Source organism: Eleutherodactylus coqui, chromosome 7 (genome assembly GCF_035609145.1).
Source record: "Eleutherodactylus coqui strain aEleCoq1 chromosome 7, aEleCoq1.hap1, whole genome shotgun sequence".
Classification (NCBI taxonomy): domain Eukaryota; kingdom Metazoa; phylum Chordata; class Amphibia; order Anura; family Eleutherodactylidae; genus Eleutherodactylus; species Eleutherodactylus coqui.
Genome location: NC_089843.1, coordinates 146,834,570 through 146,906,658, shown reverse-complemented (window position 1 = coordinate 146,906,658; position 72,089 = coordinate 146,834,570). Strand labels below are relative to the sequence as shown.

At 45.5% G+C, this 72,089-nt stretch overlaps 1 protein-coding gene across 2 annotated transcripts; it reads right to left on the bottom strand.

The window, feature by feature from the left end:
• Positions 1–40,874: 40,874 nt before the first annotated feature.
• On the bottom strand, positions 40,875–71,533 carry ANXA5 (annexin A5). Of its 2 annotated transcripts, none has more exons than XM_066573804.1 (13): positions 71,430–71,533; positions 68,258–68,290; positions 55,849–55,933; positions 54,757–54,851; positions 53,948–54,061; positions 52,951–53,041; positions 52,400–52,479; positions 50,990–51,046; positions 50,558–50,651; positions 47,556–47,651; positions 46,250–46,308; positions 43,142–43,264; positions 40,875–41,563 (listed from the first exon to the last, which is right to left on the bottom strand). In XM_066573804.1, the coding sequence occupies exons 2-13, from the start codon at positions 68,264–68,266 to the stop codon at positions 41,501–41,503; spliced, it is 966 nt and encodes a 321-aa protein (XP_066429901.1). In that variant the 5' UTR covers positions 68,267–68,290; positions 71,430–71,533; the 3' UTR covers positions 40,875–41,500. The 2 variants fall into 2 exon arrangements, with proteins under 2 accessions (XP_066429901.1, XP_066429902.1); XM_066573805.1 differs by lacking the exon at positions 71,430–71,533 and adding an exon at positions 68,486–68,589.
• Positions 71,534–72,089: the final 556 nt, after the last annotated feature.

The window sequence follows — 72,089 nt, the reverse complement described above, 5'->3', positions numbered from 1 at the left end:
ATGCTTTGCAGGGAACTTTTCAACAGGCATAGCAGGGGAATGGCGACGCTAATGATTGCAGCATCGCCGCTCACCATCAGGGTAGACTCCACAAAGTTTCCAAGGACCTGGCAGATATCTGCGATCCAGGCCCACTCCTCTGTAAAGAATTGAGGAGGCTGACTCCCACTATGTCGCCCATGTTGCAGTTAGTATTCCACTATAGCTCTATGCGGCTCATACAGCCGGGACAACATGTGGAGCGTAGAATTCCACCATGTGGGCATGTCACAAAGCAGTTGGTGCACTGGCAGATTAAACCAATGTTGCAGGGTCCGCAGGGTGGCAGCGTCCGTGTTGGACTTGCGGAAATGTGCGCTGACCAGGTGCACCTTGCCGAGGAGGTCTGACAAGTGTGGGTAGCCTTTCAGAAACCGCTAAACCATCAAGTTAAAGACGTGGGCCAGGCATGGCACGTGCGTGAGGCTGCCGAGCTGCAGAGCCGCCACCAGGTTACGGCCGTTGTCACACACGACCATGCCCGGTTGGAGGCTCAGCGGCGCAAGCCAGCGGTCGGTCTGCTCTGTCAGACCGTGCAACAGTTCGTGGGCCATGTGCCTCTTCTCTCCTAAGCTGAGTAGTTTCAACACAGCTTGCTGACGCTTGCCCGCCGCTGTGCTGCCGCGCGACACCGACTGCTGGCGACGTGCTGCTACTGACACGTCTCGATTGCGAGGTAGAGGTTGCGTTGGAGGAGGAGGAGGAGGAAGGTTTAGTGGAGGTGGCATACACCGCCGCAGAAACCAGCACCGATCTGGGGCCCGCAATTCTGGGGGTGGGTAGGACATGAGCGGTCCCAGGCTCTGACTCGGTCCCAGCCTCCACTAAATTCACCCAATGTGCCGTCAGGGAGATATAGTGGCCCTGCCCGCCTGTGCTTGTCCACGTGTCCGTTGTTAAGTGGACCTTGCCAGTAACCAAGTTGGTGAGGGCGCATACAATGTTGCGCGAGATGTGGTCGTGCAGGGCTGGGACGGCACACCGTGAAAAATAGTGGCGACTGGGGACAGAGTAGTGCGGGGCTGCCGCCGCCATCATATTTTTGAAAGCCTCTGTTTCCACAAGCCTGTAGGGGAGCATCTCCAGGCTGATTAATTTGGCTATGTGGACATTTAAAGCTTGAGTGTGCGGGTGCGTGGCAGCGTATTTGCGCTTTCGCTCCAACGATTCTCTTAGCGACAGCTGGACGCTGTGCTGAGAGACATTGCTGGATGGGGCCGAGGAGAGCGGAGGTGAGGGTGTGGTCCAGGCCAGGAGACGCTTGTGCCTGTGTCGTGAGAGGTGGGTTGGATCTCAGTGGCAGCTTGGGGCCCAGGGGGAGAGGCAGTGGCGCAAGCCGGAGGTGGTGTACGGCCTTCGTCCCACCTTGAGGGGTGCTTGGCCATCATATGCCTGCGCATGCTGGTGGTGGTGAGGCTGGTGGTGGTGGTTCCCTGGCTGATCTTGGCACGACAAAGGTTGCACACCACTGTTTACCGGTCGTCCGCGGTCTCAGTGAAAAACTGCCAGACCTTAGAGCACCTTGGCCTCTGCACGGTGGCTTGGCACGAGGGGGTGCTTTGAGAAACAGCTGGTGGATTATTCGCTCTGGCCCTGCCTCTACCCCTGGCCACCCCACTCCCTCTTCCAACCTGTCCTGCGGCTGCAATTGCCTCCCCCTCTGAAGACCTGTCCTCAGTTGGCTTATCACACCAGGTGGGGTCAGTCACCTCATCGTCCAGCGGCCCTTACTCTGAATCCTCTGTGTGCTCCTCCCTCAGACTTACTGCCCTTACTACTACCTCACTGATAGACAACTGTGTCTCATTGTCATCGTCCTCCTCACCCACTGAAAGCTCTTGAGACAGTTGCCAGAAGTCCCCAGCCTCATCCCCAGGACCCCAGGAACTTTCCAAAGGTTGGGCATCGGTCACGACAAACTCCTCCGGTGGAAGAGGAACCATTGCTGCCCAATCTGGGCAGGGGCCCGAGAACAGTTCCTGGGAGTCTGCCTGCTCCTCAAAATGTGTCATTTTCATGGAGTGAGGAGGCTGGGAGGAGCAGCAGCCAGAGGATTCAGAGTTGGAGCAGTGGACGGCGAAAAAGACTGGGTGGTCGATACATTGCTGGATGCCCTTTCTGCCATCCACGACAGGACCTGCTCACACTGCTCGGTTTTTAATAAAGGTCTACCACGTGGACCCATAAATTGTGAGATGAATCTGGGGACCCCAGAAACTGTCCTCTCTCCTACTCCCGCAGCAGCCGGCTGTGATTCGCCTGGACCAGGAACTCGGCCTATACCCACACCCTCACTTGGAACTCCGTGTCCATGTCCTCTACCCCTACCCCTACCCTTCAGCATGGTGGATTAAGAATCGAGCAGACACTGAGCGGTGTGAAAAATGTTTTGAATTATTGCCGCGCAGTTGGTGCCTGCCAACGGTTATACAACGCAAAAAGAAGCCTGAGCTAAAGGAAGGATGCAAGCAGGACTAGCTGTGCACTATGCAGTTGAGATTCACCTCAAGTCCCACAGGCCACGCAGTAATATGCACTGGGTTACAAGCAGCCGTAAAAAAGGATTCCTTTTTTAAAATTAGTTTTTCTGCAATGCAATGCAGGCAATTGAGCGTGTATTGGACTCTCCCTCTATGGCTGTCTGGCACCGTACACTGCGCCGGCAGCTGACTGGTAACACAGAGCGGAGAAAAATATTAGTGCTTTTTAAACGTGCACTTGGAAGCAGAGAGCGCTTACGTTACACTAACTGCCCCCAGCAAAAAATGATTGCTGAGGTACTACAACTCCCAGCAACCACGGAATTAAATGCATAGGTAGACAGGATTTCACACTACCACTGTCCCTGCCTCACCAATACTTCCCCTACACTACTTAGTACAGACTGCAGCCTGAGAACGCTATAGTTGTAATGGGGCTGCACGCCCGATATAGCAAAAAAAAAGGCTAAACTGCTCCCAGCACCCACAACAGTAGTGCACTAGGTGAGCTATGGCCCTAAGAAGGACCGTTGGGGTTCTTGTAGACGCTAACACTCTCCCTATAGCAGCAGTACTGTCCCTAATCTCTGCCAGCGTGTGTCTGAGGCGAGCAGCGGATGGGGCTGCCTTATATACTCGGCGGTCACTTGATCTTGCCAGCCACTCACTGCAGGGGGGTGGGATAGGGCTGGAACGTTACAGGAGGAAGTTGAATGCCTTCCCTGCATTTCTATTGGCCAGAAAATGGTGCTAACGTTTCAGGGAAGTAAATGTTATTGACTCGAGTGCCGCGTGGTACTCGTCTTGAGTAACGAGCATCTCGAACACCCTAATACTCAAACAAGCATCAAGCTCGGACAAGTATGCTCGCTCATCTCTAGTAGGGAGATAACAGTCAAACATGAACAAAGGGTATATTAAATAGTAACCGAGATGAAGGCAGTAATGTACCACAAGAAGTAATATAGTCTATTTAACCATAGACTTTAACAAATGCAATCCCTGTTGTAAGTTAAAACAGAAGTGTTTAAATAAGTAAGTTAGCGTTCCATTCCGACCATATGGCCTAGGGTTGCCTAAACTCTATACAAGTCACTTTGGTAAATATTTACTCTCCAAACCCTTCCAAGGTTACAGGGCTTATCAATGATTTTATTAAAAAATCTAAACTCCCAAAAGGGAAGCTTATTGTTTGTGGAGATTTCAACATTATTCCAGACAAATGTCTAGATTCCACAAGCCACACCAATGGAATGTATCCCACTCTTGTGCCCTGGCTACATAAAGAAGCGTTGTACGACATATTCCGCTGTTTAAACTCTTCCGGTAGGGAGCTCAGATTTTACTACTCTGCCACAGAACATTATTTCGCATTGATCTATTCTTAGTGGACAGGTGGATTCTAGCCTCGGTTAAGCAGGTACCACTTCATGGTCAGATCATGCTCCCATTACATTGACCCTTTCTCTACAATCCTGTATAAATCAGGCTAGACCTTGAAGAAACAATGTTTTTCTAATGAAAATTCCCTAATTTAGAGATACTATCTCAAAGTCCCTACAGGAATATTTCTCATTCAACATGACTCCAGAAACAGATCCATTCGTAATCTGGAACGCACATAAGGCATTTATCAGAAGGATTCTGATAAGATTAAGTTCGTAACATAAAAGAAAAACTAGCAAGGGTCAGCGAATTAAAGGGGTTGTCTCACGAAAACAAGTGGGGTTATACACTTCTGTATGGCCATATTAATGCACTTTGTAATATACATCGTGCATTAAATATGAGCCATATAGAAGTTATTCACTTACCCACTCCGTTGCTGGCGTCCTCGTCTCCATGGCTCCGTCTAATTTCAGCGTCTAATCGCCCGATTAGACACGCTTGCGCAGAAGGGTCTTCTCCCTTCTGGACGGTCCGGGCACGAGCGGCGTTCTGGCTCTGCCCCCTTCTACGCGTCATCGCGTAGCTCCGCCCACTCACGTGTGCCGATTCCAGCCAATCATGAGGCTGGAATCGGCAATGCAACGCACAGAGCCCATGGTGCACCATGGGAGAAGACCCGCGGTGCACCATGGGAGAAAACCGCAGTGCATCCCTGGGAAAGGACCAGCGGCCATCTTGGGAGAAGAATTTTATAAGTTCATCTTTCATCACATCGGTGAGTAGCAAGCGGTTTAAAAACCGCTTTAAAATGCTATTTTATGCCGGGGGGGTGACAGGGGGAATGGGCTAATTTAAAATTTTGATGTTTTGCCTCGGGACAACCCCTTTAATTACTCAAATCACAAAACTAGAACAGTCTCTTCAGCTCTCCCCTACAGACTCTCTTCATGAACTAAGTTAAGCCACAACTTACTTTTAGAAGACTGATACTTTCAAAAGCTTAAAACAAATTCTCATATGTCATTTTATTCTTCACTTAACATATTGTCATGGTTAATTGCTAGCCTAATTACAAAACGCCAAGTGAAGGCAAAAATTCAGTTTATAGTGAGCTCTGATGATTCAGGTATTAAAATTTCCCACCCTAAGAAGATTGCTGACAACTTCAGCTCCTAGACTAATCTTTACAACTTGTAGGTTGGGAAGTCATTATATACTCCTGCAAGTGAATCACCCTTCTCTTTCTCAAGAGCAACTTAAAACCATACCTAAAACACGGAAGGACTCATTTAGCCCAGCTAAATTTAGACCAATTTCCCTACTTTACGACACCAAAATCTATTCTAAATTTTTAGCTCAAAGACTCCTTAAAGTTGTCTTTATTATCATCTACAACGATCAGGTTGACTTTAAAAAGGGAAGACAGGCCCCATGGAACTAGGAGAATACTGGACCTTATCGCTAAAGCTGGAGCCTCTCGAATGCCTTGCTATTGGCTTAAGACACTACATTAGCACTTTGCATTCGCAATTCCACACAAGTTTGGATTTCAGGGCAGTATCTTAAGCGTGATTCAAGCTATTTTCATGCCTTACCTATGAGTATTCCCTACTCTATCATAGCCAAATTCCAAAGACAACTGTCAGAGTTTATTTGGAAACATGGGAAACCCAGAGTCGCATCTTCTATCCTATTTATCGTAAGCAAGGTGGTTTGGACGTACCTAACTTATGGATGTATTATAACTCCATTATTCTTAATCAAATCTAAATGTAGCTTACTTTCTCTTCAAACTCCAGCCGGTCTACCATAGAATGCTGCCTTAATGGCCCTAAACCCTTAAAATAAAAGCAGTTAGCAGTGATCTTAACTACTGTATATCCTCACGCTTAAACATGCCATTTATGTTCCCTCTGTAGCCCTTCTTTCCCAAAAAGAGGAAAGATCTCAGCAAAAAATATTAGCTAATATCCTAGTGGAAATATTCTAGTATCTTGAATACTTTATACTGCATCTCCAGCTCAAGCAGTGGTCTAGTAAAGGTATTATCTTTCGAACATCAACTGGAGGAAAATGGTAATCCAAACTCCTCTACTAGAGCTCGGAAAGATTTAATGCCCTCTTTAAAGACGAAATTTGTTCTTTTATTTTGTCCCACATACATAAAATGCGGTTTTCTTTTAAGTTGCAGGAAAGGTTGTGCACTATTCAGCCTCCTCATAAATCTGAAGTTTGATTGTTTTATATTAGGCTCACCTTCTGAATTAGGAGAGAGACTTAGGTAAAAAAAATCCCTCTAGACCAATGGTTCCATTCATTCAAATGGGCTAATCAATCTATTCTTTGTGCTTCCTTTCTGCGAGTCCATCTTAAAAGTGCTGACAAGATGGCACTTTACCCCTCTGAGAAAAGCCAAAAGCTTCCCGGGTTCTCAAGTGGAGTGTTGGAGGAATTATGGACATCTTGATTCCATCTATCCTATATTTTGGAAGTGCACCACCTTGTCCAACTGTTGGAGGGATGTGTTTTTTCTCGTGAGAAACATTACTGGAAAACCTATACTCATGAATCGCGAATTGCTCTACTCTTAGTTGACGCTGGTTCAATGTCTCCTCCCCACAAGAAATAGGCATATTATTATCCACTAAACTCATAACTAGAAACCGGAAGTCTCTCACGTCTCCTGCTATTAATGCACCCATTGTTATAATCTTTTAACACAGTGCATTTGAAAGGCTTTTTTGCACTTCGCAATAATACGTTCTATAAATTCTATTCAATGCACAATCCTTGGCTTCAGCTTTTTTTTATGCAACCGCCTTCGTACCCATCTGAATTGTTCTTTTTCTTCCATGTTAACATTTTCTTTTATTCTTGTTATAGTTGTGTTATGTAATAATTTTATTATTTAGTTATTTGTTATGTAATTTTATCAAAATGTACTTATTCTGCGATTGTTCTCTTGCTGTACTAGAACGCTTATCCTTTTGTATCCGCATGCATACATTTTGCCTATGTACCTTTGCTAATAAACAGTTACTGAGAAAAAATAATTTTGGATACGTAGAGTGTGAGAAGTGCATCTTTTGGAGCAGAATGACATCCCCATGGAGCTCCTTGGATTTGTTAAATGCCATTCACCACTTCACCAGGTTATTGAATCCTTAACATTATGAATTATAACTAAGAGCCACACAAAGAAAAACCACAAGTTAGCAAATTTAGAACCCTGGTTACCGTTGATGGTTTAGACTGTACTCCACTGGTAGCTTGAATAACTAAAAATGAGGAGTACACAAATATAACAGCAACAACAACGGCAGGGGCTTTTATTCCCAACTTCTAATCCTTTTTCATCACACCCAAACCAAACTCAAGGTTGGCCTTAGCTAGGCAATCTGTCCCCAGGAATTGTCTATTCTCCTTAGACCTGGACTCCATCTTTAACTCGCAATGTCTCTCTTAGGCCTCTGGCACAATAGCATATTTTGGGGGCCTATGGGGCTATACACATACACAGGTGGAAAAAAAATCATGGCACATCCTATTGCTGTCCATTTCACAAATAATAAATAGGGCGTGCCAATGCATGGAAATGTGCTATGTCCATGTATATTGGACAGCACACGGACTGGTGTCTGCTGCCCAATGTGACTTGCAACCCAGTCTCTCTGGCGCAGCCTTCACACTCACAGCTAGTGTGTACCTAGCTTTATAGCGCACTTCATACCCTGGTGACTATCCGTTCCTTTTGAGCCTGCGGCTTCCTCATAAACCTAAAGGCTCTTCTGCTTCCAAGAACAACCAACCTCTTCTTCCCACTGGGGTTCTCCTGATCTTTCTTCTTAATTGTTTCAAGGTTTCACCCCTTGCATTTTCAAGATCTTCTTACAAATGCCTTCATGCACCAACTCTCCTTTTTTTCTCAGACCAAACCCCTTCTGCTCCTAATCCATTTGCTTAGACTAAGCTCCACCATTTTTACTCTTCAACCAGATGTCCCACCACCCTATAAAAATCTTCACACAAATGTGTCTCTTGTCAACATCTTCACACACAATCTCTACTCTAAAGTCGACATCTCTCAAATCAGTTCCAACACCTAGCCTCTCTCTTTTTTGGGGGGGTCCTGGGAATCTGAATTAGGCAAACAGTTTTTCAGAAATCCAATAGCCAAAAGTTTTTGCATTTTGCACAAAGAATATAGCCCAAGAGACTAGCTATAAAATTCCAACAGCATGGTACCAGTGCCAGCACTTCATAGATGGTTTCCTACCTTCTTTAAAATCTGTGGTGCAGCATATGTATGAGCTACATATGGTAGAGCTCCCTATCTTTCGTAAAGGTTGGCCTGCAGTCCTCAAAATTATCCATGGAATGACATATACTCCTAGCACTAATTCACCAGACGCCACTACCTCTTCATGTTCCCATTGGCTAAATTCACATACATTCTCCCACATTTGTGAACATCTGTAAAAGTGAAATCTATATCTTCTATTACCAAGATTAGATTTCATAGGAGACTGCAGTACAGTAACAGGACCTTACCAGCAGGAGACTGTTAGACTCTACTGACATGGCAGTCTTCTGGTCTGTATTTTACATCAGTATTTATAGGCCAAAAACAAGAGTGGGTCCAAAATACAAAAGAGTTACGAAAGTGTCCATTATACTTTCTCTCTGTAGGTTCCATTCCTGTTTTTGGTTTACAAATATTGATGCGAAATACTGAACAGAATACTGCCATGTCAACTCTGCTTTATCACTGTCTGTGTTGTACCATTCATGGTCAGATATAAAAGAAGCCTGGTAAAAATACTGACAAACAATTTGGCTTGATTGGATAGGTGGAAGTTATGGAGGCAAATCGAGAAAATGCATAGTTCCTGTTGTAAACCTGGAAGCCATGGCATTCAAAAGCAAAACCATGAGATGGGCGAGGATTATGATGTTTTAAGCAATAGCCTGTAAGAAACAAACCTGTTATTTTAAAATCAGAATATGTATGGAGCTCAGATGGCTAAAGTAAAACAATTCTTATTAGTCAGAGCGAAATGAACAAGCTGCACGAAAACAGAATTCACTAGTGGCTGAGCAGAATGATATTTGTCCCACAGGGAGGCGGCGTACCCAGAGTTGTTGTTGCATTGCATAGTTTTAGTGTAATGTATTCATACATTTCTATGTGCCAAACCCTTGTCAAAAATATCTTTTTGGCATCCATGTAGCAAGTTAACATCAGGATAGAGTTTCTAGAATCAGTACTAGAAAAATATATATATATATATGTTTACTCTGCATTCAAATAGTGATTGGGAAAGCTCCTGCCATATACGCTAATCCATGTCCATAGGAGTCCATTAGGCCTCTTTCATACGGGCGATAGCGCTGTGTTTTCCCGAGGCGATATCGCAATTTTGTAGTGATCTTTTGGAGGAATATTTGGGTGGGGGTTTGAGATATAAGCCCTACCCTGAAAATAAGCCCTAGCTGCAGTAAAAAAGCACATCACCTAAGAGGCGCTGTCTGGCTCTGCATTGAATGGCTGCGATTGGCTCTTGAGCACCGTGGCTCAGTCAATCAGAACCAGCACTCGATGAACCAAGAGCCAGTGCTTCCTGGAGGCGGAGATTTTGAACCCCTGACCAGGAAGCACAGGGAGAAAACTACAAGCAAGTTTGTCAGGGACTTGAGAAGACGTGCGGCGGAGCCAGACAGCACCACTTAGGTGGGGTTTTTTTACTGTAGCTAGGGCTTATTTTAGAGGGCACAGTAGGATTTCCTACTGTAAAAGTTGCATCGCACCACACGAAAAAAAACACTTTTCATTCAATGCAACACATTGGAAGGCTCCTTAGGGAAACATGGGCTACAAAACAGCACAAATTGCGGCAATATTTAGCAACCCGCGATTTTTTTTTTCTTGCAATGTAACAGCCTACAAAACTTTGCTAATGTGAAGGAACCCATTGGTAAGCATGGGCTTTACATACATGCGATTTGTTATGCTGTCGCATCACAAGAAAATAGCATGATTTTGTGGCCCGTGTGAAACAGGCCTTATTCAGATAGACGCCAAGTCTGGCTGTTATAAGTCAACATACCTCATTTAAAAAAATTATGCTGCAGAAAATCCACAGCATATCTGCCGCGTGTGAACACTATTAAGTTTTAAGGGCTGGCCAAAAAAAATGCAAGTGATAACTGCTCTTCAAAATTTATTATATTCAGTAAAATCAACTACATTATGGGTACAATGGTAGTTAAAAGGACCCTTTAATGCACTAGGGGCCAAATAGGTTTGCCATCGAAAAATTTCGGCCAAGGTAAAAAAAAAGTGACATGACTTATGGGTGTGGTTTGGCCTATCACAAGATAAGGAACTGCCTGAGCCGAAAAACCCAGGGTGTAGGCGGGAGGCAGGCATGACGGGGTTAACGGGGAGTGAAAGGGTTAATTGTAGAAAGCTGGGAGTAAGAGAAGGAGGGGTGAGTGGGGAGAGAAAAGAGCGGCAAGAAAGAGGAAGGGGAGGGGTTAAAATTCAAAGAGGAGCAGTTGGAGCCGAGACGTGGAAGAGTGAAGAAGCAAGAAGAACAGCGACGACCAGACCAAGAGGGAAGAAAAAGGTAAAAAGGTGAAGAGGGAAGACCGGGAAGGGAAGACCAGGAAGAAAAGGAGAAGAGGGAAGACTAGGAAGGGAGAAGAGGGAAGACCAAGAAAGGTGAAGAGGGAAGACCAAGAAAGGTGAAGAGAGAAGACCAGGAGCCGGGAAGAGGCAGCGGGAAGTGAGAAGAGAAGCCATAGAAGAGGAGCGGAATATCGGCGGGGAGAGAAGAAAGGCAGCGGGGCGAAGATTGTAGAAGAGAGTCCCGACGTCCACTTACCGGGTGAAGAAATGGAAGAGATGCTGAGGAGGATCCGGGCTGAAGCGGAGGAGAGGGACCTCACCTGGCTGGTGAGGCTGATTGACGGACCCGCGGGAGAGGCTGCGCCGGCCCCGGCTGCAGCTCCGATGTTTCCAATGCCGGAGGAAAGCGGGAGAAGACCGAGGAGGGCTCGGGTGCCGGTCAGGTTGAGCCCGGAGCAGGCGCCTGCTCGGCGGCGCCGCGTGCGGAGCCCCTCCCCCGCCCCACCACGAGATGTTCCTCCTGCAACCCCTACGGGCAGGGGAAGGAGGCCGGGGGGGGGCGGCTGCACGCCGGAACATCAGAGCAGCTCCGGATGTAAGGGAGCAGGAGAGGGCGACTGAGCAGCAAACAGCGGCAGCATCGGAGAGGAGGCAGGGAGCGGGGGGAGGTGCACCCGGACATGTGCCGGTCGGGGCACCCACCAGACGCAGCAACAGGCCAGACAATGGGGGCAGCAGACAGCGCCCCATCAGGCAACAGCAGGCCGAAGATGGGGGCAGCAGGCAGCGCCCCCGCATCACAGAGGCGGCCAAGTGCGCATCGGCGCCACGAAAAGCGGCTGGGACCAGAACAGAGCGGTTTCAGCCAGGAGGAGAGCTACCAGCAGCAAGGATCGACGACCCGGAGGACGATGAGAGTCAGCAGCAGGACGTGGGAGCAGCGGCTGGTGGGTACACAGCCCCCTCGCAGCCAGGTGAGAGATCTATGTCGGTATTGTCCAATGCGTTCAGCCATGTGGCGCGTACGGGAGTTAGGTCAGGGGCGCAAGCAGGCGGTGGCGCAGCGACGGTTAACGTGCCGGGCGGGGGCGATATGGGAGCGTTGCTGGGTGTGTTGTGTGGGTTACTTATGCGTCAGGGGGGGGAGGGAGTAGGGCAAGCCACGCCGCCTGTGGCGGCGGACATAGCGCCGTGTAGAGCGTCATCCAGCGTCACGAGCGGCCCAAGCGGGAGCTCGTCTGGGGGGACTGGGGGTGAACAGGCGGTGTGGGGAGCCATAGAACAGCTCTCCCCTTCAGTGGTGTCAGCATGGAGCTCGGACATAGGCTCGCAGGGGGACAGGAGACAGGCAGCAAGCGGGGGTGCGGGCGTTAACCAGTCAGTAACGGTAGCGGTGCAGACGGAAAAAGATGGGGACGGGGTTAGATTGGATGATAGAGCAAGGGGGGAGGTGTACGTCTGCTTCGAGGGCCCCCTGGGGGCCCATCTGAAGAAAGAAGTTAGAGAGAAAATATGGAGGGACGAATATGTCGAAATATTCTCCCTCCTCCCCTTGGAGAAATTTAACCTTGACAAGGGGAAGAGAACCGAATTCAAAAAGGAGGAAGAGGAGAAGCGGAGGTGGCATCTGATCCCACAGACGTTCACTAACTGGCTCCAAGCGTTCGCCATTCTGGCAAGCGTGATTGGGGAAAAAGCGCCGGAAAATTGTTCCGGCCTTTTTTGCTACCTAGACTCGATTGGCGAAGCCTATCGGGTTTACGGTGGACAGACCTGGCTGCGATACGACGAGCAGTTCAGGCAACGTAAGGCGGTGCGTCCCTCCATTCGGTGGGACCAAAAAGATATCGGGCTGTGGCTGAGGGTGATGGCCCCGGCACGGCTAGGACATCCCTTTCAAGGAGGCGCCGGGTCTTCGGGCTCGGCCTCTACTTCCGGATCAGGACAAGGAGGGCAGGCTGGAGGGAATCGGGCCGGATTTTGTTGGCAATTCAATGAAGGCCAATGTAAATTCGGGGCGACATGCAAGTTCAAACATGCATGTTCCCATTGTAGCGCCCAGTCCCACGGGGCGGTCAGATGTTTCAAAAAAGGTCGGGGTAGAGGTGCAGGGGGTGTTCCAAAAAGGGATGACCCCAGTGAGGGTGGCAGAGATGGCACCCTTTCTAAATAAATATCCAGATAGGGAAAAGGCGGAATTACTGTTGAACGGTTTTTTAGACGGTTTTGTTATCCCACCCCCGGCTCACGCGGTCCCCTTTTCGGTTAAAAAATTTGCGTTCGGCGCGGGAGCACCCGGGGGTGGTGGGGAAGAAGCTCGCGAAGGAAGTGAGGCTAGGCCGCATGGCCGGCCCCTTTTCCGAACCCCCTGTTCCAGATTTGGTGGTGTCGCCACTTGGCGTGGTGCCGAAAAAAGAGCCGAATGAGTTTCGGCTAATTCACCACCTATCCTATCCAAAAGGGTCCTCGGTGAATGACGGAATTGACCCTGACATTTGTTCAGTAGTTTATACGTCATTCGATGCGGCCGTTCGGTGGGTTAGAAAATACGGTAGGGGGGCTTTGTTGGCAAAGGTCGATATTGAATCGGCCTTTCGCCTACTGCCGGTGGCACCTGAGAGCATTAGACTACTGGGGTGTTTTTGGGAGGGAGAATTCTTCGCGGATCGCTGTTTGCCTATGGGATGTTCCATCTCATGCGCATACTTCGAGGCCTTTAGCACATTCCTCGAATGGGTGGTAAGGGATACCGCGGCAGTACAATCGGTCATCCATTATCTGGATGACTTCTTGTGCGTTGGTCCCGGGGGGTCGCCACTTTGTGCGACCCTACTGGGTACGGTCCAGTGGGTGGCAGAGCGGTTTGGTGTACCGCTGGCCCCGGAAAAAACGGAGGGCCCCACAACCTGCCTTAGTTTTTTGGGCATTTCCATCGATACAGATGCAATGGAGTGCCGACTGCCGGAGAATAAATTGCGCGATTTGCAGGGGGAGGTGCAGTTTGCGCGTTCCGCCAAAAAAGTCACGTTGCGACGTTTGCAATCCTTGCTGGGCAAGCTTAACTTTGCCTGCAGAATCATGCCTATGGGCCGGGTCTTCTGCAGGCGGATGGCGGCAGCGACGGCAGGGGTGAGCGCTCCCCATCATTTTATTAGGTTAGGATCAGGACACAAAAACGATCTGGCGGTTTGGGACGCTTTTTTTGAAGCGTTACAACGGCAGGTCGGTTATGATGGCCGAAGTCAGCGAAAACGCAGACTGGGAGCTGTTCACAGACGCAGCTGGGGGGGCAGGTTTTGGGGCCTATTTTCAGGGCAAGTGGTGTGTTGGCGAATGGCCAGAACAGTGGAAGCGAGGGGGCCTGGTTCGGAACCTGGTGCTATTGGAGCTATTTCCAATAGTTGTAGCGGTGGCGCTTTGGGGGGCTCACTTTCGGGATCGAAAGGTGAGGTTTCACTGCGACAACTTGGGGGTTGTGCAGGTCATCAATAATATGACGGCCTCATCTCCCCCAGTTGTTAATTTATTGCGGCACTTAGTACTTGAAGCGCTGGCACTGAACATCTGGATAGTAGCGGTTCACGTTCCAGGAGTCCATAATTCAATTGCGGATGCTCTCTCTCGCTTTCAGTGGGAGCGGTTCCGGACGCTGGCGCCAGGAGCGGAGCAGACGGGGAGGCGGTGCCCTCAACAGCTCTGGAACGTGGTAAGCGAGCAGTGGGGGACTTGATTTCACAATCACTGGCTCGGGGGACGAGAGCGGCGTATAGCGCTGCGTGGACGGAGTGGGAGGATTGGATGGATCAATGTGGGGGGGCTTATTCGACGGATGATAGGGTAGGAATGTTATTGAGTTGGTTGGGAAGGGGTTCCAGGGAAGGGTGGACACTGGGGCGGGTTAACAGGTTTATGGCCGGGGTAGCATTTGGGTGTAAACTAAAAGGGGTAGTAGACGTGACAAAAAACTTTATTGTAAGACAGGCGTTAAAGGGTTTTAGGAGAGGGAAGGGGCGGCCAGATACGAGAAGGCCAGTGTCTTTTGGCATCTTAGAAAGGTTGGGGGGGGCCATAGACTCGGTTTGCGGGGAAAATTTTGAGCGTTTGTTGTTTAAAGCGGTTTTTTCCCTGGCGTTTTTTGGGGCTTTTCGGGTGGGAGAATTAGTTTCACCAAGCAAGGCGGTAGGGGGAGGAGTGCAGAGGGAGGACGTTAGGTTGGTGAAGGATCGACTGGAAATTTTTGTGCGACGGTCTAAGACAGATCAGGAGGGGAGGGGACAACTGGTACGGTTGGGAAAGGTCGCAGGGGCTGTTATGTGCCCAATTAGAGCTTTCAATAACTATAGTCAAGTTGCAGGGGGGGGTAGCGGTCCATTGTTTCGACACCGGGACGGGCAATTTTTGTCGCGTTTCCAATTCACGGCGGTTTTTAAGAGAGCGTTAGAGGAGGCGGGTTTTGATAGCTCGCAGTTTGGGTCCCATTCCTTCAGAATCGGGGCAGCGACGGAGGCCACGGTTCAGGGTATGGATGAGCAGGCGGTGAGAAGGATAGGGCGTTGGGACTCGGCACGATTTAGGTCATATGTACGACCACACCTGTTATAATTAAGAGTTGTAAGGTATTTAAAGAAATTAATATTTAAAAAAATAAAAAATAAAAAATAAAAAAAAATATATAAATAAATAAATAAATTTAAAAAAAAAATAAATAAAAAAAATTAAAAAAAATAAAAAAAAAATAAAAAAAAAAAAATTAAAAATTTTTGTTTAATAATAAAAAAGTGGATTTATTTGTCTGTGATTGGTTCTGTTTTGTTTTCTTTCAGGTTGTCCTCAAGCTTTAGTGTGGATATTGGGACATTCTTTTGTTTTTTGGGGGGCTGAGCGGGCTAGGGTTAGGTCTAACGGGAGACAGCTTCGGTTTGCTAGGAGTGAGGCGTTACTCAGGTGGATTGGGATTAGGGGGATGCTGTGGGGTAGGGTGATAGAAGAAGTGGAAAGAGGAATAGAGTTGGATAGAGTGCCGGACGTACTGGTCCTGCACGCCGGGGGGAATGATTTGGGGCAGAGACCGTTTAGAGACTTATCTAGGGACATTAGGTATGACATACTTAGATTGATGTCGTCATACCCGGGATTAAAAATAGTCTGGTCGGAGATAGTCCCCAGAAAAACGTGGAGGGGGGTGAGATCAATTAAGGGGTTAGACAAAGCCAGAATCAAATTGAACAGGGAAGTTTCACGCTTCGTTGGGCAGCGAGGGGGTTTGGCCATTAGGCATATTGATTTGGAACGGGGTATAGGCAACTACTGGAGGTCGGATGGGGTCCATCTGAACGAGATAGGGACAGATTTATGGATGGAGGGGATTCAGGAAGGAATCGAGCGAGCGTTGTTGTTGTGGCGGGCGGCGCAGGCTTGAGGGGGTCAAGCCGTGCTGGCAGTGGAGGGGTCCCGTGGAGTCAGAAAGTGGGGGTAGTAGGGGGTAACAGGGAGCTGGATAGCTTCCGTTCCCCTCGGTAAACTGTTTGTTAGAACTGTCGCCTATGGGAGTAGCAAGGCGGTGCCTTGCAGTGGTTTTGGGATGGGTTAGCCAGGTTATGGCTAGCCGTCCTCAGGGTCCGGATGAGGCGACCTGAGACGAAGTGGAGAGTGCCGGGCCCCCGTGTCTGTCGACTTGCGGCCGGGGCACTTGTAGGGAAGTAGTGTTGCCCGAGTCCGCCATGCGACGGGTGACAGGCACAACTACTTCCAGTTTTTCTGGTAAGGCGACAGTCCGGGGGTAGGGCTCCATGGGATCCCTTCCCAGGTTATCTGCGGTTAAAAAATTGGTTATTTTACTGTTGATGTTTGTTGTTTAAATAAATGTGGCTGCTGTGGCCATTAATTAATCCAATATTGGTGTTGCGTGGTTTGTAAGGTATGGAGGTAAAGGGAGGTGGGGATAGGTCACAGTGCCCGGCGACTCCGTAATACCCTAGTCAAGGAACTGCCGGAGCCGAAAAACCCAGGGTGTAGGCGGGAGGCAGGCATGACGGGGTTAACGGGGAGTGAAAGGGTTAATTGTAGAAAGCTGGGAGTAAGAGAAGGAGGGGTGAGTGGGGAGAGAAAAGAGCGGCAAAAAAGAGGAAGGGGAGGGGTTAAAATTCATAGAGGAGCAGTTGGAGCCGAGACGTGGAAGAGTCCCACCCGCCCGCCCTGGAAGATAGGGGTTGGGGAAGGGGGGGGGGCAAACTGTCATGGCAGCAGGGGGATGGAAGGGTCCCGTGGAGTCAGAAAGTGGGGGTAGTAGGGGGTAACAGGGAGCTGGATAGCTTCCGTTCCCCTCGGTAAACTGTTTGTTAGAACTGTCGCCTATGGGAGTAGCAAGGCGGTGCCTTGCAGTGGTTTTGGGATGGGTTAGCCAGGTTATGGCTAGCCGTCCTCAGGGTCCGGATGAGGCGACCTGAGACGAAGTGGAGAGTGCCGGGCCCCCGTGTCTGTCGACTTGCGGCCGGGGCACTTGTAGGGAAGTAGTGTTGCCCGAGTCTGCCATGCGACGGGTGACAGGCACAACTACTTCCAGTTTTTCTGGTAAGGCGACAGTCCGGGGGTAGGGCTCCATGGGATCCCTTCCCAGGTTATCTGCGGTTAAAAAATTGGTTATTTTACTGTTGATGTTTGTTGTTTAAATAAATGTGGCTGCTGTGGCCATTAATTAATCCAATATTGGTGTTGCGTGGTTTGTAAGGTATGGAGGTAAAGGGAGGTGGGGATAGGTCACAGTGCCCGGCGACTCCGTAATACCCTAGTCATGATTTTACTTCTATTTCCACCTGGAAAGGTATGAATAAACTGACAACTGGCTGTTACCATCGGGCTCTGAAGCTCCTTGTACTAAGGTGCCACTGCTTCCTGTATTATACACCAGATGGCGACAGCCCTGTACTCAGGCTCCAGTGACAGACACCCACCTCCCCCATAGTGGGGCATTGGCCACTGACCCTTTCATAAATACACAGATGGTTCAGGGCCTACTCACTACCACAATAGTTAGGGGTGTGCATGAAACTTAGGAGCTCCATTGCAAAACCCAGAACTTCTACCATTGAGGATGTTTACATAAAATTGTCAAACTTTATAACATGATGGGCTTAGATAGAGCAGCTCAGCTCTAGTATACCTAAAATTATGTAATCACCATATAATAGTCAGATAGCAGCTCTTCACAGTGATTGGGATTACAGTGCAGTCGTAGGTGACGATTTGGGTAATTAAACCCTTAAAAAAAGTCAGCAAACCACCAAGAAAACTTCTTGCAGCCATGACCCTCCCAAAAGAAACCTCTCAGGAATGCCTCATCATTATAGTGCCCCCCTCGGTGAACCCAACTAGAACTAGCAATACCCCACTTAGTGGCCCCACACACCTCCTGTAGAGCGATCTGGTTCTCATTCACAGTCAGAACAGGCTCTCTCTGCAAAGCATCAGCTCACTCAAGCCAAGGAAGGAGGAGTGAGCCAACGCTTGCAGAGAGGAAGCACTTTGTCTGGAGCTAGTTCTGATAACCAAATCGTTCTACAGGAGGATGAGAGAGTTGTCACCCAGCTGTAGCATTTTTTTTAAATCAAGAATAGAGAGGAAGGAGCGAGCACCAAAATGCTCGGGTGCTCGTTACTCGGGACGAAATTATCGCGATGCTCGAGGGTTCGTTTCAAGTAACGAACCCCATTGAAGTCAATGGGCGACCCAAGCATTTTTGTATGGGACCTATGCTCCGCTAAGGTTTTCATTTGTGAAAATCTGGGCAATTCAAGAAAGTGATGGGAACGACACAGCAACGGATAGGGAAGGCGAGGGGCTACATGTTGGGCTGCATCTCAAGTTCCCAGGTCCCACTATTAAGTCACAATAGCGGCAAGAGTGCCCCTCCCCCTCCCAACAACTTTCACTTCTGAAAAGCCCTCATTAGCAATGCATACCTTAGCTAAGCACCACACTGCCTCCAACAAAGCACAATCACTGCCTGCATGACACTCCGCTGCCACTTCTCCTGGGTTACATGCTGCCCAACCCCCCCCCCCCCCCCCCGCGCGCGCGCGCGCGCGCGTACGACTCAGTGTCCACAGCGCACACCAAAGTGTCCCTGCGCAGCCTTCAGCTGCACTCATGCCACACCATCCTCATGTCTATTTATAAGTGCGTCTGCCATGAGGAGGAACCGCAGGCACACACTGCAGAGGGTGGGCACGGCTAGGCAGCGACCCTCTTTAAAAGGGGTGGGGCGATAGCCCACAATGCTGTACAGAAGCAATGAGAAATATAATCCTGTGCCACCGCCATCAGGAGCTGCACACGTGGGCATAGCAATGGGGAACCTATGTGCCACACACTATTCATTCTGTCAAGGTGTCTGCATGCCCCAGTCAGACCGCGTTTTTTTATAAATAGTCACAGGCAGGTACAACTCTGCAATGGGAATTCCGTGTGCACCCACAGCATGGGTGGCTCCCTGGAACCCACCGGCTGTACATAAATGTGTCCCATTGCAGTGCCCATCACAGCTGAGGTAACATCCGATTAAATGCAGGTGGGCTTCGGCCCACACTGCATGCCCCAGTCAGACTGGGGTTCTTTAGAAGTGGACACATGCAGTTACAACTCCCTGTGGACCCACAGCATGGGTGGGTGCCAGGAAGCCACCGGCGGTACATAAATATATCCCATTGCATTGCCCAGCACAGCTGAGGTAATGTCATGTTTAATGCAGGTGGGCTTCGGCCCAAACTGCATGCCCCAGTCAGACTGGGGTTCTTTAGAAGTGGACACATGCAGTTACAACTCCCTGTGGACCCACAGCATGGGTGGGTGCCAGGAAGCCACTGGCGGTACATAAATATATCCCATTGCATTGCCCATCACAGCTGAGGTAATGTCATGTTAAATGCAGGTGGGCTTCGGCCCACACTGCATGCCCCAGTCAGACTGGGGTTCTTTAGAAGTAGACACATGCAGTTACAACTCCCTGTGGACCCACAGCATAGTAGGATTACACTGTAGGCTAGGGCCCCAAAAAATTGGTGTACCAACAGTACTAATGTACGTCAGAAAAATTGCCCATGCCCAACCAAGAGGGCAGGTGAAACCCATTAATCGCTTTGGTTAATGTGGCTTAATTTGTAACTAGGCCTGGAGGCAGCCCAGTTAAAATAAAAATTGGTTCAGGTGAAAGTTTCAACGCTTTAATGAGCATTGAAACATATAAAAATTGTTTACAAAAATAATATGACTGAGCCTTGTGGGCCTAAGAAAAATTGCCCGTTCGGCGTGATTACGTCAGGTTTCAGGAGGAGGAGGATGAATATTATACACAGATTGATGAAGCTAAAAGGTCCACGTTTTTGATGGTGATAGAGAACAATGCTTCCATCCGCGGGTGCAGCCTACGTATTGTTTAGGTATCGCTGCTGTCCGCTGGTGGAGAAGAGAAGTCTGGGGAAATCCAGGCTTTGTTCATCTTGATGAGTGTAAGCCTGTCGGCACTGTCGGTTGACAGGCGGGTACGCTTATCTGTGATGATTCCCCCAGCCGCACTAAACACCCTCTCTGACAAGACGCTAGCCGCAGGACAAGCAAGCACCTCCAGGGCATACAGCGCGAGTTCAGGCCACGTGTCCAGCTTCGACACCCAGTAGTTGTAGGGGGCAGAGGCGTCACGGAGGACGGTCGTGCGATCGGCTACGTACTCCCTCACCATCCTTTTACAGTGCTCCCGCCAACTCAGCCTTGACTGGGGAGCGGTGACACAGTCTTGCTGGGGAGCCAGAAAGCTGTCAAAGGCCTTAGAGGGTGTTCCCCTGCCTGTGCTGTACATGCTGCCTGATCTCTGCGCCTTCCCTGCTACCTGGCCCTCGGAACTGCGTCTTCGGCCACTAGCGCTGTCGGATGGGAATTTTACCATCAGTTTGTCTGCCAGGGTCCTGTGGTATAGCATCACTCTCGAACCCCTTTCCTCTTCGGGTATAAGAGTGGAAAGGTTCTCCTTATACCGTGGGTCGAGCAGTGTGTACACCCAGTAATCCGTAGTGGCCAGAATGCGTGTAACACCAGGGTCACGAGAAAGGCATCCTAACATGAAGTCAGCCATGTGTGCCAGGGTACGGCCGTTGTCACACACGACCATGCCCGGTTGGAGGCTCAGTGGCGCAAGCCAGCGGTCGGTCAGCTCTGTCAGACCCTGCAGCAGTTCGTGGGCCGTGTGCCTCTTCTCTCCTAAGCTGAGTAGTTTCAGCACGGCCTGCTGACGCTTGCCCACCGCTGTGCTGCCGTGCCACGCGACACCGACTGCTGGTGACGTGCTGCTGCTGACACATCTTGATTGCGAGACAGAGGTTGCGTAGGAGGAGGAGGAGGAGGGTGGTTTAGTGGAGGAAGCATACACTGCCGCAAATACCACCACCGAGCTGGGGCCCGCAATTCTGGGGGTGGGTAGGACGTGAGCGGTCCCAGGCTCTGACTCTGTCCCAGCCTCCACTAAATTCACCCAATGTGCCGTCAGGGAGATATAGTGCCCCTTTCCGCCTGTGCTTGTCCACGTGTCCGTTGTTAAGTGGACCTTGGCAGTAACCGCGTTGGTGAGGGCGCGTACAATGTTGCGGGAGACGTGGTCATGCAGGGCTGGGACGGCACATCGGGAAAAGTAGTGGCGACTGGAAACTGAGTAGCGCGGGGCCGCCGCCGCCGCCATCATACCTTTGAAAGCCTCCGTTTCCACAACCCTATACGGCAGCATCTCCAGGCTGATAAATTTGGCTATGTGCACGTTTAACGCTTGAGCGTGCGGGTGCATGGAGGCGTACTTGCGCTTGCGCTCCAACACTTGCGCTAGCGACGGCTGGACAGTGCGCTGAGAGACATTGGTGGATAGGGCCGAGCACAGTGGAGGTGAGGGTGTGGGTGCAGGCCAGGAGACGGTAGTACCTGTGTCCTGAGAGGGGGGTTGGATCTCAGTGGCAGGTTGGGGCACAGGGGGAGAGGCAGTGGTGCAAACCGGAGGCTGGTGGTGGTGGCTCCCCGGCTGATCTTGGCGCGACAAAGGTTGCACACCACTGTTCGTCGGTCGTCTGCACTCTCAGTGAAAAACTGCCAGACCTTTGAGCACCTCAGCCTCTGCAGGGTGGCATGGCGCGAGGGGGCGCTTTGGGAAACAGTTGGTGGATTATTCGGTCTGGCCCTGCCTCTACCCCTGGCCACCGCACTGCCTCTTCCAACCTGCCCTGCTGCTGCACTTGCCTCCCCCTCTGAAGACCTGTCCTCAGTAGGCGTAGCAAACCAGGTGGGGTCAGTCACTTCATCGTCCTGCTGCTCTTCCTCCGAATCCTCTGTGCGCTCCTCCCTCGGACTTACTCCAATTACTACTACCCGAGTGATAGACAACTGTGTCTCATTGTCCTCCTCACCCACTGAAAACTCTTGAGACAGTTGCCGGAAGTCCCCAGCCTCATCCCCCGGACCCTGGGAACTTTCCAAAGGTTGGGCATCGGTCACGACAAACTCCTCCGGTGGGAGAGGAACCATTGCTGGCCATTCTGGGCAGGGGCCCGGGAACAGTTCCTGGGAGTCTGCCTGCTCCTCAGAATGTGTCATTGTAATGGAGTGAGGAGGCTGGGAGGAAGGAGGAGCAGCAGCCAGAGGATTCAGAGTTGCAGCAGTGGACGGCGCAGAACTCTGGGTGGTCGATAGATTGCTGGATGCACTTTCTGCCATCCACGACAGGACCTGCTCACACTGCTCATTTTCTAATAAAGGTCTACCGCGTGGACCCATTAATTGTGAGATGAATGTGGGGACGCCAGAAACGTGCCTCTCTCCTAATCCCGCAGCAGTCGGCTGCGATACACCTGGATCAGGAGCTCGGCCTGTGCCCACACCCTGACTTGGGCCTACGCGTCCTCGCCCGCGTCCACGTCCTCTAGGCCTACCCCTACCCCTCAGCATGCTGTATTACCAGTAGTGCAGAAACAGAACGCTGTAATTAAATGTGCTGCTTATTGGCCTGTGGTTGGAGGCTGACTTCCCTTATAGAACGCACAGCAGAGCCAGGAAACAATTTTGCGCACGCCTGTAGTGAGACGTAGGTGCGTATGACTGAGCTAGTGGAATTCACAGCGCAGAAGCAGTCAAGTGGCCAAAGGCCAGTAGTAGGCCTTAAGTATTTTGCTTCTATTTTTTTAAAATGCTGAGCTGATACAGTAGACAGATACTGTAGGCAGCGTATAATATTATGTATACTGTTTCCCTCTGGCGGGATGACAGCGCTGATGAAACAGAGACAGCAGATCCAGGAAACAATTTTGCGCAAGCATGCTGTAACGCTTAGCTGCGTATTAATTAGGACTACAACCCCCAGCAGATAGATACTGTAGGCAGCGTATAATCTTATGTATACTGTTTCCCTTTGGCGGGATGACGGCGATCATGTAACAGAGACAGCAGATCCAGGAAACAATTTTGCGCAAGCCTGCTGTAACGTTTAGCTGCGCATTAATTAGGACTACAACCCCCAGCAGATAGATACTGTAGGCAGCGTATAATATTATGTATACTGTTTCCCTCTGGCGGGATGACAGCGCTGATGTAACAGAGACAGCAGATCCAGGAAACAATTTTGCGCAAGCATGCTGTAACGCTTAGCTGCGTATTAATTAGGACTACAACCCCCAGCAGATAGATACTGTAGGCAGCGTATAATATTATGTATACTCTTTCCCTCTGGCGGGATGACAGCGCTGATGTAACAGAGACAGCAGATCCAGTTAACAATTTTGCGCAAGCCTGCTGCAACGCTTAGCTGCGTATTAATTAGGACTACAACCCCCAGCAGATAGATACTGTAGGCAGCATATAATATTATGTATTCTGTTTCCCTCTGGCGAGATGACAGCGCTGATGTAACAGAGACAGCAGATCCAGGAAAGAATTTTGCGCAAGCCTGCTGTAACGCTTAGCTGCGTATTAATTAGGACTACAACCCCCAACAGATACATACTGTAGGCAGCGTATAATATTATGTATACTGTTTCCCTCTGGCGGGATGACGGCGATCATGTAACAGAGACAGCAGATCCAGGAAACAATTTTGCGCCAGCCTGCTGTAACGCTTAGCTGCGTATTAATTAGGACTACAACCCCCAGCAGATAGATACTGTAGGCAGCGTATAATATTATGTATACTGTTTCCCTCTGGCAGGATGACAGCGCTGATGTAACAGAGACAGCAGATCCAGGAAACAATTTTGCGCAAGCCTGCTGTAACGCTTATCTGCGTATTAATTAGGACTACAACCCCCAGCAGATAGATACTGTAGGCAGCGTATAATATTATGTTTCCCTCTGGCGGGATGACGGCGATCAATTTTTTGGAAAAAGCCCACTGCGTATATAGCCTGAATATCTCTTTCCCTGCCTCACCAGTACTGCCCCTATACTCTGTACAATGACTGCAGACTGCGGACGCAATGCTCTGCACGGCCGATATACAAAAAAAAAAAATTGTGCAACACTGCTAAAAGCAGTCTCAACAGTACTGCAGACGGTCAGATGTGGCCCTAAGAAGGACCATTGGGGTTCTTGAAGCCTAAAATAACTCCTAACGCTCTCCCTATAGCAGCTCCGGCACCAGCAGCACTTTCCCTGATCTCTGTCAGAATGCATCTGTGGCGAGCCGCGGGAGGGGCCGATTTATATACTCGGGTGACACCTGATCTCGCCAGCCACTCACTGCAGGGGGGTGGTATAGGGCTTGAACGTCGCAGGGGGAAGTTGTAATGCCTTCCCTGTCTTTCTATTGGCCAGAAAAGCGCGCTAACATCTCAGAGATGAAAGTGAAAGTAACCCGAACATCGCGTGGTACTCGCCTCTAGTAACGAGCATCTCGAACACGCTAATACTCGAACGAGTATCAAGCTCGGACGAGTACGTTCGCTCATCTCTAATCAAGAATTAACACGGTCGGTTAAAAAAAATTAAAAATTAACTAGCACTAGTCTTTACATGTAATTATGATCCAGTCATTTACACCCCTTGGCCCAAATTACTCCAAGGTCACATCTGATCCAACTTTTGGCAACATTTTCACAGATGCTCAGAGGTACAGTACAAGTGATATGAACATATGAAATTGTTAATTTAAAAAAAGTTGCACACAAAAGGAGAACTTTGCAGAAAAGCACGTCTGCTCCGTTTGGCTCAGGGCCATTTAAACCATTTTTTGCATGTTCTTTTGTTTAGCATAGCAACTTCAAAACCATTACAATAGTTTCCCGTCATACAGAACATTACTCAGAAAAACACGGAGCAGTTCATTTTTTGTTGAACCGCTACAATATCAACTGAAGCACATTAGGAAGTCATAAGGCACGACCTTGTATGCTGAGAGCTACAATCTGCATGAATTATCTCAATATAATGGCTATGAACATACATAAGCATGCATTAGTTTAAAGAGGAAGGGGGGAGAAAGCTGCCATTATGTACTAATTCCCATAGATTGTCAGATGATAAGTGTTTGTTAGGAGTCACACAACCGCATGCAATACACAGTGAATAGAACCCATTGATTTGAACGGGTTCATTCACATGCATGTATCTGGTCTGTGCAATTCGACTGCACAAAAGACATGCAGCATGTTCGGTTTTCCTGTGCACATGCCATTCCAGTGTACAGGACCGTGGCTGCAGGGGTTTTTTGGCACACAAGTACAGAAAAAAACTGTTGCGTGCAAATATGCAACGCCGATGCCCAAAAACACAGGCAATCACGCTCCCATTGATTGCAATGGGCAATAGTGTAATTAGTTAAATATGTGTTAAATCTTATGTGTAGGAAAACAGTGCAAAAATAAAATAAAATACGCAGCATGCTCTAGCGAAATGCTTGTCCAAAATACGCTTATGTGAACGAACCCACTGAAATCAGTTGGTTGTATTCAACGCGTATTACATGCGCACGTTCATGTGTATAAGCCTTTATGCAGATTCACTTTAAAAAGCCATATTGCAGCATAATTCTTCCAACTTCAAAATATATCAAGTTATAGAGTTGATATTCTAATCAGCGTGGAGCTACGAACTCTATAAAGTTTGGATTAATATTGCCATCTACTGGTCAACAGCTAAAAATCTTTATCAGAAGTTGTTAGCCAAAAGGCGGTACAGGGCTTGTAATTAGAGATGAGCGAGCACCGAAATGCTCAGATGCTTGTTGCTCGAGTCGAACTTTTCATAATGCTCGAGAGCTCGTTTTGAAGCCTAGGGGGGACTCGAGCATTTTTGTATGGGACCGATGCTCCGCATTGGTGATGACTTGTGAAACACCAGAAAACATCAGAAAGTCATGGAAACACTACATCTGAGGCTCCCAGGTCCCACTATTAAGCCAAAATGGGGGCAAGAGCCTGGCGGTCACTCCCCCAACAATTTTACTTCGGACAAACCCTCATTAGCAAGACACTTGCGCTAGCACATCTTAGCTAAGCACCCCACTACCTGCAACCAAGGACAATCACTGCCTGCGGGTGACATCGCTGCCTCTTCTCCTGGGTACATGCTGGCATTGCTGTCCAACCCCCGCACGACCCTGCGTCCACAGCGCACACAAAATTTTCCCTGCGCAGCGTTCAGCTGCCCTCATGCCACACGTTCGCTTCATAGCCACACTACCCTCATATCTATTTATAAGTGCGTACTGGATGAGGAGGAACCAGAGGCACACAATGCAGAGGGTTGGCAGGGCCAGGCAGCGACGCTCTTTGAAAGTGTGGGCGATAGCCCACAATGCTGATGATAATTGATCATAATAAATTAACGTACGATCATCATTTCAATCCCGTGCCACCTCCGTCAAAAAATTGTCAGGAGCCACAAACGTGGGCATAAAGGGGACTCAGGTGCCAGCACTTCTACACATCTCTACAATGCAGCAATACTCTATGTGGGAAGCACGTGGGCGGGCCCAGGGTCAGACTCGGTCCCAGCCTCCATCTTGTGTGACCCAAGGCGCCGTGAGTTACATAGCAATGGGAAATCCATGTGTCCCCACACAATTCATTCTGTGTTGGTGTCAGATAGCTCAACATCGCAATGGGAAGTCTTTGAGTTCCTTGGGCTCACCTATGCTGTGGGTGCACAAAGATGGTATTACACAGGAAGAAATCAGAGTGCCCAAACATGGCAGAGTTGCACCCTGCCAAGGAGCTCAGCCTCGGCCCACATTTCTGCCCTAGTCAGTGAGTATAGGCGAACCCCTCAAACCTTTCAGTAGCAACTGTATAGGTGGACCCCTGTAACATTTCTGTAGCAAGAGTATAGGCAGACCCCAGTAACATTTCTGTAGCAAGAGTATAGGCGGACCCCAGTAACATTTCTGTAGCAAAAGTATAGGCGAACCCCTCAAACCTTTCAGTAGCAACTGTATAGGCGGACCCCAGTAACATTTATGTAGCAAGAGCATAGGCAGACCCCAGTAACATTTCAGTAGCAAAAGTATAGGCGGACCCCAGTAACATTTCTGTAGCAAAAGTAAAGGAGAACCTCTCAAACCTTTCAGTAGCAACTGTATAGGTGGACCCCAGTAACAGTTCTGTAGCAAGAGTATAGGCGGACCCCTGTAACATTTCTGTAGCAAGAATATAGGCGAACCCCAGTAACATTTCTATAGCAACTGTATAGGCGGACCCCTGTAACATTTCTGTAGCAAGAGTATAAGCGGACCCCTGTAACATTTCTGTAGCAAGAGTATAGGCGGACCCCGGTAATATTTCTGTAGCAAGAGTATAGGTGGACCCCAGTAACATTTCTGTAGCAAGAGTATAGGTGGACCCCAGTAACATTTCTGTAGCAATAATATAGGCGGACCCCTGTAACATTTCTGTAGCAAGAGTATAGGCGAACCCCAGTAACATTTCTGTAGCAAGAGTATAGGCGGACCCCTGTAACATTTCTGTAGCAAGAGTATAGGCGAACCCCTGAAACATTAGTGTACCAATAGTATAGGCCTGTAAAAAAAATTTTACCAAGAGTATAGGCAAAGCCCGGAAAAATTAGTTTGCTAACAGTATTGGCAATGGCCTGAAAAATTGGTTGTACCAAGAGTTTTCGTGTACCTGTGAAAAATTGCTGAACGCCGAGGCCAGGTGAAACCCATAAATATTTTTTAAAGATACAGCTCGTTATTGGTTAAAGGGGTTGTCCCGCGCCGAAACGTTTTTTTTTGTTTTTCTTAACACACCCCCCCCCCCCCCCCCCGTTTGGCGCGAGACAACCCCGATGCAGGGGTTAAAAAAACAAACCGGGTAGTACTTACCCGAATCCCGGCGGTCCGGCGTCTTCATACTCACCTGCTGAACATGGCCGCCGGGATCCTCTCTCTCTGTGGACCGCAGGGCTTCTGTGCGGTCCATTGCCGATTCCAGCCTCCTGATTGGCTGGAATCGGCACGTGACGGGGCGGAGCTACACGGAGCCGGCATTCTGCACGAGCGGCCCCATTGAAGACAGCAGAAGACCCGGACTGCGCAAGCGCGGCTAATTTGGCCATTAGAGGCCGAAAATTAGTCGGCACCATGGAGACAAGGACGCTAGCAACGGAGCAGGTAAGTATAAAACTTTTGATAACTTCTGTATGGCTCATAATTAATGCACAATGTACATTACAAAGTGCATTAATATGGCCATACAGAAGTGTATAGACCCACTTTGTTTCGCGGGACAACCCCTTTAATTTGGAACTGGGCCTGGAGGCAGCCCTCCGCAAAAATTGGTTTAAGTTTAACTTTTAAATCTTTAAAAACTTTTAAACAGAGCCTTTCGGGCTGCATAGAAGTTGACAGTTCAGCATGATGACATGTTGTTTTAGGAGGAGGAGAAGGAAGAGGAGTAATAATATCCGTGAGGGATACACAAAGCTAATTCTCCCCTTTTCTGGGGTGACAGAGGATGCTTTTTATCCTGTTGCAGCAAAAAGATTCTTTAGGATCCGCTGCTTTCCACCGGTGGAGAAGAGAAGTCTGGGGAAATCCAGCCTTTGTTCATCTTCATGAGGGTAAGCATGTTGGCGCTGTCAGTTGACAGGCGGGTACGCTTTTCCCTGATGATCCCCCCAGCAGCACTAAACACCCTCTCTGACAAGATGCTAGCGGCAGGGCAGGCCAGGCCAGCACCTCCAGGGTGTACAGCGCAAGTTTGTGCCACATGTCCAGCTTTGACACCCCATAGTTGTATGGAGCAGAGGCATCACGGAGGACGGTGGTACGATCGGCTACATACTCCCTCACCATCTTTTTACAGTGCTCCTTCCGACTCAGCCTTGAATGGGGAGTGGTGACACAGCCTTGTTGGGGAGCCATAAAACTGGCAAAGGCCTTGGAGAGTGTTCAACTGCCTGCGCTGGACATGCTGCCTGATCACCATGCCTCCCCTGCTAGTTGACCCTCTGAACTGCATCTTCTGCCACTAGCGCTGTCAGATGCGAACTTTAGCATCACTTTTTCCACCAGGGTCCTGTGGTATTTCATCGCTCTCGTACCCTTTTCCTCATCGGGAATGAGAGTGGAAAGGTTCTCGTCATACCGTGGGTCGAAAAAAGTGTACACCCAGTAATCAATGATGACCAGAATGCGTCTAACGCGAGGGTCACAGGAAAGGCAGCCTAACATGAAGTCAGCCATGTGTGTCAGGGTTCCAGTATGCAACACATAGCTGTGCTCACTAGGAGGATGACTTTCAGGATCCTCCTCTTCTTCAGCCCAGTACCCTCTGCAGTGTGCCCAGCAGTCTCTTCCCCCTCCTCCTCTGCCTCCAAAACGCACTGAGCTATAGATATGAGGGTGGTCTGGGTATCAACTGTCATCCCTCGTCTCCTGTTCCAACCGCAAAGCGTCTGCCTTTATGCTTAGCAGCGAACTTCTCAGCAGGCAAAGCAGCGGTATGGTAACGCTAATAATAGCCGCATTGCCGCTCATCATTTTGGTAGACTCCTTAAAGTTTCCGAGGACCTGGCAGATGTCTGCCATCCATGCCCAATCCTCAGTAAAGAATTGTGGAGGCTGACTACCACTCCGCCACCCATGTTGCAGCTGGTATTCCACTATTGCTCTATGTTGCCCGTACAGCCTGGCCAACATGTGCAACATAGAATTCTAGCATGTGGGCACGTCGCACAGCAGCCGATGCTATGGCAGCTGAAACCGACGTTGGAGGGTCCTTGGGGTGGCAGCATCCGTGGTGGACTTGCGGAAATGTGGGCAGACACGGTGCACCTTGCCGAGCAGGTCAGGCAAGTGGGGGTAGTTTTTCAGAAGCCGCTGAACCACCAGATTGAAGACGTGGGCCATGCATGGCATGTGTGTGAGGCTGCCGAGCTGCAGAGCCACCACCAGGTTACGGTCATCGTCACACATGACCATGCCTGGTTGTAAGCTCAGCGGCGAAAGCCAGAGGTCGGTCTGCTCTGTCAGACCCAGCAACAGCTCAGGGGCCATGTGCCTCTTGTCACCTAAGCTGATTAGTTTCAGCACGGCTTGCTGACGCTTGCCCACCGCTGTGCTGCTGCGCCGCGTGCTACCGACTGCTGGCGACGTGCTCACACTTCTTAATTGAGAGGTAGAGGTGGAGGGTTTGGAGGAGGTGGCATAAAACGCCGCAGATACCAGCACCGAGGTAGGACCCGCTATTCTGGATGTGGGTAGGACATGAGCGGTCCCAGGCTCTGACTCGGTCCTAGGCTCCACCAAACTCACCCAATGTGCCGTCAGGGAGATATAGTGGCCCTGCCCACCAGTACTTGTCCACGTGTCCGTGGTTAAGTGGACCTTCCCAGTAACCGCGTTGGTGAGGGCACGATTTATGTTGCGGGAGACGTGCTGGTGTAGAGTGGGGATGGCCCACCAAGAAAAATAGTGGCGACTGGGGACCAAGTAGCGCGGAACCGCCGCTGCCATCATCTTTTGAAAGCCTCCGTTTCCACAAGCTTGTATTAATTTGGAAATGTGCATGTTTAAAGCTTGTGCATGCGGGTGGGTGGCGGTGTTTTTTTCGCTTTCGCTCAACGCTTGTGTGAGAGACATTGCTGGATGGAGTGGAGGATGGTGGAGGTGAGGGTGTGGGTGCAGGCTGGGAGGTGCTCATGCCTGCGTCCTGGGAAGGGGATTGGATCTGTGTTGCAGGTTGTGGCACAGGGGAAGAGGGAGTGATGTGACCAGGAGGCAGTGAATGGCCTTCGTCCCATCTTGTGGGGTGCTTGGCCATCATATGCCTGCGCATGCTGGTGGTGGTGAAGCTGGTAGTGGTGGCTCCCCAGCTGATCTTGGTGCGACACTGGTTGTACACTACAGTTTGTTGGTCGTCCTTGCTCTCACTAAAAAACATCCACACCTTTGAACACCTAGCCCTCTGCACGGAGGCTTGCCGTGAGGGGGTGCTTTGGGAAACAGTTGGGGGATTCTTCGCTCTGGCCCGGCCTCTACCCCTGGCCACCCCACTGCCTCTTCCAATTTGTCCTGCTGCTGCACTTGTCTCCCCCTCTGAAGCCCTCTCCTCAGTAGGCTTAGCAAACCAGGTGGGGTCAGTCACCTCATCGTCCAGCAGCTCTTCCTCCGAATCCTCTGTGCGCTCCTCCCTCGGACTTACTGCCCTTACTACTACCTCACTGACAGACAACTGTGCCTCATCATCCTCATCCACAAAAAGCTCTAGAGACAGTTGCCGGAAGTCCCCAGCCTCATCACCCTGACTCCGGTAACTTTCCAAAAGTTGGGCATCGGTCACAACAAACTCCTCAGGTGAGAGTGGAATTGTTTTTTCCCACTCAGGGCAGGGACAGTTCCTGGGATTCTGCCTGCTCAGAATATGTCATTTTCATTGAGTGAGGAGGCTGGGAGGAAGGAGGAGCAGCCAGGTGATTCAGAGTTGCAGTCCCTAGGCTGGGAGCAGTGGACTGCGTAGAAGACTGGGTGGTCAATACCTTGCTGGACGCGTTTTCTGCCATCCACGATAGGACCTGCTCGCACTGCTCTGTTTGTAATAAAGGTCTACCACACAGACCCGCAAATTGTGATATGAAGCTGGTGAGCCCAGAAACTTGCCTCTCTCCTAATCCCTCAGCAGCTGTCTGTGATTCACCCAGCCCAGGAACTTGGACTGTGCCCACACCCTCATTTGGACGCCTGCGTCCGCGTCCGCGTCCGCGACCCTTACCCCTGCTCCTCATCACGGCGAATTAAGGATATAGCAGGGCCCAAATAAATTACCCCAGTGTACAGCACTGACAACTGTGGCTTAATTCACAGCAAACAGAGACTTGTAGATAGCGGACGCTCAATGCTGTGACTTGAAAAAATTAACCCGCTGTCTTGCGCTGATACCTAGGGGTAATTTACTGCTCGCAGAGACTTGTAGATAATAGAGGCTGTATGGAGTGGGAGAAGACTCTAAAGCCAGTGGATAGTGCTGGTAACTACGGCTATCTCAACCCCCCTCAAGGAAAGGGTATTGTGAGATGCTCTGCACAGTGGCAGAGCTGAAATACTTTGCAGTGGCCCAGAAAATATTAGAGAACTGTTTCACGGTGAGACCTTTGCGTAATGCACTGCAGACTGAGAACGGTATAACTGAAATGGTTTGCAGTGGCCAAGGAAATATTAGAATACTGTTTCGCGGTGAGACCTCAGTCTAATGCACTGCAGACTGAGAACGGTATAACTGCAATGCTCTGCACAGGCCTAGGTGCGTTAAAAAAAAGAAGTGCGCACTACTGCTCCCAGCCAGCCACAACTATAATGCACACGGTGAGGAGTAGCCCTAAGAAGGACTGTTGGGGTTCTTGTACAGAAAATTACGACTGTAAAACTTTCCCTATATAGGCTGCTCTGTCCCTAAACTCTGCCTAATGCACTGCAGACTGAGAACGCTATAGCTGTAATATTTTGCAGTAGCCTAGGAAATATTAGATTTCTGTTTTACGGTGAGACCTCGGTGTTATGCACTGCAGACTGAGAACGCTATAAGTGAAAGGCTGGGAACAGGCCTAGATGCGTAATAAAAAAAAAATGTGTGCACTACTGCTCCCAGCCAGCCACAACTATAATGCACACGGTAAGAAGTAGCCCTAAAAAGGACGGTTGGGGTTCTTGTACAGAAGATCACGACTATAAAACTTTCTAGTCTATAGGCAGCTCTGTCCCTAAACTGTGCCTAATGTATTGCAAACTGAGAACGCTATAGCTGAAATGGCCTGCACAGCTCTAGATGCTTAAAAAAAAAATTGGTGCACTACTGCTCCCAGCCAGCCACAACTATAATGCACATGATGAGGAATAGCCCTAAGAAGGACCATTGGGGTTCTTGAAGACAGGATCCTACGCTAACACTATCCCTGTATAAGCAGCAGCACTTTCCCTAACCTCTGCCAGCATGCGTCTGAGGCGAGCCGCGGGCGGGACAAGTTTACATACTCAGCGGTTACCTGATCGGTCCAGCAACTCACTGCTGTTGGCGGGCAGAGGGCTGGCACATCACATCAGGAAGTGGTAATGCCTTTCCCGCATGTCTATTGGCTAGAAAATGATGCTAAATGCGGGGAAGAAAATGAAATTGACTTGAGTACCGCGTGGTGTTCATCTCGAGTAACGAGCATCTCAAGCACCCTAATAACTCGAACAAGCATCAAGCTCGGATGAGTATGCTCGCTCATCTCCACTTGTAATTAAGTTTAAAGTGGACCTGTCAACTGTGGACATCAGAATACAGTGACGGGCTCCCCAATTACACTGCTGGGTCTGAGTAAAACGTAGCACATTGTATTAGAGAAAACTGATAAGTGTCAGGCTCGGGCAGAAGTGCCCACTAAACAGCTATTCATGGGCATTTCCACACCTGGCTAAGTCTGATTAACAGGTCTCTCTCTATACTCACAGCTAAGCTTTGCAGCTAAGTTTAGTAAACCCATACGGGTAAATTTACATGGAGCAGATTTATTCCATTCATCCATGGAGCCACGCAGAATGTCATGTACTTACCTCCAAGGTGAAGCTAATGGATGTTGTCACTTCCTGCAACCATCTGCTTGCTATGATGGGAGTCCAATGCTGAAGTCCTCTCATATTTGGGACACTACTACTGTTACTTCAGGCAAGTCTCAATGATTTAAATGAGTTGGGTACCTTGTGTACTGGCGCTTTCAATGCCTGGAAAATAAGGGTTTTGCTGTTTGTTTTTTTTGCAGTGGAGTGTCGCTATTTCACAGTTCGCCTCAGGCAGCATTAAGGCTTGGAGCACCTCTGGTCAGCCAGGACACTCGTATGTAATACAGGCACAAAAAAATGCACCAATAACACACTTATGTGCATGTGGCAGTTGTAGCTCTGAAAACGGTGGGTTAAAGATAAAATTTGCATTTTTTTTAAAATTTAAAAAAAATTTAAGAAAGGTGAAAATTTCCTTTAAATAATCCCTTTCATGAGCACCAATTTTGGCCTTAAAGAAGTTGTCCCAGGACTAAATATTACACTTGTGTGTTTAATCATTTCACTTTAAATGGTTGTGCTTTTCGGATGATCTTAGTAGTTGTCCCATTAACAAGTATTAATTTACAATATTATATATCTAGACACCGGAGCACTCGGTAAGATTATGCAAAATATACATTGTCATTTTAACTATCACATACTTAGGCTAGCCACACACGGGTGAGTGCAGTATCGCCCTCCATGTGAAAGCACCATGGATCACTGCAGGGTTGAAGAGAATCTCCACTGTGGCCGTCACAGCCACGGTAGAGAGTCGGCGTTCTCCCATTGCTTTCATTGAGACCAATGTGGGTGCGATGCAAGAGCACACAGCATGACAGAACATGCCGCACTGTGTTTCTCTCATCGCGTGCCATGCAGTGAAAACATCACTCATGTGTAGGACCCCATTCAATATAATGAATAAAGTTTGGTACTGTGTTAGCCAGTAGAGCAAAATGTGATTACTTGTTTCCAGCAAGAGAAACCAATCTTGTATTTTTGTTAGCCATTAACCCTTTGCAATCCATTTTTAGATTCAGGGTTTCCTAGGGGGCTCTCTTTCTGCCATTATACAATAGCCCCATTTGCTGCCTAGAGCAAGTACTGCGGTATGGGACATGCTGGAGAGGCCCCCCGACAACAGAGCAGCCAGTAATATACAGTAAGAATACCCTGCTGGATGTCTTCCAACATCGAAGCTGTACAGGCTCCAATCAGAATGTCTTCAGACGGCAGACAGTGGATTGGAAAGGGTTAAAAAGGTATGTTATCTACATGATGTTATAGCAAGCTTTCGAACCAACGCAGCATTCTGCTTTAGGCTAAAATGAAATAGATCCAAAGAGGCATGTGTACGTGTACGTGTACGTACACACACTTATGACAAGGCACAGACATGGATGTGATTAATTTGCACCTAAAAGAATACTACAACAGAAATACAAACATCTTTAACCCCTTCATGACATGGCCTATTTTGGGCTTAAGGACGCAACAATTTTTGGCGGATTTTCTCCTCCGTTTATCAAAAGCCATAACTTTATTTTTCCGTCGACGCGGCCGTATGAGGGCTTGTTTTTTGCGTGGCGAACTGTAGTTTTTATCGATGCCAATTTTGGGTACATAGACTATATTGTAAAAATTTTTTTTTTTTTTTAATGCTAGAGAGAGAAAACGCATCAATTCTGCCATAGATTTTTTTTTTTTTTTTTTACACCGTTAATCATGCAGCATATATGAGACTTTCCATTTTTTCTGCAGACCGGTACGGTTACAACGATACCAAAATTCTAACATTTTTTTTAGGTTTTCCCACTTTTCTGCAATAAAAACCCTTTTTTTTGGAAATCTTTTTTCTATTCTAAATTGCTGCATTCAAAGTCCCGTAACTTTTTTATTTTTTGATGTACAGAGCTCTATGAGGGCTTATTTTTTGCGAGACGAGCTGTAGATTTTATTGGTACCATTTTGGCGTACATACAGCTTTTTTGATCACTTTTATTGCGTTTTTAGTGAGGCAAAATGCTAAAAATGAGCATTTTGCCTCAGTTTTTTAGCTTTTTTTTTTAGCGTTTTTTTCCGTGCACAGTCAAAAGCATGTGCAACTTATTGTACGCATCGTTACGGATGCGACAATACCAAATATGTGGGGTTTTATTTTTTTTTTACCTTTTTTTATACTAATCTGAGAAAAAGCATAAAAAATGGTTTTTTTTACTCTTTTTTACATTTTTTTTAAATCTTTCTTTTTTTTACACTGTTTGTGTCCCTCTGAGGGACTTTGACCATTGCCCTGATGATCGCTGTTATAAGGCATGGCAGAGCTACTGCTCTCCCATGCCTTATTGCTCATACAGCGATCTCAGGCATAGGCAATACAGGACGCCAGTGTCTGGCGTCCTGTTGCCATGGTGACAGGCCGGGCTCTCGCAATGACATCGCGAGTTCCGGCCAGAGACACAGAGGGAGCCGCGCTCCCTCTGTGAACTCTTTCCCTGCCGCGATCTACTTAGATCGCGGCAGGGAAGGGGTTAACAGTGGCGGGCGCATCTCCGATGTCCCCCCGCTGTTGCAGCGAGACGCTGGCTGTGACTGACAGCCAGCTCCCGCTGCGGGATAGCGCTGGATCATATGTGATCCCGCGCTATCTCCAGGACGTAAGTTTACGCCCTGTTGCGGGAAGTACCAGGCTCCCAGGACATAAACTTACGCCCTGCAGCGGGAAGGGGTTAAAGTGCAAATTATTCACATCCACGAGCGTGCCTCTTCAGATCCATTTCAGCCTTCATTTTGGTTCGAAAGCTCGCTATAACATCATGTATTTTTGTTATCCATTATAAGGTATCATATCTACAAGATTACTTGGTTTCTCACATTTTACCCCATTCAAAAGAAAGGAATTCATATTTGTGAGATTTTCTCAGCCATGTGAAGCTGGCCTTTAGGTCTTATTTACACGAGCGTATATTGGCCAGCAGTTTCATGGCCGGCCAATATACGCTTCCATCTGAGCAGTCCCCCCCCTTCCCCTCCCTGGCTCTCTGCCTCTCTTCTCCACTCTGGCATTTGCAATGGGAGGTGGAGGGGCTAAGTGACGCTGTGTCCCACCCACTGCCATTGCGGGCTGCAGATCGGAGAGCCGATGAGGGGGAGGAAAAGAGGGGACCGCCAAGATGGAAGCATATATTGGCCGGCCAATATACGCTCATGTAAATAAGCCCTTAGGGTGCCCCTTGGTGTTCTATGGACTTCCTCAGACAATCCAAATAAAGCACGATACTCTTGTATCTTGTGTCCACCGGAATTAGGGGTGGAGACATGGGTTGTGCTGGCTCAGTGACAGGTGATGCCCCTAGGAATGGCTTGGCTGATGCAGGTAAGGGGCAGAAGACGCTCCCAGCAGGCACTTGGCTGATGTCAGACCATGTGAGGCTCCTGCCTGTGTTGTGCTGGGGATTTGTGTGACTTTCCCTGCCGTACCAACACCAGTTTTCCTCTAGCATCCTGTAAGTCACCAGTGCACTGTGTTCAGTAGTGCTCGTGCTGTGCTCTGGTGGTCCTGCATCGCCGCTGATGACCCATCAACCGCAGTAACAAATGTGGCAGAGCAGCTTCACTGCAGTCCCCCACTGTGACAGTCGCCACAGTCCGCTTACACAGCTAGAAAGAAAAAAGCAGCCAGAAACTCTGGCAAGCAGCTCTGCTGCAATCCCCCACTGTGACAGTCACCACAGTCTGCTTACACCGCTAGGCGCAGCAAGGAACTCTGACAAGCAGCTCCGCTGAGCTTCCCCACTATGACAGTCACCATAGTCTGCTTACGCCACTAGGAACAGCAGCAAGAAACTCAGGGAAGCAGCTCCACTGAGGTCCCCAGCTGACAGTGTCAGCGCTGCCCTCCCAACGGCAGCGCACTGCAGGCAGTCCGTCAGTAACACACAGTAGGGAACGGGAGCGGCCATGCCACCTTGAGGAGACGAGAAGCACAGTGGGCGCACCCAGACTATTAGTGCCACTAGCAAGCGCTGGCTTCCAACAAAGCAGACGAGAGGGGGAACTGACATGGCAGAAGTAGTCACGGTAGCAGACACCAGCCTAGCCACTGTATTCTGCTGTGTGGGGAGCAATGTAAGCGACACATTCTGTCATCTTCTGCTGGGCGTATGTGTGTATGTGTGTGCGTGCGTGCCGGAACAGCATTGGAAACCGAACAGCAGCACCCAATCAGAAGCTAGGGGCATGACAGGGGGCGTACACTGCAGCAAATGCCAGTCAGCCCCTAGCTTTCAGTGGAGACAACATACAATAGCACCAGTCACATTACATTAATGCTCTTTGTTAGGCTTAAAGATTAGGAAGGGGTGTGCGGGGGAAGCCTTAGGGCTCCCTCACAGGAGCATATACTTATTTGCACATCACAGCGTAGTGTTTTGGCAGACTGAACGATTGTTGTACGTAGGGCATACTTACTTCTGCTCAGCAAACAAGACGCAACATTTGAAATGGCCAATTAGTTCTAGATGTGTTTCCCAGCAGAATTACACAACATATAAAGTATCTCCTTGTGCATTTGCACACCCCCTATTGACTTTTATGGGAACATTTGGTGCACAAATGTTAAGCACAGCATGCCTTTTTTTTTGGGGGGGGGGGGGGGGGTGATCAAAATGCACATGCAACATATGGAAATTCAAACAAACCAGTTGAAATGGGTCCTATTCTCTGCATTTTGGGCATGCAAATACACCCATGTGAAGGAGCCCTAGAAGTATACTAGACTGCATTTGACCTTTACATACCCTTTTTCTTTTTGTTTAGTGTGATATAGTACACTAGTCTTCCAATATAAAACAAACATTTTATTCATTATGTATTATGGTCACTGTGTAACACACGTAAAGCTTTGTTTGATTGCCTTAAAAGGTGTTCTGTCACTAAAAGAAAAAAAAAAAAAAAAAAAAAAAAAGAAAAAAAAAATCTATACTTGCCTATTCCGCCCCCGTTAGTCTACTTACCAGATCTTCACCTCCCCCATCTACTCCTGCAGTCCAGGACCTTCAGCTGCCTGATTCTTCTCCTTCCTGTGAGGTTACATACATTTGGTTGGCAGTCTTCTGCCTGCCTACCAATGTACGTTACATCACAGCTCACAGGCCAGCAGGAGAACTGCCTATCTGCTTTAGAGATTGCTCATGCGAGCTGTCTCTGAAATAGGAAGGAATTGTAATGTAGGCAGTGAAGCTACAGCACAGGGATGTGACCTTCACTGACCCGGCCGGAAGGAATTTGAGGAATGCAGCCTTCATAAACAGCTGGGCCCAGCGTGAGGTGACCTGGGCCACTGCCAAAGTATAGATTTTTTTTTTTTTTTAATATAAACAAAAAATCTTCTTAAAAATGAAAGTCTACCAGAAAAGGAGACAATTAGAAAAATTGTAATCCTGTCTTAAGTATACACAGCTTAACTGTAAAACCACACAACATGGGCAGTGCCAGTAGACACATGCCCCGCAAAAATAGAATAAGAGTTGATCAATAAGTTATATGTACAGCATATGTGAAAAATGGTTTTGCTAAAAAACAAGCCCCAAAACTGATAGAGAAATCTTTGGTCACAACGACAGTCTTTGAGAAGCCCTTTATAAAGTAGAATCAAAGTGTGAAAAACACCCATGTAGAATGAAACCAGTTTGCCAGATTGTGATCCAACTTTGCATACAAGATGCAGGTGAAACCTGATGGGCCACGTCACCAAAATGACAGCCATTTTGAATGCCCCCATCTCAGGTTAAACTAAATTTTTCCAATGGGGAGGTAGGTGTGTAAAATATGAATCTGGCAGGGAATTTCACCAGCTCAACAATGTGCTTCATAACTTTATTCGTTCTCATGTTCGCCTGTAATGAAGAAAAATCACTGTGCTATGTGAATGATTGTTGTCTCAAGCAGAATGTATTAAAATCATCCTCATGTCAGGTGAATGAAGCGCACATTACAGCATGTTTCAATGAATGGCACCCAACCAGTCCTCCATTACCCACAGTGCAGTTGACAAACATCTTTCCAAATTCCAAGAAACAGGTTGTGTCACTGATAAACCAAAACCGGTTACTAATAAATCAGCAACCACTGTTCTGTCCTCATTTTGTACTTGTGTTTTTTTTAATGATTAGACACATTTAATGGGAAAATGTTACTTAGGTCATTAGTAGTATTTTCCTGGAACCCCTCCCCCACCCTTTAGGATCCATCGCTTTGCACCCCAACCAATCAGCTAAGAAGGTGTATGCCGTCAGCACTGCAAATAGAGGTCAGGGTGGAAACCTCCGTGCCGACCAATGTCTAGTGGCCAGCCCCTGAAACTGCAGGCATGGCTCTTTTTGAAATCAATGGGAGCCAAGCCTGCAGTTACAAGTGCTGCCCACTATACGGAGGTCTGCGCTGAGGCTTCCACTCTGACCTCTGAGGTGAACGTGGAGACTTCTGCTCCAAAATACAGTGTAGTGGCTGGTGCTTGTAACTGCAGGCACAGCTGCCATTGATTTCAACAAGAGCTGTCCTGGCGGTTAGAAGCACCAGCTACTACACAAAGGTCGGCGCTGAGGCTTCTGAACTCTGTATTTGTGGTGCTGACAGCATGTACCAGCTTAGCTGATCTGTCGGGGTCCTGGCGACAGACCCCAGATAATCAATTGAGGACCTATCCTGATGATAGGTCATCAATAGCATTTCCCTGGAAAACCCCTATTACTTTATTTTAGGTCATACTTTGGAACTTATACAATACACTGCAATATTAGTGTAATGTTAATTAGGGATGAAAAAAAATAAAAAAAAATAGTATTGCACTAATGGGTTATCCATTGCAGGCCTCATGAACTTTTTTAGGCCCTTGGTTGTCATGGCAACCCATCAACATCCGTGCTCCCTCTAAAAATTGTGTGCACTATAAATGAGGGTTAAAGTTATACTTAAGATGTCAGCAAGCCTGGTAACAGTTTTACTCGTCTACAAGATTTGGAATTTCGACCACTAAACCATTTGTTTTAGAACTAATCAGCGATTGGCTCCTTGCATTCACATTGTGTAACAGATGAAGCTGTCTCCCTTCCCTCTAACCACTCTGATGCCGTGGCACTGACAGCAGTATCAGAGGGGTTAATTGGGAAGCATCTTCTAACTATGCATTAATGCAGCTGTGCATGAACAAAGCGCACAGAAAATAAAATGTTCTGAGAGTCTTGCCAATAGTTGAGATATTTAAAAAAAATAAAAACAAAAAACAAAAAACACAAAATTGCACCTTTATAGTTATAGGTTTATTTCTTGTAATGGAAAATGCACATTTATAACATTCCATGTATCTGGACAAATCAGGCCGACTCAGGGTTAGTGCAACATCTATTACTATGTCGATAATCTAATACCATGAAAAGCAACTGCAGGAAGTGAGCAGGCGGCGTGGAATACATGTCAGATATCAGAGATGGCAGTTACTGGCTTCAATGTAATTTTATTGGAGGGACTAGAATATCAATGACATACAAATATTAGACTGGACTGTATATTAGCACCTGATATATTGTCCCAGACTACAAGTAAGGTAGACTCCGCACAGCCGTAATACAAGCATATTAGGGCCTGTAATGCATACAGAATATGCAGACCCCGTTGTACTGTATTAAACTTACATCATTCTAGACTTCTTTGGTGATCGAAGTTTAATTCAGTACAACAGCATGGGGTCTGGATTTGTGGGTGTGACATGGACACTAACAGTCATTAAGGTTGTGTGATATGGCCTTGACCCAGATGTCATGGGACAATATGGTTGGGAAAAATACACTTAGCAATTAGATATAGTAACGGTTCTAGAGAAATATAAAGGCTTCACACAAGGTTGCCGTCTTGGAAACAGTAACATTACTCATCATCTCCGCCGCATACAAGGAGGAGGGTATTCCTGTAGTCTCCAGATGTGTCACCCTGCAAGAAAGGCAGAACTATTATAAGACAGATACAATCTTCAGTGAGTCACACAAGCCACAGCAGAGGTAATCTAGCTGGTCCGCATGAGGTTCACTGCAGCAGATTAAAAAATTATAACAATTGTAGGAGCTTTATTTTCTTAATTTGTACAAGAAATTAATTTGTACAAGCCAGTAACTAGGTTGCACAGCTATATCAAAATCCATATACCTACAGGAAATCTACCCCAAAAATGTTTGTTTTTTCTTTTTATTTGTGTACATCAGGCTCTCTTATTTAAAACTGGAGTGGATATAAAATGTAGTAGCTTTTTACACCAGAACGGCATTATACGTTACCATTCTCTTACAACCCAAACACCCTATTTTAGCCATATCTGCCTACCTCCCTTAAATTTCAGCACAGCCTCTGTAAGTACATGATCATCCAAGTACAGGGTTTTATTTTTTTTAATTGTAAGTAAAAAGGTGCAAAAGTAGATTGGGTCAGGGCAAAAAGAAGTAAACTGGGAGCCAGAGGTTTTAAAATTATGTTTTTTGTAACATGCTTATGCATTAATATGACCCCGTCATGCACAATGTACTTTAAGCAAAATACATCCAGCCCACACAATGTCCAAAATTAGTTTGTGGCATGGGCTTGCAGAGGGATGCACTTTTTTGAAGGGAGGAAATAAACAGCTCCCCCCCACAAGCGTATAAATCGGCCACCGCTTTGATGGCCAGCCGATATACACCATGTTGGGAGAGCTTAAACTGGTGAACAGGCGCACGAAGCAAACATTTGTGTGTCTGTTCAGACGGCATGTGTCCCGGCGCATATACGTAGAGACGACAATGCCGTCAGCCCTTTTCCCTTCCTCCCCATTGCAGGCTCACCGCCGCTCTCCTTCCTGCTCATTCTTTGCAATGGGAGTGGCGGAGCTAAGCACCATCCCACCTTCCATTCATGGCTATGGACAAGGGCCGGGGAGAGGGTGGGAGCTTAGCTCTGCTCACATCCCTCACCTTGTCCACAGCCAGCAACGGGAGGCGGCGGCACGGGCTGGCACTTAACTCAGCCTCCGCCCATTGCAAAGAGCCAGCAGTGGGCTCCCATAGGAGCTCATACATCAGCCAATGTATTCCGACCCAAAAGATATAGTTCCAGGACTATCTTTTGGGCCCGATGTAAAAACACCCAGCACTATATTGACCGGCAGCTTTTACTTATTAGGAATGCGGCCATGTGATCTGATGCATTGGAATCCAATGCATCAGATCAGTGTATATCAGCCGGCCATGATAACAAGCCCTAAGGAAAAGGTGCAATTGGTTTCTTTAATGGGTATAGTTTGTAGAGGATAGAACATGGTTTACTGGAATCAAGGGCATATAACACATGGTCTTTAATTATTGTGGACCAAATCCTTGTCTGGTTTAGATATCGGAAAAGAGATGTATGTCAGATACTTAATAAAAGCACAGTTGGAATTGCTCTTTTAATTTTGTATTTGCTGCTGTTAATACTCATGGTCTAGCAAAAAAAAATTTAAAAAAATTATACACAAAGTTTTCAATAGAATACATATTTTACCTTAATTGCCTGGAGCAGAGATTTTCCATAATTCTTGCGGTACTCCTTCCTTATATCAAGCAAGTCAATTTCACTCCTGGAAGCCATAACTCTAATCAGGGTACAATCATCAGTGCCAGCGCCCTTCACAGGATGAAAAGGAGATAACTGATTAACTGCAAAGTAAAACCAATTTTACGAGACGCATTTTTTAATGCCTGTTCTATTATACATCAATAGGTCTTAGTATAGAAACCTTGCTACAGTTTGAACTCCTTTACACAAAGCAGAACATGGCGATTGGACAGTCAGTGATACACAAAAAAAAAAAAAAAAAAAAAAAAAAAAAACACACTAAGAAGTGGGGTGCAATAGTTAGACGCACCACAAGAAGCAGTTAAACAGCAATTTCGGACTGTTTGCCCCTCGTCAGTGTGCAGTAAGATTCTGGCTTCGCTAGCGAGCGAGTGGCCCATGACATGGGTCAGGAGGGGTATTGTCTCTCCTTGAGGAGAGTACCGACCTTCTCACCTTCTAGGTGCTCTCCTCAAACAGACAATACCCCCTCCTGACTCAAGTCTTCTTACATTTGATGCATCTTATTCCAGGTACTAGTCTCCTTACATCTGAGGCTAACCACGTGGCACATACTGAAATCTATGGCGGGTGAAACCTGATGTCGATTTATGTCATTTACACCAGGTTACTGCGTAAATTATAAAGTGTATTTGACATGCCATGGATGGCACTACTCCCTCCTGCCAGGCCTCGTCCACTTTTTAGGGAAAGAAACCAGAGTGGCAGTAAATGCTGAGAAGTTGCACATTTTGTAGCAGATTCTTGGTGCAAACAGTTTTACGAACTCCTACCATGTGTCAGAAGTTATCATAAACAGAAAATGCAAAAACAATTAAAAATAAAAATTTTTAAAAAAAAAACGCTACTTTAAATGAGCCATCAGCTAAAATGACTGCCCAGACTAAACAGCATTGGGTTACTCTGAGGCAAATCTCAACGGTGTTTGATATACTGAGCATAGAAGACCCTGTATCTCACACTGCTCTTTTGTAGTGGCCCGAAACACCCATTTGTGGCCCCTCCGTTAAATGTCACATCAGGTCTTTAATGAGGATGCACTAGGCAGAGTGTCTTTTCTACTGTTGTGTATTGCACAGCTGCAGCATGTAAGAGGTTAATGTCTGAAAGTGGCTGTGACATGTCCGGAAAACTATCAATATCTGTCTAGTCATGTGATGTTTGTACCCTACAAATGTGAGTGATTGGGGTGTAGTAGGCAGTCTTTCATCTTCTATGGTTGGAGTGGAGTGCTGACCACATGGGGGTACCTTCAACCCTCATGTGGTGCAGTGATGGAAGGAGGTATCCTGAAGTTTCCATGCCAGGAAACGCCTCTGAAGAACGAGTGAAGTGAGGAGTCCACCATGCAGAGCCAGTTTCAAGTACTGAGTGAGTGTCTGTGGAGTGTTCCTAACCCCATCCTCCTCCGGTGTGTTCCCTTTCCAGGAGCGGTACCTTACAGATAACTTGGCCCGTTAGGACTAGCATAGTCCTGTATCTTCTCCCTAAACTCAGTCTGTTTTTCCTACACTAGTGTGTAAAGCTGTACGCTGTAAAGCTTCAAGTAAAGTTCACCAGTCATTGCCCGTTCCCAGTGACAGAGTTAACAAGTTTCAACTGTGTGGACTCTTCATTGAACTGCAAGGTGCGGTGAGAAGGAATGGTGGCGTCACGTGTGACAATCTCAAAACCACAACACTTCTACAGGTAACCACTGTCCCAGCATTGCCTGGAAGAGGCCCAACTGTGACTTGGCCAAAGTTCCGTGTGCCCCTCCAGGGAGGAGTCTGGTAGAGCCACCGTGACAAGTGCCAACTCTACCCCGCCAGCTCCCCAGTGTGGGCCTCATTTCTATGTGTCCGCTGCACTATAATTTTTTTTCTTTGCATTTTAGATTGATATCTATACAATGTGAGGCCACAGGGCTACGTTATGTTTCTAGAGACATTTCCACAGTATTGCTCCCTCCATATTATGGTTAGACATAGTAATCTTCCTATTCCCCATTATTGCTGGGGTTTCAGAGGTTCATAAAGTTTGCTTAATAAAACTTTAGTTAACTACAGAAAACATTATGACTTTAAATGGCCCCTGCAAGCATCAAATACCTAGGAACAATACTAACTTCCTACCCAACTGACCTATATGAAGCAAGCTACACCCCAAAAAAAAAAAAAAAAAAAAAAAAAAAAAAAAACAAACACAACCCACACTTAGGACCCAACTTAATCAACTTAACCTCCCGTGCATTTCATGGATTAGTAGGGAAAAAAATAAAATCTGTTGGCTACCTTCCTGTCTTTGTGAATGCCATAGGTTGGTTATAGTGAAGACAAAAATGCAAATGTGACGTACATTAACCAGTACAATTCATACCTCTTAATGTACAATCCAGTATTGCTTAAATGTAATGGACCTCTAGCAGTTTTCCCCCTCACTCCCCTATATCTCCTCCTCCTACCCCCCCCCTATCTCTATACTCCCTCCCCATATTTGCCCCCTCCACTCAACACCTCCTAAGCTGTTATATTTCAATTGCTTTCAGCTGTGCTAGCTCTGGACAAAAGTTATCTTTATTTGTGGAATGTTAATTAGGTTATGCAATACGTTTCTTTCAGCAAGATGCAAAAGGTTCTTTTCCTTTTGCTATTCTTGTGCTGCATTTAAGCCACAGGGACCTGCATGTCCACTTATGTTGACTGTCTCCCAGGGAAGGGGGTTGGGGGGTTACCTTCCCTGCGATTTGTGTTGTATTTCAATTTTTAAAAAAGTTTTTAATTTATTTTTAAACCAAAGGCGATTTTATCTGTCCATGTTCATATATCTTGCTAGACTATTTTTTGTATGCAAAAAGTTTTTGGGCTCTTTTTAAAATTAAGTGTGTGCAAAGTACATAAGTGTTCTCCTTAGTTTCCCATATTAGCATCGGAACATTTTTTTTTTTTTGGATGCATCCCTTTGGCATATACTACTACATTTGGAGTGCCTGTCCACCTTTTTGTACATTTAGATACAGCAATAAAATGGAAGACTTGACTCAAGTTAACTTACCTTCATTGCATGATACAGTGTATCTGCAAAATATGCAGGAACGCTTCGGACACACTTCACTGAACACAAACAAAGTAGAACAAGTCACTTCAGGTTTGTTATACATCTACTAAAAAACTGTTATATGTAAATCTACGTGTTAGCTTTAGGACTCCCGAATGGAGCTTCCATTGATTTGAGTGTGGAATCTACTGTAGCTCTGCATAACTTCAAACCTAGTGCAATTTCATACAAGTCTGCCAAAAATCATGGTATGTTTCATCATAAGTATGGAGGCATCTTTCCTAAAAGCAATGCTTCTAGAGAAAGATCTCCTTACATATGGAGTCCAATGGAGCTTGTATTGGAGTGCACAGAAGCTGTATGCATAAACACTTAGAGGGATTGTCAAAGCAAACAATTTGTTTTAACTTTTTATAAATGAAACACTATCAGTCCTTCTGTTGAGCAGCATATAATTACCATAGGCACTTGATAGGCAAGTGGAATTTATAGAGTAAACAGCAAGGGACAACAAAACTACAGAGAAGTAGCCAGCTAAGATCTACGTAGAAACCATTGTAATTTGGGGAATTGATACATTTGACACCTGCAAAATCTGTGCCCATACAAGAAAGAAAAGAAAGTAAAAAAAAAAACTGTCATGCTATCCATTGATGGCTGCTTTAAGTCAATGCCTGACCCTTTAAAGGGAATATATCAGCTATATTTTTACTAACTTTACAAATTTGCATTCAGAATATGAACAATGAATATTGTACATTTTAGTATTCTATGAGCTGCAGTGACCATGTAGGCCACTACCTTGCTTGAGCAGCAGTTAGCATTTAGAGAGATGCTTTACAGTAGCCTTAGACTCAATGGACAGGAGATGACTGACTTGTATGGGGGAATTGTTCTAGACATGCTTTGACCATGTAGAGGTAATTGAGCTGGAAGGGGAAAGGTGGTGAGCCGAGCCCCTTTTGCAAATGGTGCATCCTGTGTTATCAATATATAAGGGTTATCTTTTATTGTATTCTTGTTTGCTATAAGAGGATTGTTAAAAAGTTCTCTACAGACAGCAAGTGCCAGACTGTTGCGCCTAGTGGTCAGTGTGAAAACTGCAAGATTTTTTAAGAAAATTTTTAATCATATATAAAAAGGGTAAAGGTTGAATCAGGTTTAGCCCAATCATAATTATTGAGCCTCAACAACTTAGATTTTCCTATGTTAATTATAGGCCATGACTCATAATGATAGGTGTTGGCATAGCTAAGGATTAGCTTCAATTTAGTTTTTTTTTAATGCTGTTTAAAAAGTTTACCTATGGCAAGAAGCAGCTGTTGAAGGTTACCAGAGGTCTCACGCCCAATGCTTTCTTCCATCTGATATCCAGAGATAGTCATGTACTTATCGAACACTGGAAAAAAAAAAAAAAATGATATTTAATGCCACAGATAATTATGCCCTGGAGTCAGATGCCATTGAAGCAAAACAAACTTGACATTTAGCAGTGACGTCTCAGAATTTGCCAGCACTACAACCTCAGGGGCACTTCAAGTAAAATGGACCCAATGAAATCAATAGTTGATTAGGTTGAAGTGATCTTCCCGCTTTAGACATTTATGGCATATGCACAGGATATGCCGTAAATGTCTGAAAAGGTACATGTCTCATCTCTAGGGCCAGTACCGATCTCTGAACAGGAAAACGGTGAGGTGGAACGGGGGATTAATGGAAAGAGGAGAACAGCTTTATCATTCACTTCTATGGGAGACAAGTAAACAGCTGAGCACATGTTATAGGACCCACATCTATGTCCAGACTTGGGATCTGCATCCACCACACATTCATAAACATATCCACATAAGGTGCTAGGGAATTCCTAGTAGAGGTACACAGTGGTGTATTTCCAAACATTTACAGCATATCCACAGGATATGACAAATACTTGATGGGTGTGGGTCCCTCAGCCATCAGCAGAACCAGGGTCCTATGACCCCTGTTCAATTCAGACTGGACCCTCTCCCAATAAGACAAGAGGCAGTGCATTAACGTTTATGGCAGCTGGCCTAAAAGGAGGATAAGGCGTCACAGGCACCAAGTAGATGATGGTCCCAGAGGTAGTAACTACACCAATCAAGCATTTATGTAGATATGCCATAAGTTATGGGTATATACCTTTAAGTTGCAAGTCCCACCTGTTTTAACTCCCATTTTTTAATTTCCTCAATTAAACACACATACCTTTTAAACTTTTGATTTGAGTGTAAGTGAATGAATGGTTGATTATCCAGAATTTAAAAAAAAAAAAAAAAAGGAAGGCCAAAACTACTTTGAAGAACTGTTACTTTCATAAAGGACTTAAATACTGTAAATACTGATTCCTCCTAGCCACATGATGGAAAAATTGTACTATGGGAAACTCATGGAGATTAATATTTACCATCTGTGAAACCACCCAAACTTTCCAAACTACTGGAAACTTTCTGCATAGAAATTAGCATTTTAACTTTCAGAGGCCAGCAGTCTGGCTTTAAACAGAAGTTTAAGTCTGAAATGCTGCACATCGCACACAACCTCCAGGTTAACCAAGTACAGCATAGAAGTGACGGCTCTCAAGGTTTCTGGTTTATATTCAGTGATATTTATAAGCAGTTGTATATAAATATGAAAAAAAAAAAAAAACACTACTAAGTTAGCTGGGTTGTGCTTTATGTGTAGCTGTAAGGCTGCCTGTCCACGGGCGATTGTTCATTGTGTTACCTGTGTCGATAATCCGTCTGTGGGTAAGGCAGTGAACACGTTCCATAGCATTGCTACGGAAAGCACAGCCACGGTGTCCACGAGCCGACAATCCTAGCGATTCTCCACTTGCAGGATTTAAATTGCAGCATGCCGTGATTCTCCGCAGTGAGCCCATCTGTCAGATAGGCTCACCACAGAGAACCGACAGCGGTTCCCCCGGCGGAATATCGCTGGCAATATTCCGCAACGGCCGTGAACAGGGGGACTAATGCCAAGCAGATAGTTGTACTTTTAAAAGCAGTCTCAATTTCATAATCGTTTTTACTACCATCCAAGTTTATCATAGCATCAACTAAGGAAAACAAAAATCTTCTGAGAGCACCTCCATCATACAGAGGAATTCTTCCCCATGAGCATTCAGCGGCACATCCATACACTAGATTTTAGCCTGATGACCATCAACGCCTTTTGACATGATCGATCGTAACTTAAGTCAGCGGTATAAAAGTAGACATGCCGTGTTATATCTATTCAGCATTTGTCTTGTGCAGTTAACACTTCCTTAGCCACCAGTTGACTTTTCAGGAGGACATTAGACCATGGATTGACAATTGATTTGTCGCTTACACTTTTAGGGCCCCATGATTTCACCGCGTATTACGTGTGTGTACATCGCATGCATAAATCTACGGTGAATGGAGTCAATGAGTGCACTGATTTTTATTGATCCATTCACATTAGCGTGTAATCTGTGCATGGGGGAAAAAAAAGTTCTATTTCAACGCGTATAAGGCACGTGCAGCCTTATTGTTCTTTATGGATGGCATATTCAATGCTAAAAGGCAAAATACTTGACAAAGACCGCATAGGTCGAAACATTGCATGTCTGTTGGATACCATGGAGTTACAATAAAAAAAAAAAAAAAAAAAAACCGCTCAAATTCTTTGATATAACCATATGACTTGGATACGAATTCCTGAGTGCTGCACACCTATCTTTATTGTTGGATTGCATATTCAACTCTGTCCATACAAAATGCATTGCATACACAGCACTCCTATGAGACAGAGCGGGGAATTTAAAAAAAAGTGTCACTTCGCATGTCCATGTGCATGAGATTCACACGCAGTGCACAATCGCATAAGTGCACAAGGATAGGCATTTCTCACAGCATTTTATGCATACAGCCATGGAAATGAGCCCTAATGAAAACCTTCAAACACCACGAATGACAAAGTGGTCTGAATGGCGTTCATATTCGTGCGAGTTGTGTTTTTTTTTGCAAAGCACGAAACTCATGTGAGATTCTCGCCCATGTCAATAAGCCCTTAGGGTGAAGAGTCCGCATCCACAGTCATTCATACAGATTGGGATATCTGTCCAAGCTGCTAAGTTTACACTCAGCCATATAGAATTTGTTTTATAGAAACTAGAACTGTGCACCCCTCTAATACTAGAGAAACAAGTCTTGTTGCTAAATAGTTTTTAATTCAGGTCTGCTCAATGAAAGCACAGAGCTGCCACATCTCAGCAGACTTGAATCATAAGAGAGATTAGAGATATATATGGCGGTTTACCTTTTCTTAAGTGGGCAATGCTGCGTGTGCCCAATATCGTGATGAACTTTTCTTCATCTGTGCCCCACTTAAGCTCACCAGCTTTAAATAAAACCTGGCAGAAAGGATTAAAATTAGAGTTTATCGGGTAGAAAAAAAAAAAAAAAAAAAAAAAAAAGAAAGAAAAACAAACAAGTAACTTCAGCGAATGACCGCAAAATCCATGTAAAGATGCGTTTAGATGAACGATTAATGTTAAGAAAATCCTTAACTCGATCGCTAATCATTTGGTTTAGATACTAATCGTTCATACATGGTACCAGTGAATGAAGACCGAACAGTTTAGGGAGGGAACTACTTATCTGCCTGTATAAAGAGGCCACACAAGCGAACTCTGACAAATAGTTACGTGTAAAAGCATCTTTAGACCCTTTATCATTCGATCACACCTACCTGGGCATCCTCCTCAACAAGAGCGTCATTCACTTTGGAGTCAGGGTCTCTGTTGGCCTGAAAGAGTATATACAGATCATATATAGGTTTGATTACATGTAATGAAATATCAGGTGATGCAACTACAAGAGCTTGTATGATAGCAGAAAACTATGAAAGGTCTCTTCTAAAATGGAGAGTATCTTTGAGTACACGTCCCCCTCTTTTTTTTGATGGGTTTGTTATATTACCTTTGGATTTTGGATGTCATTACGTCTCATGTTAGAGGAAAAAAAGCAAACAACCTTCCAGTCAAGTACTCAATTGATATACAAGCCAGGCTCCCCTCTTCATATCCTCCTCCTACTTGACATTGTGACTATTCATTAACATCCAGACATCTTTCCTACCTTCAAACATGCCGTCAAAGCAATTACTAAAAATGTACACTCGTAAACTGTCATGTGCTGCTAACTACTGACCCAGCTTTAAATCTCGCTATCTCCAAACTTGTGGAAAGCATAGTGGAATGTCTGGGATGATTCAGTGAATCCTGCATTGAGTAGGGGGTTAGACCAGATGATCCTGAAGGTACTCTACCATCCTAGGATTCATCTAAATCGCCACTCTGCAAATTCTTCTTGATGCCTTACAATCAGGTCGTCACTCTACAGAGTAAACAGCCCTTACAGAGAAAAATGGGGGGGGGGGGGGGGAATCCTATTCTAGTTTAATTTGCAGACCAGAATTGTGCATGCAATGTGCATTGCCCATGTGTATTGACAGCACAGACTCTCCTGCAGCCTCAAGTAATGGGGAGACAGAGGATAATAAGTCTTTACTTGTATAGCGCCAACTTATTCCGCACCGCTTTGAAGCATAGGAAAGCTCAATAAGTGTGGGATGGGGTGGTACAGGAGAGGTGGTGCAGGGTCCCAGACTATTCCAGAGTAGGCACCATAGCTAAACTATAGTAACAGATCTGCCCCAACAGAAATAAAAGCAGCCAAGAAGAAAGATTCCTAATAATGCATGTCTCAGTCTACTGCTTATTTGTAACAGTGAAACAAAGCCTGCTACTGTATGTGAGTTTTGCTCCCTTTGGCTCCTGTGTCTAGAAGCAGGAGAACAAATTTAAAACAGTTCAACTTATTTTCTATAGGAACAGTACATTTGCATTAACTTGATTTATTGAAAACCAGTCACAAGGACATGTATACAAAAAAAAAAAAAAAATGAATCAAAGATGTAGTTATCCCACGTGTCGAGGACGTGAAAAACAGGGGGTTTTTTTCTAATAGGAAAGGCTCCAGAAAGGAAACTAAAATTTGCTTATCGGCAAAATGCAAATTTTCAATGATTTGTTCACATCTAGTAACAACTATAAACAAAAAAAAGGGAACAAAAATAAAACAAAGCTTAAGAACCAACCTGCAGAAGAACCACCAACATTCTTTGAAAGAAACCAGATGTATCTCCAGTGATGTTGTCTTCCAGGTCACGTCCATACTCTACAGTGATATAAAACATTATAAGGTTTACATAGCTGGCATGGGTACGTTTTAGAATGCATTGATTAGGTGAATGGTACATCCTTCTCCAACCATTGTATCCATCAGTATTGCAATACAGATGTGATCTTTGTGCACAGCATTTTATACCTTGCCATCTGTAATACCCTTGTACTTTGCCACAATCTCAGCTCCATAGCCCCTCCCTGTTTTAATCACAACTTTGTATACAAAACCAATCGAATGAAATCCCTTGATTTGCAGCCATCCTACACATATATACCGCATCTACCCTTTAGTTACTGATTATCCAGCATCACATGATCTTTGGACAGAGAATATGCTGGTCCACGGAAGCGAACACGCGGACACACACACACACGTTTTTTGTTTTTTTTTAAAAAGAGTTTGAGACAAGATTTTATAGTTGCTGCAAAAACCACAAATATGCTGTGAAAGTTTGACAAATACCTTCACCGTAGACTTTTTTGAGGTGATTCATTTCAGCTTGATTTTTTGAAGCAAGAATTTGAATAAGTACCTTCTCATCAGTGCCGGCACCCTGGAAAACATAGAAGCAGTGTAAGGCTGACATATGTCCAACCATTTCAGCCCCTTATCCCCCCAATGTTGACCCAGAGGAAGAGAATTTTGGGTATCTTCACAGGTGTCTGCTGCGGGCTTTCTGCAGCAGAAAACCTGCAGCCAATTCACTGTAAATCAGCTGTGGCCGCAGTTTGTCTTGCAAGTCTGCCATGGATTTTAACTAGAGATGAGCGAACGTACTCGGATAGGCACTACTCGTCCGAGTAATGTGCCTTATCCGAGTACTGCTGTGTGCGTGCTCAAAGATTCGGGGCGCTCCGCTGCTGACAGGTGAGTCGGAGCGGGGAGCGGGGAGCGGGGCAGAGCGGCCGGGAGAGAAAGATCTCCCCTCCGTTCCTCCCCGCTCTCCCAGCTCCGCAGCGCGTCCCGAATCTTTGAGCACGAACACAACGGTACTCGGATAAGGCACATTACTCGGACGAGTAGTGCCTATCCGAGTACGTTCGCTCATCTCTAATTTTAACCCTTTATTTCTAGGTTTGAATTCTACAGGAAATTTTTTTTTTTTTTTTTTAAACGCACATTTAGAATCTGCAGAGTTTTTAAAAAACACTGTGGATTAGTTTAAAGAAAACTTGATGTAACATCTTTAAAATCTCCATGTAGCTTGTACTTTAAATACTGAGAAATTCTGCAGAATTTGCTGTGAAGATTCCGAACGCGTGTCAAGACGGCCTAAGAGTACTTTCATACAGAAGCTATATCCACTGTAGATTATGTTTTACATGCAGATCTGTCACACATTTTGGTGTTGATTGTTACCCTTGAAGAGGAGAAATCCACAGTTAAAATCTACAGCATAAACTGACAATGTGAATTCAAAATCCACACTGCAGGTTACTTTCCACAGCAAACTACTTACCTTGAGAGCGTGTCTGAGTTCATATGCATCATATAGACTGGCAGGAGTCATTAGAGCAATTATGACCTTCTCAAGCTTACTAGTCAGTTCGGACTTCAGGTCGTCCACGAGATCCTGTTGTATTTTGAACAAGATTTAGTTGAAATCATGTAAAACCTGCACAAGAGGTATAAGCGATGATGAAGCACAGACATCTGAAGGACCCAGCATCATAGGTCTCCAGACTTTGCACCCAATCCACTAAAGGAACTTGCCCTGAGACTAGGTACCCAGATTTTCTACCATGGACAATCCACAGCTTATATGTGCATGTTGACACAGAACAACAGCAGACTTCCCCACTTCAACTAATTGGCTGATAGCTGCCGCAAATCTGCATCAAAATCTATTGTGCATGAATGCACCCCGAGAGAGGAGGCTCTCCATGCATTTCATAGAGGTTCACCTTTTAAGCAGCAATTAGGCATTGAATTAGTTTCTTGCATGCATGTTCTAAGCTCCACAGTAAAAAGACATCCCCTAGTCATTGCAAGAATGCACAATTGGCATTTTAATTGCCAGTATTCAATTAACATGAGAGGTCACCCAAGATGGCGATGCAGATTGTAAAACATGGCAGATCTGCAGTTCTGAGCTACACAAGCTCAGCATGAAAAAGGGAACACAAAATTGTCACGATATCTGAAGAAAGCTGGTATAAGGGTATTCATATTACCACCCAAATGTGTACTATGGCAAAAATCCACTAAAGCATATAAGGATTACAGTATTAATTTTCTACACAGCAAATACAACAATGTCCATCTTACCCTGCCAAATGAGGTCTTAAAGGAACCACTAATCTGCTGACGCTGAGCATTGCTTCTTGCTGTAAGAATCTTTATAATAGTGTCTTCATCAGTACCTGAGATTTAAGGGGAACAAGTTACAATAGAAGTATTGGGGATTAGAGGGGGGACTAAAGTGGTCTCTGAGGCTTTTTATGCCATGTGAATAGAGACTAGCCAGGAGCAGGAATTGAGCTCCCGCCCCCTCTCCACCCCTCTGCACTATTTGCAATGAAAGGAGGCGGGACAGGGCCAGGGCCAAGTTCTAAAAATTAGCCCCACCCCCGTCCCGCCTCTCCCCATTGCAAATAGGGCAGAGGGGGGGGCGGGAGCTCAGTTCCTGCTCCTGGCTCTTCCATCCCCCCCCCCCCCCCCTGCAGATGAGGACGACGTATATCGGCTTGGCGTGAAAACCGAGCAGATATACGTTCGTGTGAATCCAGCCTAAGGCTGGGTTCACACGGGCGGATTCGACAGAAATCTCGCGGTTTGGCCACAGCAAAAAAAGCAAGATTTCTGCCGGGAGAAGCACCGCTTCAAAACCCGCAGCACTTAGCCGCGGGTTTTGAAGCGGCCCGGCCGCTCGCTCTTCCGCAGCATTTGCTGCCCCATGTGGACGAGATTTCTGAGAAATCTCGTCCACATGGCTGGCTAATCCCGAGATTAGTGGCCGCAGGCGGATTTGCCGCGGTGAAATTCCAGACGGAATTTCCATGGCAAATCCGCCCCGTGTGAACCCAGCCTTAGCGTTGAGGTGCAAAAAAAAAAGAAGAAACTCAAGACCAAAAAACAAGACCACACCACGAGCAAAAGGTCAGATTAATTACTATATAGCAAGTGTGGAAAAGGCCAAAGTTATGAGGAGACACATATTGGTTATTCAAAAGGTATAGTTCTATATGCAAGTTTTCAAGGCTTCTTAATGCCTCAGACTTAAAGAAAAAACTTGCATATATAATAGGTCATTCAATTAAAAAGTCACGTCTCTAATACAACAGTACATCACACATTTTTCTTGCTAGCACTTTATCACACCATTTTTACTCTACTGCATAGTACAGTATATGAACCTACCCATTCCTTTCATAGCCTTGCGCAGAGCTTCTGCATCCTCATTGGCGTTGAAGCCACTGAAATCTCTTATGGTTCCTCTTGTATACTAAAAGAAAAAATATAATTACCAGATGATTTCTACAAAGTTATTTTAACTCTTGACTTTCTGCCAGTTATGGCAACATGCAAGTCACAACGTGACCAAGTTGACCATTAGATGGAGAGATTTCAGGGCTACATAGTGATCTTTGGGTCACACACTATTTTTAGCAATACAAGATTGTAGACAGCATGCACATTCATGCTTGCACAACAGGTATGCATAAAAGTCTGATCAAGACAAGACATCATAACTTCAGTTCCAGATCAGAGGAGAACGCATTCTCTTACTACATAAAACTAAAGTATGGTAGGTTTACAAAAAATTCTGCATTGCAGATATGGACATGAAAGCTACAGATGTTTATGGGCTCTGACACAATTTCCCAGAGTACATAATAGAAAATGTTATTTTCTGTCACAAATCATACATATCAGAAAGTGGAGTATGGGGCATTATCTTCTTAAGGTCCATTTCATACGAGTGCGTTTTGGGCATATTTCTGCATTCCCAGTATAGATGTTGAAGGAGCTGATACACCGAGTAAAGTTAAAAAATATATATAGTTTGTTGGGTGAAATTTAACGAACAATTGTCATCAACTGGAAACGTTATCCAGGTTTGAAACTATTCTGGTAAATCATACGGCAGATTCTTTTGTCCACAAATAAGGTCTTTAAAGAACATTAGTTTGCCTTTCACCTCATGTCTGAACATATATGGCCCAACTGAACAAGTTTAACAGTCAATATGGACATTATGAACTAAAACGTGTATGCTTGAATCTGAAATAATCCTTCAGACGGTCATTTGTTCAACCATTGATCAACCCTTAACCACATCAAAGTGGTTGTCCCAGAAAACTAAAAAATCTCCAGCGGTCTCATTGAAATGAATGGATCAGCGTTGCCCTCCAGCGTGTTGTGATTCTATACTTCTGTGGGTAGGGATTTACTAGCCCTCATGGGATAACTAAGAGTGAGGTAATTACTCAAAAACACGCAGGCATAGAACCTAGACATGGAAACCGGCTTTTAATTTCACCATATAGAAGATTTGATCATAAAAGAAATCCTTTTATTTCCATATATAGTACAACCTTGAAAGGCATTACCTGTACTAGTTTACCATAACAAGGCTTAGCCTGGTCTTACGAACTAAAGCCAAAAAGGTTCAATCTCGGTTCCATCAGACCAGAGAATCTGGTTTCTGTTTGATAGTCCTTTACAAAAAAAAAACCCAAACAGGTGGGTTTTCATGTGCCTTTTATGGAGAAGAGGCTTCGATCTGGCCACTTTGCCATTAGTTCCAGATTGGTGAGGTGGAATGCTGGGTGAGGGTTGGCCTTCTGGAGGTTTCTTCCATCGGCACACAGGGTTTTTGGAGCCCAGCCAGAGTGACCATTAGGTTCTTGGTCATATATCTCAAGGCCCTTCTCCCCTAATAACTTAGTTTGGTGGGTTGGCCAGCTCTAAGAAGAGTTGTGGTTGTTCCAAGCTTCTTCTATTTAAGAATTTTGGAGGCCACTGTGACTCTTGGGAACTTTGTGTAGTAGAATTTTTTTTTTGTGCTGCCTTCTTCAGATCTGTGCCTCCACACAATCCAGTCTGAGCTCTACAGGCAGCTCTTGCCTCCTCGTGGCTTGGTTTTGAATGCATGTCCCTTTTTGACCTTGGATATAGATTTTCAATAATGCACTTATGATCTTGCTCCATAGACTGAATGTTTCCCAACTGTATCTGAGAGCCCAGTCTGCATATCATGTCGTCATATGGTGCAGTCAGCACAAAAAAAAAAAATCATTGAAGATAGAAGTTTTATCTATAATTTTATTTTATGTTTTCTAATATTTAAATTAAAAGCATTCCCATATGGACGGAAAAGTGGATCTGTCAATCAACCATAGATTTTCCCTTTGGGAGGGGAGTATGCTCTAACCATCTCAGCTTCATAATAGTCTACCATTCCTGCTCTGTAGAAACCACTTCTCAGCAGTTGTCTCGTTATCACAGGCAGGATTACCCAATGTCAGATACCACATATATAGATCCATCATGCGCAATAGGTTATGGTCATGGCTTACCTCCTCCCCCTCCCTGCACATGTCACAGAGCATGCCTAGAACACTCTACTGTAGAAGTCTGCATATCATCTCTAGACTACAGGTGTATGGTCCATTTGGCTAAAATAAGCCTGAATGCTGTTAACAGATTTGTAGCTGATCAGGCAATATGGCCGCTTCCGATAAGGATGAACAGAAAATGTGAAATCTAAAACTTAGAAAATAAAATCAGTATTTAAGAAGTGTCAGTATGTGGTTTTGATTTAGAAAAAAGGCAAACATACATTGGAATGAACTAAACATAGGTTTCACATCTTTCAATCTGAGGAAGACAACAGTTCTGAGAAAGGTCTAATACAGAAAGAACTAAGGGAGTGGATCGGCTTTCTTAGACCATTGGCTTTTTCTTATAACTACAGCTACCTTCAGGGTGAGGAGATTGAAAGCAGAAGAATATAAGAAATTAGGTTACTTGTCCAATACAAATAGCATACTACAGCTATAACTATAATATTGTGAGGCTGGCACATAGTAATTTCAACACAGACAGTCCCGCCTGCCTCCGGCTCCAGCAAACATTTTGCAGTTGATTGCATCACCACTAACCGGATCCACTCTGCAAAACTGAAAAAGGAAGCTCCAGGCTCAAAGCAGTTGTGAAAGCAGTCATTAGGAAACATTGTAGGGCAAGGTCATTTGTCATGGGTGGAACCCAAATATGACACTAAGATTGCAAGTTTCTGATAAGGCCTAATGGCACATACAGTAATAGACAATCTGATAAGTGTCATCTTTGTATCAAAGCAAGGATTATGGCTCACCCTTGAGGGAACACTGTTAAACCACAGAAGTAAATAAGAAAATGGAGTTCTAAGAGCTCATTTCTTAAAATCTAAATTACTGGAAAATAGAGACAAAGTAAACATCACTAAGTGGCTGGAGAGAGGTCCTCATTGTACCTTATACTTCTGATGCAGAGTCAGCCTTTCAATAGCAAAGTCTCCATGATTCTAGTTTTTTTTATCCGCCTTCTCAGCCATTAGTGCCATTTATAATTCTAGCATAGATTTTACCCATTTTGTATTTTAATATCATTGTCTTTGAGAGATCCTTAGGTGAGGCACATGGGCAAATTTGCAGGCCATACAACATAGATAATTATGCAGAGGTACAAAGTTGAATGGGCGCCCTAATTTCATGAAAAAAAAAATACACTAGCTGATACCTGGCTTTGCCCAAGTTAATTTAAGACAGGTGTTCACACAGAAAATTTTATGAAGTCAAGGTTACTTTAGAGGAACCAAGGAATATTTATACACAGAGGAGCGTTAGATTCTCCTCAATCTGTGTGTACTGATGTCCCACTGCAGAGTGTGCCACCCCTCCCATTCTCCTTATTTAGGACCTAAAGAATGGTCATGCCAATTTTCACACTTGCACGACACTGAGAAGTTAAATTACATAGTGGGTGCACTTACTTTTGCAATTGGCATTGAATAATTGAGTTGTGACCCCTTTACTTTTCCTATTTAGGACCTTACTTAGTGTTTCGGGCCTAAAAAAACGCTCCTGCCAAATTTCATGTTTGTAAGACACCGAAAAGTTAGAGAATTAGATTCGGTACATTACACAGGGGTGCCAATACTTTTACACTTAGCATTGAATAAATAGAGTTGTGACCCCTTTACTTTTCCTATTTAGGACCTAAAGAATGGTCATGCCAAACTTCATGTTTTTATGACACTGGGAAGTTAGAGAATTAGTGGCCAGTCAATCAGTACACACACACACACTTTCCCTTGAAGCATTGGCCCACCAACAGGTTTGTATTATAAACACAATAGGACTATGCTACCATTTAGGATCAATGCACAGTAATCCCTTAACCCCTTAGTGACCAAGCCTATTTGCACCTTAAAGGGGTTGTCTCACGAAAGCAAGTGGGGTTAAGTACTTCTGTATGGCCATATTAATGCACTTTGTAATATACATTGTGCATTAAATATGAGCCATACAGAAGTTATTCACTTACCTTCCCAGCGCTGGCGTCCCCGTCTCCATGGCTCCGTCTAATTTCAGCGTCTAATCTCCCGATTAGACGCGCTTGCGCAGTAGGGTCTTCTCCCATCCCTTCGGTCCAGCACGAGCGGCATTCTGGCTCCGCTCCCTTGTACGCGTCATCGCGTAGCTCCGCCCCCGTCACATGTGCCGATTCCAGCCTCCTGATTGGCTGGAATCGGCACATGTGACGGGGGCGGAGCTACGCGATGACGCATACAAGGAAGCGGAGCCAGAATGCCGCTCGTGCTGGACCGAAGAGATGGGAGAAGACCCTACTGCGCAAGCGCGTCTAATCGGGAGATTAGACGCTGAAATTAGACGGAGCCATGGAGACGGGGACGCCAGTGCAGGGAAGGTAAGTGAATAACTTCTGTATGGCTCATATTTAATGCACAATGTATATTACAAAGTGCATTAATATGGCCATACAGAAGTACTTAACCCCACTTGCTTTCGCGAGACAACCCCTTTAATGACCAGATCAAATTTTGGAAATCCAACGTGTCACTAACTTATAACTCTGTAAAGGCTTTGTATATCCAAGTAATTCTGAGGTTTTCTCGGCACATCTTGTACTTCATTTAGGTGCACTCCAAAATTGATCCCTCCCGTTTGTCCCGTGTGCAGAAACATACCAATTGGAGACACAATCTACTTAGCTAGGACACATGGCTAGGCTTATAATTAAGGGTACACCCATTGGATTTCAGGGCCCAACTGACTAAATTGAAGGCACCATTGCGCACTTATGCAGATAATAAAATAAAATTTGGCTCCCTGAAAATAATCCCATCCCTTTTGGCTTTTCCCACATTTTCGATAAAAATCATAATGTAAGACTGTGCGGTATGTCTGAATACTGGGGTAATTACGGAGGCCTGGTTGGGATGGGTACATGGGGTAATAAAACTGGGTATCCCTCCTTCTGTGCTTGCGGCAAACCCAACACTTTTTGGGGGGTATTTCTTGACAATGTAGTTACGTAGGGGCTGCGGGTATATCCACGACCATGGAGCACGATGGGCTCTATGTCGCGGATATCCACAGTAAAATAGAACATGCTGTGTTCGGTTTTCTGTGGGTGTATTATTCAATTCTGAACCCACTAATGTGAGCGGAAGTGTAATCCAATATATTTGATTGATTAGTGGTAATACATGGATCAAACGCATGCGGAATCCGCAAATCCTGTCTGGTCGTGCGAGACCAGCCTAAGGTAGATTGCTACCTTTTTAATCACATGACCGGGGACTGCTCAATGAGGCCACCAGTCACTAGTGGCTCCAAGCTCTTGGCTACCTATAGTAGCCAGGACATTTTAAATTTCCCATGCCCTCTGGTTTAAAGAAAGAAAAAAAAATTATATATTAGTACGTTCTAAAATAACAGAAATCAGCACTTGGGCATTCTGGACTCAGATTAGAGTCATAGTAAAGCACTTCCTGTACTACAATACACGGATACAAAATAGATAAGTGAGAAGTGACTTTACATATAGCCTCCAAAACTAATGTGATTCTAACGGAATCCTGTACAAGACGTGCTGACCATCATGTATTCTTTTACATTGTGTAGGTCTGGGAATGCTTTATGTTCAGATTTTAAATATGTACACTCACATTGTAGGGATTCATAGCTTGCCATGAGCCTATACTATACTTCAATGCGATCCAGATTTAAAGGGGGTGTTCGTCAACGCCTGTGAGCCCCATAAGCTGAAAACTGCACAATTGAGAGCAGACAGGCTGAATCCAGCAATGCAACTCTCCTGCCATTCCCATGGGTGCATACAATGCGTGTGCCATGTAGACCTCACAAGTAGTCTGCCAGGATGTATTCAGCAGGGAAGGAGAGTAGAAAGCTCACAATGGTGAATTCAGCCTGTTGGCTCCCGTGAGCCCCTGGGTTTATAGGAGCTGACAGTCCCTTTAAATATACATATATTAATCAGAGCTCCAAATCTACTGCATAGACAGCAAAGTAAATGGTAACAATTCTGACATGGATCCTGTACATCGGCATCAAGAGTGTCTACAGCTAGTAGTGTTTCTCTAGAAACAGGTCAATAGGGGTGACCTCACCAGCCAAGCCAGAAACCTACTGCACACCAATGAGGGGCAACCACTCCGAAACAGCTGTCCGCATATGGATTCTGGCTTGGTTTCCAATTCCCAATCAGTGTTATAAAGACCTGTATAAAGGGCCGGACATTTATTTGCAGTAAAGCTGCCAACCAATAGGTGGTGCTGCAGAGATAGTGTTCCATCTGCCCTACTGTGTAAATATATATGTATACTAATTAAACACAACACACACTCAGCTAGAAGCATTGGGATTAGAGTTGATATGTGATCGGTCGCGAGAGGCAAACTCCCCTTCAGTAGTTTTGGGAAGTCTCCCACATTACAACGCTTATCTTTTGTGGACTTTTGGAATAAAGATGCTATTTAATATACACAACCAGCGGTAAGAAAACTCATTCCTCTGTGCTGCCAATTACTATTTATATTATTTTGGACCGTTTCCTGGGTGTCTGGGATCTGGCACTTGGCATCTTGGCGTGCACAGAGAAAGAAAATTTGGTTCTTTTGCTTGAAATAGAAATTGGAGTATCTCTGTGCTGTAGATCCATTCTTTGACACTTTGATTTTTCCCACATTACAACGGTCCGGCTGGACTGATGCATTTTATCTTCATCTTTCATGCTTCTAAGATGAACATTTGGTTATAAAGAGCATTGCCAGTGCTGGACAATGTAGATAACTATAAACAGGAAGCGATGAGTCAATACTGAACACTAACAAATGTTAATTCATGTTTATGGAAACAGGCAACTAGTCTTCTGTGGGTTAAAGAACACTCGCACAATCTTTAATTTTGGTAATGGGTGTAGTTCACCATATTCACATTAAATCCAGAATCTAATTCATCTAGCTTGGCCTACTGAGGGTAAACATGGGTGTTTAAAAGGTTGTGCCCGAGATCCTCAGGTGCAAATCGTATCAGACAGCACGTTTTTGTGCCATCTGATGTCATTGTGCTGTGTTCAGTACATGTGCTATTCGCCCAAAAATTTAACAATAAAAATATGCTGCGATTTAAATTTTATTTTTTTATTTTTTTTTTAAACTCAGACAATTGGTCCGAGAAAAAAAAAAAAAAAAAAAACCTGCGTATATACACCCATTCCAATGAATGGGTCTTATTTACGGACAATTTTTAGACTGCTTTCAGTCCAAAAAGTGAACGGAAAAGTCCATGCGCAAGTAGCCTTAAAACCAAATCTGGATGCACTTAGTAGAATGAGGCTTGTAAGGAATACATCAGTACTAAACTACTTGCAGCTATCTTTTCTTATAGTGAACAGGATAAACCTATTAAACTGAAAATTCAGTCTGAACCTGCATATGGATTATGCTACCAATGCTTGCCATATGACAGTTGGTACCACCACGTTGCAGAGCCAGATATGTTTAGTGGCCTTGATTTTCAACCACTAAAAAACAATTCTCGAAAGATGACAGTCAATATACAAGTATAAGATGACAGCCAGTATAAGAGGACAGCCTCCTACATAGCATGCCGCAGGAAATTTGGTCTAGATATACAGTCCTCACTGTATTGACAAGTTCATAGCATCAAGCCATTAACTAAGACAGATTGAGTTTTAAGTAGCACCGGCTATACATATCAGCAATTCAAAAATAGATCTTTTCCACCACTGAACACAAATGTCTTATGTGTCTCGATTCATTTGCAATGGAAAATTAATACCAGCTGTGAATACATAGTAAGCTAGCTAGTCTTGGGTGGATTTGGCTTGGAGTGCCATGACTTCCTTTATTACAGGAGTTTTATGATTGAAAGCTGAAATTTTAAGTTCCCTGCCATTCTACCCAGCACAGCCCAAGAAGGGATTGACCATCAAGTTAGAAGCCTATTTTTGCTGCCAAGCTTGCCCTGTATCAGTTTCTCCTCTTCATGTTTGTTTGTGTGCGCAGTAATGGCACCGCAGCACTTTTTCGTTTGGTCAGCAGGGTCAATTCCCATGAGTAGTAGTGCTGCTACTGCCCATTTTCCCACTCTAAACTGTGCATTCTAGCTATATCAAAACTGCACATGTGCCTGGATGGCACAGCTTTATCATGCCCACTGGTTACGGGATGGACACAGATTCCCCATTTCCAGACAGGGAATGAACACCATGTCACTAGTGACAATGTTCATTGTCCAGGCTGGAAGTAAAAAGCCATGGATGTGTAGTAAGTCATTGGAAATTGTAGAATTGGAATTCAGCACTGTCACATGACCTGTTGGAAAACTCAGTTGGGCTTACATTTGTAAGCGGAAGACCTGTTCAGACATCTTATTGGGGAGCAAGACGTGTAAAAAAATATATATATATATATTTTACAGATGAGCAGACTTGAATGACTAAGATAATTGTGAACTATATATATGAGACATCCAAATCACTGTCTCAAACATATGTGGTTTGATCTGTAATGAATAGGTGGAGGAGGCCACAATATGTTATGTTCCAGTGTGAATTTGTATCCATTAGTGAATAACAAACAATTGCTGCACCAGTACTCTCTAGTGATTCTGAGTCACCAAAACATAGTCCCATAGTAACAAACTAAATATTATATAAATCTGGACAATTACTACCAAAATAGTAACCTGTTATTTTTATGGCACACACCCACAGTGGAAAATGCTTCTGACACGATGACTGTTCTAACCAAAATCATGCCATGGAAAGGTCATGAAGAAACCAGTGCATCACAAATAGAATTATTCTAAGTGCAAATGGAATCAATATACATATGAATGTGACAAGATAGAAATCTGACACAGAGACTTCTGCATCCCTTATAACAACCTCACTACCAATATTAGCAAATATCCGAAACGGGGACTTGCCTGGCCCTAGCCACACAGCAACTTCTGCCTTGTTGTGTCCATTGAAACATGAATTGTTTCCCCCCCTTCCCCAATGAAAACTAACAAAACAAGTGAGCCAGTGAAAATTGCCACTAAGGCCGAGCTCACATAAATGAATCATAATATGTAGCTTAAAATCAGCGGTGATTTCCTGCTAATTGCATAGGTGTATGTTTTTTCATGCGCATGTACTGCATATTTTACAGGCACAAAAATAAACACAAGCAGGGAGTGTCAGAAGTTGCCCAACGACACGGACCCCCCTTTCTAGCACTCACATAGGCACTATTTTCTTGTGCTTTCCCGTGTTGGTGACAGTTAGCAACGCTCTGAGAACCATGTCTTCACTAGAGGATGAGGCCATCTTGACATGGCAGTTCCCCCACCTACTTTTGCACAGCCATGTCCAACGCATTACAGCAATGAGTTTGCTTATATCAAAAGTAGCCATAGTATTATTCTTATGGCCTCCAACATCCACAGACAGCTTGGATAGGGTGGTGGTCCTTACATGCTGTCCTGCACTGTCTACCTACAATTAAATTCTCTCCTTTTTTTAATTAGAAAGAAAAGAAATGGCAAAATATGGAGATTCTAAGAAAAGACACTCCAGAACTATCATTGTAGGGTACTACAAGTTTTTACTAAGGAGAACCAACAGGTCCTTTTAAGTACTGGCAGTTTCTATTTGTAGGTACTTTGATCCCCAGAAGCCCAGAAGGGGAGAACACTGGTCACAATCTACTGCAGCATCACGAATTACTTGGTATTATTTTAAATGCAGCATAGTTGCATACCAGTCAAGTTATTTGCATTTTCCCCCTCACCAGAGTTTTTGATGAAGTTTTTACTTAAGTTTGGCTGAGCAGCCACACACACACTGGGCGTTTATGGAAATTCACAGAATTCCAGTTACGGTTATTCTGCATTGGCTTATGTGACACCATGTAGAGAACTCAAATACAAGTTGTTAGACAAACACTTTTCCCGAGGTAAGGTCAAACAGCGTGTCCATTCCTGAAATTATTTACTCAGGTAGTGAGGGAGGCTCGGCTGCCATAGAACAAGCACTGATGGGGTTACTGATCACAGCCAGCCCACAGCTGCAGGCAGCAGCTCTCATATGACCAGGAACATTGTCCTAGTTACGTACTGTAGCTTGGCCTTCTTTCAGAGGGTTTTTTACTGGGCGAGTTCACTACGAAGAAAAAAAAAAAAATTCTGGAAAGAGGAAAGAACTGCACACGTCAACATGTAGAGCTACTCGCTGGGATGTCTCATAGGCAGGAGGAAGTCATGTGGTTGAGATAGAACTTCACAGAGCTAAGTGGTTGGGTGAAATGATAGATGAAAACCGTTTGACATGTTCATTAAACTGTCAGTGTTACATAGAAGTCCTTGAGATGTCTTCTTGTCAAGTTGACAAAAAAAAGCAAACCTTTTTATTTCCCTTTTGGTTTTCCTAAAGCATTACAGTTCCACGGCTCTCCCTAGATTCCTGCAGAATAAGTCAGCCTCATTATAAAGCGATCTTTTACTCGGCTCTCTGCATAAACTTTTCCATTTAGGAATCCGGAAAAAGTCTGAACGTCATACGTTACAGGAGTTTGAGTTTAACCCATCAGTTACCTCCTATTGCAACTTTTAGAAAGAGGAGGGGGAAATAAACAGGTTTAAAGAAGTTATTCCAACAAAATTTTTTATCATCAGTGTACAGGGGAGGATACAGATTTTTGATTACAGGGGGTCTGACCACTGGAACCAACAGGGACCATGAAAACCAAATACGTAAATCCAGCTTCACATGGCCATATTTACATATGCAGTGAAATGAGCCCATTGATTTCATTGGGTTCCTTCACATTTGTGTATTTCCTGTGTGGTCAAGTTATACACAAAACATGCAGCATGCTCATTTTCCTGTGTATTTGCGCACCAATAGTCCCCATACAAGTTAGTGGAGATGCGCAATATGCTAAGATGTGAAACATGGCGTAATCGCACAGGAAAAAGAACACATCTTGAACTGATTAGACTAACCAGCCATTTCAATGGCTTGGAGAATCAGTGCTTTTTGTTGACACTTGCAAAAAGTACAGTAAAATACGGTGATGCCTTAGTTTTGCATAAACATGGCACTCGCACATGCAAATTTGTATATGTTGGTGTGAAGCCGGCCTTAAGGTAAACTCCGTGAATTAAACGGCAGTGCACAAGCATGACCACTCCCCATTAACTGTCTATGGAGATGGCCAAGCAATTCACTCAGTCCCATAGAAGTGAACAAAGTAGTTGTCATTCATTCGCACTGCCACTCTATTCACTAATGGGGACTTGGGGTGTGCGGTTCTCATGATCTCTGGGGTTCAAGTGGTCAGACCTTCAGTGATCCAACATTGCCTACCCTGTGGCTAGGTGATAAATGACTTTGGTGAGATAACTCTTAGCAAAGACCTCATGCACACAGCTTTATTACATCTTCTTGAAAGTTCCATTGAACCATATTACAGCACCCATAGTCATCTACAGGGCCCCTGCAATTACTCTCTGCCTCCGATTTCATACAAACGCTTTTCTATCTGAGTAATTTAGGAATTACAGAGCTTCGAGGGAAGAAGATCTCCATGAAACAGATCTGTGCAGAAGCAGACAGAGTGCCTACAGCCCAGTACAGATCTGTATGGACTCCATGTACCACCAAGTGCGGGCCATACACATGAGAATAAGCATTTAACCAACAGCTCTGGACTACCATTCTGCTTCAGGGTGACTACCCACTACAGTTTTTTTTTCACTGCGAAATTCGCTTTGTTTTTTTTTTCAGCAGGGGTCTTTGGGACTTGCAATGTTAAAATCGTGATTGCGCAAAAAAAAAAAAAAAAAAAAAAAAAAAAAAAAAAAAAATCACAATTTACAGCGAAATCGCGATTTATCACAATCGCGATTTTAACATTACAAGTCCCATAGACCTCTGCAAATTTCGCAGTGGGGAAAAAAAAAAAACACTGTAGTGGGTAGTCAACCTTAGACTGGAATAGCCTTGTAGCCATTTTATGACATTCACATGCATCGTGGTAACTTTGGTTTTTCTTAAAGTGAAACTTACAAAAAGAAAAAAAGTTCACCAACTCTGCCTTGTGTGAACTTGGCCTTACAGGAGTTCTGATTGACGTTTTATATCTATGACTCAAACCATATATTTTTTTGTCAGAGTATTACATACACCCCTTACTGTCAATGACAAAGTATAAACAGCTTACCTTTGCCATTTTGCTCCTGATGTTTTTCTGGGGCTGCAGAGAGACAAACAATAGAGGTTAGATGGAAATCAGCTATGGCTATTGTCTGAAATCAAGGCCATGCACTAAAGTTATTTTCTGGCATATGATCAGCTGGGAGACAATAGCTGCAATATGCAGAATTGCTCCTTGACAGGAAACGTCTTACATGATAGCAGAAGAGGAACGGATATACATTAATATACTAACAAGCAGCAGAGTCCTAGGCCTCAGCAGAGCCCACCCCTCCGGTAATCATTACAGAAACCATTAACTCCTCTGCCGGATTGTGTTCCAGTGCAACGAGTTACATTACAGTAATATGACTCCTACACGGAGAGCAGTCGAACAACTTTGTTTTGTAGTCAAATGTATTGTATCCTGATACCTGCTAGAGGGGCTGTGCCAGCTGGATGAGTGTCCACATCATCCTCACCTGATGAACTTTTTTTCTTCTTGTATATTTTACTAAAAGCTGAACCATTTCCCTATGCAAAGAGATTTACATTGCAGCTGATAGATTTTTGACGGATTGTCAAACACTGTTAGGATACCATTGCACATGCCGAAAAGCGCTGCAGCAGTATTTCAAGGGTTGAACTCCACAACCTAAGTAGACATTCGGCAGATTTAGAATCCACAGTGGTTTTCAAAGATACAGCGGATTGTTGGTGGAAATTTTTTTTCTCCCTTTTTTAAAGCCCCTCCACATGGATTGTCCTGTAACTAATGCAGACTTTCCACTGTGATTTTCCCAGCGGCCATTCCACAGCATTTCCAGCGCCTGTAAAAACAGCCTTAATTTCCTAAGGCTGCCTGTCCACAGGCGTTGCAGTATCCCACGGTGGGATACCGCCGGCCAGGAGCAGGCAGATGGATCTCCGCTGTCAGCCTATCTGATAGATAGGCTGACGGCGGAGAATCATGGTAAATTCGCAGTATGTTGCCAATTGCTGCCCGCGAGTGGAGAAATTACAATAATTCCCCGCTCGTGGACAGGGGGTGAGGGGCAGCGCAAGTTCAAACCCACCCGTGGACAGGCAGCCTAAAACTTGCTAAACTTGGGCGATAAGGCTGAGACCAACAGAACAGATTTATAGTGATATCAAATGAGTGACGCCAAACCTAGGTTGTATTTGCACAAGGCAGTCAAGCTGTGGTTTAAATGGCATCAAAAGCCTCTCAAGGTTTTTATGCAGTTTTAACAGCACCTTAGCTGCCCTGTGGTAAAAAAAAAACAAAAAAAAACTAAATGCTGGTTGTGATAGCTAAATCAAAATATTCATGCATGTATATCCTGATTAAGCAGCACTCCTATAAGTACCCATAAACCTTCAATAGCCAAGCATTCAGCAGATGGCTACTTCATAAACACTGGCCAAGTGCACATATGTTTTGAACGTATAGAGGGGAATAAGCCACTGCCAGACACCTCTGGAGGTGACTTATGTCCCCTGCAAAAAAAAAAAAAGAGGGGGAGGGAATTGGGCATATTGAAATACAGTAGGCTGGACCTTCTTTCCATGGATATCTGTCACAGCATAGGAGCCCCCCATACACAAGACAGTCATCTGGGCCTGCTAACCTTGCTCTAAGTATATATGGGCACCTTATAAGGGGTTATTTACACGAGCATACGTTAGCTGGCGGTTTCACAGCCGCTATACGCTTCCATCTAAAGCAGCTCCCACCCCCCATTCGCCCTGGCTCTCTCCTTCACTCTGGCATTTGTAATGGGAGGGGTGGAACGATTGCAGAGCCAAGATCCACTCTGTCCCACCTACTCCGATTGCTGGCTATGGACAAAGGGTGGAAGCTTAGCTCCACCCCCATTCCACCCACTCCCATCCCAAACCACTCGGAGGGGAGGAGAGAGAAAGCCGATGAGGGGGAGGGACTGCTAGGATGGAAGCGTATATCGGTTGGCCGTGAAGACACCGGCCGATATACGCTTGTTCAAATAAGCTTGGCCCCCTGTCCACGGCCGTGACAGAATCTAGCTAGCGATATTCCTCCGCGGTGGACGAGGGAGGAGCACTGACAGGCTCACTGCAGCATGCCACGATTTAAATCCCTCGAGAGGAGAGTCCCTAAGATTCTCCGCTCGTGGACGTCGGCACTGCGATTTCCATAGCAACGCTATGAAAAGCTTCACACAGCGCGATTCGCCGGTGGATATGCAGCAGTCTGATAATGGTTTAAGGGGGGCATCTGGCTATTCATAGTACTTACACAAATACAAGGGATGTTCGCTGGTTTTAGTGCAAACCCTCGGTAAAGCTACATGCATTTATATGTAGTTTTCACTCGCTTTTCCTGTGTTGCACTGTTATGGCAGGATTGGCATATATGTTGGCATCCTAGGGGTAAGTTCACACAAGAATTTTGTGGCAGAAAGAACCCTAGTCAGATGTATGGAGCGGATTTTCAGTTGCAGAAAAGTCAGTCACAAATGAACAAACCTTTAGAGTGGTGCTTCCCAACTCCAGTCCTCAAGGCACCCCAACAGGTCATACTTTCAGGATATCCTATAGTAAGAACCCCTGTGGCAATGTCTGAGGCACCGACAATTATATCACCTGTGCAATACTGAGGAAATCCTGAAAAAAAAACTTTACCCGTTGAGGTGCCCCAAGGACTGGAGTTAGGAAACACTGCCTTAGAGTATTCAGACATACTGTGGGCTGATCTGGGAAACCACAGCTCCACAGGAGGAGGGGGGAAGGCTTCTTACAAATACAGTCATCTACAGACATGGAAAAGATGCACACAAACATAGGTAGGCAGATATGGCTCCTCCCTGGATTCAGACTACCCAACAATGGACTTTAAGACCAGATTTTAAAGCTAGCCATACAAAAAAGGAAGATGTATATACAACCTAGAAGCTGATGATGAGACAGTAATGCTCCATTGTAGCAAACTGAAGGTTATTTACTAATATACAGCATGTCAAAACTCAACAGGATACGCTTTTTATACAACTGTTGCATGTCACACATCAGCCAAGTACCGCAGCTCAAAAGTAACCAAAAAGGTCAGCACAAAGCACACCTACTATGGTGCAACATTATTATTTGTTTCAATCAGGTCAATGTTACATTGCTCCAAAATTCAAGATCAACATAATAGCCATAAAAACCTATATACTTACTCCTGTTTAGAAGCAGCGGGGGATAGATGCTCCTGATGAACTCAGACAGCAGAAAGCAAAGAGCGACTAGTGTAGAAGCCCAGCACTCCCTCCCTGACACACCCTGGATCTCTAGCTCTGCCCTCACTTCTCAGTCACTCATTCAAATTTCCAGCCCTTTTTAACTATTTAGGTAACATTTGTCAGTTTTGATTTGTCTGATTGCTTGAAAGAGGCTGTTCTCCTATATACAATACATCTGATAGTCATTTGTCCTAACACAGCAACAGAGTACTACTTTCCTGTTGAATGACTGCACACAGGGATGTCTAGTATAGGGAGAAATACACAAACTATCACATTCAAAGCCTATACTAGTTAGGGTGCCTTCATACTTGCGATTGCGATATCGCTGTGTTTTTTTAACGCGAATGTCAATAGGACTTTCTAATGTTAAAAACGTACAGCACAAAAATCACAAGTTTGTACTTTGCGATTCTTGTGCAATGTGTTTTTAACATTAGAAAGTCCCATTGACATTTGCGTTAAAAAAACACAGCGATATCGCAATCGCACGTATGAAGGCACCCTTAGGGTCTATTTAGACGACCGTATATCGGCTCGGTTTTCACGCCGAGCCTATATACGGTGTCCTTGTCTGCAGGGGGGGGGAGATGGAAG

Coding starts and splice junctions, on each gene's coding strand:
- ANXA5 (XM_066573804.1), bottom strand. Junction 47,652..50,557: donor CATTGCCCACTTAAGAAAAG/GTAAACCGCCAT, acceptor TTTTTTTTCCAG/TGTTCGATAAGTACATGACT. Junction 43,265..46,249: donor CACTGTATCATGCAATGAAG/GTAAGTTAACTT, acceptor CATCCTGTGAAG/GGCGCTGGCACTGATGATTG.